The sequence below is a fragment of the Phoenix dactylifera genome, chromosome 3, assembly GCF_051530095.1.
Source record: "Phoenix dactylifera cultivar Ajwa chromosome 3, Ajwa_hap1_PhDact_Kaust_v1.1, whole genome shotgun sequence".
NCBI lineage: Eukaryota > Viridiplantae > Streptophyta > Magnoliopsida > Arecales > Arecaceae > Phoenix > Phoenix dactylifera.
This window is the reverse complement of record NC_143192.1, coordinates 50,268,597-50,325,789: the sequence shown is the minus strand read 5'-3', so window position 1 is coordinate 50,325,789 and position 57,193 is coordinate 50,268,597. Positions and strand designations below refer to the sequence as shown.

At 36.1% G+C, this 57,193-nt stretch overlaps 5 protein-coding genes across 29 annotated transcripts; 3 read left to right on the top strand and 2 right to left on the bottom strand.

Annotated features, from left to right (window-relative positions):
* Positions 1–10,023: 10,023 nt before the first annotated feature.
* On the top strand, positions 10,024–14,280 carry TPS5 (trehalose phosphatase/synthase 5). 22 transcript variants are annotated; one of them, XM_039118800.3, is made up of 7 exons: positions 10,024–10,351; positions 10,491–10,542; positions 10,698–10,757; positions 10,913–11,085; positions 11,192–13,235; positions 13,430–13,703; positions 13,793–14,280. In XM_039118800.3, exons 5-7 carry the CDS (start codon positions 11,248–11,250, stop codon positions 14,108–14,110), a joined length of 2,580 nt encoding a protein of 859 aa, XP_038974728.3. In that variant the 5' UTR covers positions 10,024–10,351; positions 10,491–10,542; positions 10,698–10,757; positions 10,913–11,085; positions 11,192–11,247; the 3' UTR covers positions 14,111–14,280. The 22 variants fall into 22 exon arrangements, 21 of the variants coding, with proteins under 21 accessions (XP_038974728.3, XP_038974722.3, XP_008800107.4 ...); XM_039118794.3 differs by having other exon boundaries at positions 10,698–10,783; XM_088718895.2 differs by having other exon boundaries at positions 10,122–10,351; positions 10,494–10,542.
* A 5,866-nt stretch (positions 14,281–20,146) lies between these two features.
* On the top strand, positions 20,147–27,698 carry LOC103714589 (histone acetyltransferase MCC1). 3 transcript variants are annotated; one of them, XM_008801890.4, is made up of 6 exons: positions 20,147–20,286; positions 22,882–23,130; positions 23,244–23,388; positions 23,475–23,574; positions 23,664–23,892; positions 27,324–27,698. In XM_008801890.4, the coding sequence occupies exons 2-6, from the start codon at positions 23,024–23,026 to the stop codon at positions 27,502–27,504; spliced, it is 762 nt and encodes a 253-aa protein (XP_008800112.1). In that variant the 5' UTR covers positions 20,147–20,286; positions 22,882–23,023; the 3' UTR covers positions 27,505–27,698. The 3 variants fall into 3 exon arrangements, with proteins under 3 accessions (XP_008800112.1, XP_026663269.1, XP_088575014.1); XM_026807468.3 differs by having other exon boundaries at positions 20,149–20,286; positions 22,839–23,130; XM_088718888.1 differs by having other exon boundaries at positions 20,183–20,479.
* Positions 27,699–32,360: 4,662 nt separating this feature from the next.
* LOC103714599 (F-box/LRR-repeat protein At4g14103-like) lies at positions 32,361–34,266 on the top strand. 2 transcript variants are annotated; one of them, XM_017844618.5, is made up of 3 exons: positions 32,361–33,395; positions 33,490–33,642; positions 33,751–34,266. In XM_017844618.5, exons 1-3 carry the CDS (start codon positions 32,481–32,483, stop codon positions 34,036–34,038), a joined length of 1,356 nt encoding a protein of 451 aa, XP_017700107.4. In that variant the 5' UTR covers positions 32,361–32,480; the 3' UTR covers positions 34,039–34,266. The 2 variants fall into 2 exon arrangements, with proteins under 2 accessions (XP_017700107.4, XP_088575013.2); XM_088718887.2 differs by having other exon boundaries at positions 33,741–34,266.
* A 1,365-nt stretch (positions 34,267–35,631) lies between these two features.
* On the bottom strand, positions 35,632–44,190 carry LOC103714590 (Exostosin family protein). The gene is made up of 5 exons (XM_008801891.6): positions 43,586–44,190; positions 38,803–39,089; positions 37,588–37,820; positions 37,244–37,401; positions 35,632–36,119 (listed from the first exon to the last, which is right to left on the bottom strand). Exons 1-5 carry the CDS (start codon positions 44,051–44,053, stop codon positions 36,018–36,020), a joined length of 1,248 nt encoding a protein of 415 aa, XP_008800113.2. The 5' UTR covers positions 44,054–44,190; the 3' UTR covers positions 35,632–36,017.
* A 2,079-nt stretch (positions 44,191–46,269) lies between these two features.
* On the bottom strand, positions 46,270–47,666 carry LOC103714591 (norbelladine synthase-like). Its single transcript, XM_008801892.6, has 2 exons — positions 47,360–47,666; positions 46,270–46,810 (listed from the first exon to the last, which is right to left on the bottom strand). The coding sequence occupies exons 1-2, from the start codon at positions 47,541–47,543 to the stop codon at positions 46,509–46,511; spliced, it is 486 nt and encodes a 161-aa protein (XP_008800114.4). The 5' UTR covers positions 47,544–47,666; the 3' UTR covers positions 46,270–46,508.
* Between the last annotated feature and the right edge of the window lie 9,527 nt (positions 47,667–57,193).

Genomic DNA, 57,193 nt, shown 5'->3' with positions numbered 1-57,193 from the left:
CAGGTGTCTGATTGGCTCTCACAAGCCTGAACAAGTTTTAACCAGGCTTATGCTTCTAAGAAACTATTGCTATGTTTCGGCCCAGTCCTGGGCAGCGCCCAGGCCCGTGCTTTGTGGTTGGGGTCCAAGGGAGTTCCTGGGCCAACCTTGGCCTGGACTTTGCCCAGCCTATTGAAATGCTTACAAAAGTCCAGGTTCCATGGGAGTAGCGGAGCACTGAGCAAAGATCTCACTAAAATTAAACGTTTTTTGCATGAATATTCCTCCTAAATATCAAATTTTATATAAATACCTTCTCGAACATCACTGGTTTTACTATTTTACTCTTTTTTATCCTTGTTTTTGCATATACACCCACATCATCTAACATCGTTAAAAAATTAACAGTTTTAAATTAAATAAACTAAAATGTCCTTAATGGATGATGTGCAAAAAAATATTTATAAGACGATCGCAATAGGGAACAAAAATATAATTTTAAAATTCTATTTTTAAATTAAAATAAATATGGTTTTTATTAATGGTGTTAGAAGAACTATTATATTAGGGGCATTTATGCAAAAATAGTATTTTATGATGGTACATAAATAAATATAAATTTGAAGAAGCTATTCATGCAAATTTGAATTTTTAGAAGAATATTCATACAAAAAATCCTAAAATTAAATATACGATTCCGTAGTATAGTACTAGATGGGTGAAATCAAGTGATTTGTGACCAAAGTTGAGACTATATTTTTAGAGAAACCCTCCTCCAGTTTATCCATTTCAACAAGCGTCATCGGTGCACGACATTAGAATCAAATTTTGACACATAGAATGCATGTAATTGTTCAGTTGATTATTGTCCAAAGCCATGCAGCAACGTAGGAAGGTTTCATGATAAAATAGTAGTAGTTCAGTATCAGACATCCAGCATGTAAGTACCCATTTGTATTTGTTTTTTCATTATGTTGATTATAATATAATCAAGCACATATTCAATGCAATAGCAGAACATATCATGCAATAAAAGATGAGAGTTGGGTGGCTTAAAGGCCAACTCGAGTCCAACTGACAGAACACTAAAGCATGAATGAAGCTGAGATGATAACAAAATGACTGCTCAAATTGCAATTTGATACAATTCTTAAAGTTTCAATGTAAGTAGAAATTAAGTTTAATATGTTCCAGGTAATATTTAGTAGTATTTTGTTCAGAACCATGCAACCTGATTTCTACCAATCAGCCAAATTTAGACCAAGCTTTCCATGTAGTCTGCATGCAGGACCTGTTTTGAAAAATTAAGGGACTGCTTTATGTTGCTGTATTCTTTAATCTGAACCACATTCATTTCAAGACTATGTTAATACTTGATAATATAAGCATGATGATGACTGAACATATATCCAGCCAAAAGAATTGGTCCTTCGGTATGTCATGCTTGCGTTTAGTTGCCCAAGCGGCATATTCTGGACATAGACCAAAGTTTAGGTTGGATTTAGATCACATATGGTTTTCCCACCTACTTATCCGCATCTATCATTCTAAAGCTCTTTGATCCCAAGATATTTTATCGTCCTTAACACGTGTAGGTCAAGATTTCCCGATTGTCAATACCACCAATAATAAACTACGTACCTATTAAGCCATTATTTAGTATCATGATAGAAATAACAATGGATATTATATTTTTCTAATTCAATTAGACATTAAACATATTTAAATATGATATAAAAGAAACACTAGATTCGATATAGATTACTTTAATTACTATGGGTGATTCAAGAGCAAGATCTAATATATTGGAAAGCCATGTTACCATTTTAACTAAAAATTAGATTCAAGTTGGTTGGATAAGTATGGGTCTTAATAGTATAAACATAGATCTTCTAGCTTCGTTTTTTTGAATTTTAATGAAAGAATAGAGGATGTAAAGTCTACTTTATCCATTTTTTAATATTTTTTAAAAAATTAATTAATAGTTGAAGGAATTTCTACCCCTCTTCCTAATTGGATTGGAATAAAATATTTGATGCTTACCTGCTGTTATTAACCATTGTAATAGATTTTTTTATGGAAAACATGACGGAAAATAATTATCAATAAAAAAAAATCATTTGCTCAACCACTATTTATTAAAAAGCTTTATTTTCAGCTAAGAAAAAAAGCAGATATGTCAACTAACAGCAATTGTTGGCTTGTATTACAACCATAATAAGGAAAGTAAAGGTTATTTACTAGATTTGATTAATTTTTTTTAGAATTTTTTGCATGAATACCCTTCTAAAAATTTAAATTTACGGAAATACGCTCTTAAAATTTATATTTATTTCTATACCATCATAAAATACTGTTTTTGCATAAATACTCCTAATATAACAGTTATTCTAAGACTATCAATAAAAATCATATTTATTTTTAAATAAAAATAAAATTAAATTTTGAAATTACTTTTTTGTCCTCTATCGCGATCGTCTTATAAATATTTTTTGCGCACATCTACCTATTAAAAATATTTTAATTATTTCAATTTAAAATCGTTAATTTTTTAACGATCTTAAATGTCGTGGGTACATATACAAAAAAAAAAGAAATAAAAAAAGAATAAAATAGCAAAACAACTTTTTTAAGAGGGCATACATGTAAATATTAATTTTGAAAGAATATTCATGCAAAATTTGATATTTATGAGAATATTCATGTAAAAAAAATTTATAAATGAAAATATATATATAGTGACTCCAAAACGATCACATTTCCATAGATTGAATGCACATATGAAATCTTATTTTCTATATATGTTTTGAAATCTCCATTAATAACCATTAACTTACTATAAAGAAAAGAAAAAAAAAAAAGGGAAAAATCATCACATCCCCCGGTGGCCGGTGCAAGCGTGTCGATCCACCAACAAATTTCGGTGGCGCAGCTTATCTCCGGCAATTATTTCGACCAGCAAATGCGACAGGCGAAGACTGGACAGCACATCGGCTTGGCACGTGCCGAGTTGGTGTATCACCTGCCGGCCATCGGGGTGACAGCGAAAAGAATTATTGGTGGTGGGCGCTGCTGCCATGCACAAATTATTGTCTTCGCACACGTGTGAGGCCCCCATGGAGCACGTACTTTGGAGATTTTTTAATGATCCATTGTGGATCCTACCGGGCAAACAAAGGCGTTGATGGCCATTAAATGTAGATCCAGGAAAAGCTTATCACAGAACACCAGTGGATTTGATAGTTGGTTTATTTCTTGGTTTAGCCCAGTTTGGGATTCCGGTTACTGGCTCGCAGACTTCTTCGCTTTAATCTGACATGGATCTTCGGCAGGGGTGTTCTTTATCAACCTCTTTGTTCATCCTTTGCATGGATATGCCACCTAGATGACTTAAGAAATGTTGTTGACGCTGGATTGGCAGAAGGTTTCGAAAATTCGGCATCAAGCTCTCAGATATTTCATCTGTTTTTTTTCCTGGTCGTCTTATGGTAGCTAGGGCAACTAGATGAAATGAAAAGCAGATTAGGAGGATTATTGAAAATTTGTCTTCGTTTTGAGAAAGTCATTAATTCGATAATTATATTTGCTCTTGCTACACCAATAGATATTAGGTGAAGTATCAATGAGGAATTGGGTATTCCGATTAAGTAAGGAGTTTGGAACTATCTCGGAGTTCATCGGTCTGGTCAAAAGCTTTCTAAAGTTGATTGGACTTTACTTACGAGTTGAATTCAGCAGATTAGATGGTTGAAAGTGGAAAGCACTATATAATGGCAATCCCGGCTTATATCTTATTGCTAAGTGTCATGTGTCTCGGTCATTAATCCCATAGATATTAGGTGAAGTATCAATGAGGAATTGGGTATAAGTAAGGAGTTTGGAACTATCTCGGGTTCAGGGTTTATCAGTCTGGTAAAATGCTTTCTGAAGTTGATTGGACTCTACTTATGTCTGTGGCACTGCTTCCAACACACACAAAAAAAAAAAAAAAAAAACTTGATTTCATAAGAACATTTGTGTACCCCTTAAGGTGACGGGGGAATTGGTTTGCAGAGTTTGAAGCTGGAACATCAGGTGCAGTCAAGGTGGCTCTCTCTCCCAGTACAATATAGTCTAATGCTATCAGGTTCAAGTATGATTTTGCTGTTTCATGGCAGAACTACAGAGCTCCTAGAAAGTTCTCTACATTATGAAGGGCTGTGTGTGCAGCCAAGTTCCTGTTACTGATGGACACTTTACGTGACTTCTTGGCTCTGGTTATCAGGTTAGTCTTTTCTCCCATCCTTGCTTATCCTACATGCCTCTTAGCAGGCGGACGACGCCCATTGATTTGCATGAAGTTGGCTGCTATCTCAAGCTATCATATTTGTTAGATGACCAAAAGGAATGGGAAACACAGAGAATCCAACACTCCCTCTAAGATAGTGTTTTGTACCAGAATCCTACTTAAGGAGGTTTATGACCTCATCTTTCAACAAGAAGCTGCTCACTTTTCTTCTCAAGCTCACTTCTCATGGATTTGGAGGACCAAAGGTTGGCTTCTAGGGTCGTTTAGCGTTGTCGCGAGTTCTTCTGTGGATCTATTCTTAGCTTCCCAAGGTTTTCGATGATCTTTGTCTTGACTTCGAGGAGGCCATCTATCATGTCATATGTGATTGATTGCTCATTTGGCTCGTTTACAGGTGGAGTTGGTTTTTGTACGGCTTGCAAGAGATGATGAAGGCCAGGGAGTCGAATAAAAATTTTACAGCAGCTATCGGATAAGTGCTCATAAAGTAGCTGGCGTTCCGAAAATGCCACCATGGCCCTTTTCAAAATCATGAAGCAAAGCTATAAAACAACACATTGGGGGTCTAAAAGGAGCCTCCGCTGTCCCCCCCCCCCCTCCTCGGCGTCCTTCCACCGCCGTCTTCCTATAACGTCTTGATCTCACCTCCGCACATCTGGCAGATCAGACTTAGGTTGGGAAAAACCTGAAGCACCGGCAGGTAATCTCATGACATTGGAACATTGGTAATTAATACTATGTAAAAATATGTACTGGATAGATTTCATATCGACTATGCACTAGATAGATTTTATATAGAACTTAAAAAAATCTAAATAATACAATTCAACTAGCCTTTTTGGATGAGATTCTAGTTGAGATTCAACTAGTACGTAGTCTATATAGATTAGAGAATATTGTAGCGCGAGTCTATAAGATTGACTACGGACTAATTGTAGTACCTGTGATTAGATTTGAAAAGATTTGAACTCTTAGTCTAGAACGCTGGGACTTAAACGGCAAAAGTATGTAAGAATTCGTGTGGGTGTACTTTTAGTCTCACATCAATTATACATTGGATAGATTTCAGATATTTATACAAGACCAAAGAATCCAAATAATATCTTTTGATGAGCCGTTTTGGATGAGGTTCTGAATTATTATACACCGGTAATTAATACTAAATGTGAACTGAAAAATTTTATTTCAATGAACGATTGCATAACCTACTCAAATTTTTCTTCAAATAAAAATTAAGGAGAATATAAAATAAAACCAAGTAGAAGTAGAACTCGTTAATTAAGGGAAGTTGAAGGAATGGAGTAGATGCATTTTAAGTTCTGATAAGAAATAATATAAAGGCCTGCGTCCCTTTCCCACACACAAAAAGCTGCTAAAAAAAGAGAGGAAAAACTCAGTTCACACCAAAGCTTGATTTACGTTTTACTTTTTAGAAAATTTCCAGTATTATGGAATATAGATTAATTGCACTTTAATAGTTAGTTACCAGGAGGGCAAGATTTTGTTTTTTTTTTTTTTTCAAGTAAGAGAATTTTCATATTTCTTTTCGTTAAATTTTCACCTTGATGCTATTCGTAACTTACATAATGTTATTGTTTATATTTTTTTGATTTAGAAATCAATATTTTAGTAAATACACCAACACTTGGAGCACTCACCTTTGAATTCAAAAACCGGTATAGAGGCCAATAGATTGTCGTCGACAATTAGTACACGAAGACGCAGTGGCTTTTTCACCTTTTCCCTTTCACGAAAAGGAAAAACAGCGACAAATTTTTAGTCGCTATCATGCAGTGTTTTATTCATGAAACGACGACAAATCATGCCCCTGGAAAGATATAAGCTTATCTACTACTTTATCACAATGCCACGCCACTTTCAAGGTGGGAGGAACAGTCACAGCCAATATGTCTATAGTCCAGTTCATGTATTGCAGTGCCGATTGATACTTTCTGTGGGCATTCACAAGCAAAACTCAGGCAGTCTCACTTTCACATGAGGATTGTCCGAATTATATTGTGTCATCACCTTACAAAGCAAAAGTTAGCATACCTTTTGCCATTATTTATTCTCTCCACTGATGTTAAAATCATATGATTGATTAGATTCATAATTAATTTGTGATTGATTGTGCTAAACTTAGTTGGCCTTACCAAACTTTGTTGGCTGCTCCTGTGCATTGTAACTGACGGGTAGAAATACAATTTTCTTCTTCCTTTCTTCTTTTTCAACAACTAACATGTTTTGTTGTGCCCACATTCATTTTGATATATATATGTGTGTGTGTATGTACGTATAGTTCTTGGCAGTACGCATTGTTTTCTACTGGAAATCTTCTCTTTGTGTATTTGAAAAATAATTTAATTCAGCAACTTAGATTTGTGAATCATGCACAAGGAATGGACACAAGGAGGAACCACTTGAAGGTGGAGCCGCATGGACTCCTGCACCTTTCCATTTACTTTGGGGGCGTTCATGTAACGTTGCTTGGATGACCTTGGCACAGCTGGGAATATGCAAGTTAGAATTATCAGTAGCACAACAATGTCGTCAAGCTTGGAGTGGCAAATTAGGTGAGGTCATCAAGAAATGTAGCCGAGGGCCACACCAGGACAGGCAATAAAGAGCAAGCATCCCCACTTGGCATGACCTGAAGGTTCTATCTTCTTCATTTGTCGAGACTCAAGCACATCGGCAATTGAGTTAATTGCCAATGTATGACATAGCGTATATGGGCGTGCGTTATTGCTAGGCTTAATCACCATGAGGAAATGGCCCTTCGCCTATTATCTCGTTCATGTCGCAGTGTTCGACTCGCATGGTAAAACTATTGCTACAATTATATTTCCATCTAGGCATTTGCATTGAGATCTATTTTTCTTGCTTTGCCAATGTTACTCTCGCTTGAATCCAACCCAGGCTGAGGATCAATTTGAGCTACACTTATTCAGGTTCAAGATGCTAAACAAAATCCTTCATTGTCAACTCTCATGCTGATCATGGATGTTTGCTAAAATTGAAGAAATTATATTCTACACTGCGTGCTCTAGCATTGCCGTGCATGACACCAATCACCGAGACGCATTACCGTGAGTTTCATTCATCATGTACTCGCCTTAGCGATTGGCTGACAAGAATGCGCCTCGATGATTTGTGGTATGCACAACCATACTAGTGCATGCAATGTCGGATATAATTTTTCTAAAATTGATGGCCATTTACTTAATCTAACACTAGTATGACATATAGCAGATATTTATTGACAATACTGCAATATAGATAATTATATGGTAGATTTGGTATATTATACCATCGAACATCACAATTAAACACGTTGCTATAATAAATTCACATCATTTCCAGATTTACTCTGATGAACAACGATTTACATGTTATTTTGAATCTCTAATGCAGGCATCGAGACCTAATATGATCTTCCAAATCCCATCTTTGCTTGAAAAAATTTATTTGGGTCAAAAAATGTGACATTAGGATGCGCCCTAGTTAGGTAGTCGATATCCATCTTCTCAAGGATTGTTCTTCCAAGTCATAATCTTGTTGAAGGTTGTACATATCTATCATATCCCATGCCCCTTTACATTATAATTCTTTTCAAATTCAATAATGCTTCAAAGGACATGACAATTTTTCAGAAAAATGTGTGACATTGTTATCACAAACTACTTTGCTGCATAGCTTGAAACTTTATGGACTGTCTATTTTCTAAGACACTTTAAGTAACCTCCTTTTCCATATAAAAAATATTTTTAAGTATTGCAAACATCATTTATCTAGAATTGTCATTTGCTTCTAGAGCTTTTATTCAAGCAAAACAACTATTATATTCATTCTCCAGCAGCCATGGTGCACATTACTCCCACCTAATTTAATAAAAATAAAATTTATAATAAAACATGTGAGATTCGGATCAAGATCGTTAATAATAAATTCTTACCAACTTCATCAAGTTTATTAATTTTATATAACAGCAATATAGAGCTGGCCAGGTACAGATATTAAATACTATTGCGACCAGGACACTACACCCACTCTCGCTGTGTAACAATCGGGCTAACTCGATCAGTAGCATTCCTGCAATTTCCGTAAAAACAAAGGGCTTTCTGTGGCGGTTCCGCCCCAGGGCCGCGGCGCCTCTCAAATTAACTTGCTCCTCCCGAATTATTTAGATCAACATTAGACAGCGAAAACGACAAGGTCTCTCGGCGTCGAAGCCTTCGTCCTCGATTCGTCCTTATCGTCTGGGACCGCTTGACTGGACGGTATAGAGGGAACACGTGAACGCGGATCTTCGCCTCTCCTTCTGATGTTCGTGCCGAATCATCCGTACAATGACAGCCGTTGGATCAGGCTGAGTTGGTTGGCCCAAGCGTCTGACAGCGCGAGTTACGCTCCACCGGGAAAGGAAGTTGACGCTGGGGTTTTAGTGTTTTACCTTTTGCCGTATCACGATTGCTCCGCTTGCTCGCGCGTCCATCTTACCGTAGATTCTGGTACGCTGACGTTTCCAATTCCTATTGGATACTAGTTGGCGGGGCCCACTGGCGCTCTGAGAGTCCACTTCTCAAGGCGGGTGGCAGCGAGTTGGTTAAATTATGAGTTTTTTTTCCCGGATCAATGCTCTCCTAAATATTTAATTTTACATAAATATTTTTTCAAAAATAATATTTGCATATATACCTTATATAATTTCATAAAATACTTATTTTGTTTTTTTTATTTTTTTTTATTTTTTTTGTATATGTACCCACACCATCTAAATCCGTTAAAAAAATAATAATTTTAAATTAAACGGCTAAAATATTTTTAATGGGTAGATGTGCAAAAAAAATCATTTATAAGACGATCGCGATAGAAAACAAAAAAATAATTTCAAAATTTTATTTTATTTTTAATTAAAATAAATATAATTTTTATTAACGGTATTAGAAGAATAGTTATATTAGAGTATTTGTATAAAAACAGTATTTTATGATGGCATAGAAATAAATATAAATTTTAAAATATTATTCACACAAATTTAAATTTTTTAAAAGATATTTATGCAAAAAAAAATTTAAATATTCGAGTTTGGTCGGCCTGTCAGGTTTGAGTTTTATGTTGGTGCTTACCTTCCTTTCTTTCTGCACCACTCTTTTCATCATGCCGGAAATAATAAAACATACTGGATAGTTGATTGGTAGGAGAGAGTTTTGTTTAGTGAAATATTCATTGATAATAAAGTTTAGATATTATTTCTTTCAAAAATAAAAAATTTACCCAAAAGTCTATATTTTTGGATGAATATTTTTCAAGCAATATTTAATAATATATATTATAATATTATATTATACTATTATAGTATTAGAGGTACTTTAGAATAAAATAAAATAATTATTTTTCAACTGGTGAAAAAATAATTTATCCATCTATAGAAGCATGATCAACTTTTTAATAATATTTGCCACAAAAGAAAAGGTCCTTAGTGCAAAATAAAATTAAAGAATGGAGATATATTTAATATATTAATATAAAATATTTTTATCATTCTAGCTTATTGGTTTCTAATAATTGTTATTCTAAGACCAAATATATTGTAATTTTTTCTAAAAATAATAAAAAATTATTTTAATTATTGTCATATTATTTTTGAAGGTGCTGGTTTTGAGCTAGTATTCCACTGCTCTGCTGCCTAAAAGTAAAAGGGGGGTGGAGAATCTTCTACGATTTTTATGGGAACAAACGATTGACGGTCCCCTGATTTTCTTATCGCTGTGGTCACCGCAGGTGATCGTAAGCTTGCACTCCGCTGTTCCGTTTCTCCTGCCACTGTTTCCCTCTCCACGCCACTGAAGGTGGTGAGTGTGGAATCATTCGCTTTTCATTCCAAAGCTCAAACCACTTGTCACAACCCGAAGGCTGAGACTCTCTCACCCTCTCCGAGGGAGTGTGTGTGAGAGAGAGGGAGAGGGTCTTGAGATCACAAGCAAGTCCCTTTCCTCTCGGGATACAAATGATCACCAGCCTTATTCTTTCCATACTCCTTTTTAATCTGTGGTGATCTTTTTTCCCCTTAAGCGGAAAAAGGTAGCTCCTTTTCTCCATGATGAATCCCTTCAAGCCCTATTTAGTTTCTTCTTTCTACTCAACCTCGAGCATAATTATCTCTCATCTGATTTGTTTCTACTGTGCTATTCCTTTTTTATGCTTCTTGACTTCATTTTAGTAGCATTTGTTGGAGTTCATTCAAGCCTTCCTCTGTTACTTCTTACTGGGAGGTCAGAGCCCTTCATGTTAGTCTTTTGATTTTTATCTAATTTTTAGTTCATTTTTTTTCCTGCTTGCTTGATCATCTGTTTTTGTTTGATTGGTGTTAGGATGACTTTACATTTTTAATTCTTCCAATAAAATGGATTTTTTTTTTCTTGTGAAGATTACCCATCTTCTTGTTCCTCTTTGATGGTGGAGGTCCAGATAAATTTCAGTTCTTTTGGTAAAGTTTTGTTTGGCATGTTCAATGTAAGAGATTTTGATGTGTATTTGTACATCTTGGCTGTGATTCTTCGAGACTCCGCGTTTAGATTCGATTCGAAATCACGAGTTTGACGAAGGATCTGATCAGATTTTCGGGTTTTGATGGAATTTTAGGGTTGGCAGAGGAAAGGAGAACCAAAATCCTATGTTTTTTTGATTCTTCTCAAGCCTGCATGCAAATTCGTTGGCCTTCATTTGGCTTGCACGTCATTGGGTTATCGCCTTTGGATGTTTTGTCGAGATTCTGAAGCTTATTCGGTCGGGGATCCAGCTTGACCATTGAATCAGTAAGCATTTTCTTGGCACTCTGTGACCAAAATTTTTAGCCACAATTCTTATTGTCGCTTATTTCTGTTTTTGATCTTTTTATCAACACTTTGTATACTGGCGGAGAAATCTCGGCCCTTCTCCAGATATCCAGATAAAGAGTAGATAACCTTCTCCATACAATGGTTTCGAGATCGTACTCGAACCTCTTGGACCTTGTCACTGGTGGCTCTCCCACCTATGGCCGCCTTGGGAAGAGGCTTCCCAGAGTGATGACCGTGGCTGGCATCATCTGTGATCTAGACGAGGAGAATTCGAACAGTGTCGGCTCTGAGGCACTGTCTTCGGTCTCTCAGGAACGGGTAATTATAGTAGGCAATCAGCTCCCGCTTCGGGCTCACCGGAGACCCGATGACAGTGGTTGGAACTTCAGTTGGGATGAGGATTCTCTGCTGTTGCAGCTCAAAGATGGTCTCGGAGAGGATGTGGAAGTGATCTATATTGGTTGCTTGAGAGAGGAGATTGAGCCAGGAGAACAGGATGATGTTTCACTGACCCTGCTCGAGACTTTTAAGTGTGTCCCCACATTCCTCCCCCCTGATCTTTTCAGCAAGTTCTATCATGGTTTCTGTAAGCAGCACTTGTGGCCCTTGTTCCACTACATGCTCCCTCTCTCACCGGACCTAGGTGGGCGATTTGATCGGTCTCTTTGGCAAGCTTATGTTTCTGTGAACAAGATATTTGCAGACAAGGTTATGGAAGTTATAAGCCCGGACGATGACTATGTGTGGGTCCATGATTACCATCTTATGGTGTTGCCAACCTTCTTGAGGAAGAGGTTTAATAGAGTGAAGCTTGGGTTCTTTCTCCATAGCCCATTCCCCTCCTCTGAGATTTATAGGACTCTTCCTGTTAGAGATGAACTCCTAAGAGCCCTTCTAAATTCTGATCTTATTGGTTTTCATACCTTCGATTATGCTAGGCATTTCCTTTCATGCTGTAGTAGAATGCTCGGCCTTGCGTATCAATCAAAGAGGGGTTACATTGGGCTTGAGTATTATGGGCGTACTGTTAGCATCAAAATACTTCAAGTGGGAATTCACATGGGTCAGCTCCAATCAGTGTTAAATCTCCCAGAGACCGAAGCTAGAGTTGCAGAGCTTAGAGATCAGTTTATGGGTAGGGTTGTGTTACTTGGAGTGGATGACATGGATATATTTAAAGGAATCAGCTTGAAACTTCTGGCCATGGAGCAACTACTTGTGCAGCATCCAGAGTGGAGAGGGAAGGTAGTTTTGGTCCAAATTGCAAACCCTGCCAGAGGCCGAGGAAGAGATGTACAGGAGGTGCAGTCTGAGACCGCTTCCACAGCTAGAAGAATAAACGAGACATTTGGAAGGCTGGGCTATCAGCCAGTCATTCTTATTGATAACCCGCTTCAGTTTTATGAGAGAATTGCATACTATGTGATAGCAGAATGCTGTCTTGTCACTGCAGTGAGGGATGGAATGAATCTGATTCCCTACGAGTATATAATTTGCCGTCAGGGTAATGAGAAATTGGACCAGATGTTGCAACTGGACCCATCGGTGCCAAAGAAAAGCATGCTGGTTGTCTCTGAATTTGTTGGTTGCTCTCCATCTCTCAGTGGAGCCATTCGTGTCAATCCATGGAATATAGATTCTGTGGCTGAAGCAATGGATGTGGCTTTGGAAATGTCAGATCATGAGAAACAACTGCGACATGAGAAACATTATAGGTATGTTAGTACACATGATGTTGGATATTGGGCGCACAGCTTCTTGCAAGATTTGGAAAGGACATGCAAGGATCATGTGAGGCGAAGATGCTGGGGTATTGGCTTTGGCTTAGGCTTCAGGGTCATCGCCCTTGATCCAAATTTCAGGAAGCTTTCTGTTGAGCATATAGTTTCTGCTTACAAGAGGACCAAGAACCGGGCTATTCTCTTGGATTATGATGGTACCATAATGCCTCAGACATCTATCAACAAAACCCCTACAAGTGAGGCTATCGCCATTTTGAACAGCTTGTGCAACGACCCCAGGAACATTGTATTTCTGGTCAGTGGAAGAGACAAAGAGACTTTGAGCAACTGGTTTTCCTCCTGTGACAAACTAGAGCTTGCAGCAGAGCATGGCTACTTTTTAAGGTAAGTGAATCTTAAAGACTTATTCTTCTGCCATCTCATGTGCTTGTCTATGCTTTTGAATATGTCTTGTCGAGTCAATCTTTTAGAACAGTTTCCGTAATGATATATGTATTATATACACAGACGCATATATGGATGCATGCTCTATCAACTTAATATGTTCCAATTGTATGTCTTAATTGAAATATTTTTAGGCAAAACCATGATGCTGAATGGGAAACGTGTGTGCTTGTGGCCGACTTTGACTGGAAGCAGATTGCTGAGCCTGTCATGAAGTTGTACACTGAAACTACCGATGGTTCGGCTATAGAGGCTAAAGAAAGTGCCCTTGTTTGGCATTATCAGTATGCTGATCCAGATTTTGGGTCATGCCAAGCTAAAGAACTTCTGGACCATCTAGAGAGTGTTCTTTCAAATGAACCAGTGTCTGTAAAGAGTGGCCAACATATTGTGGAAGTCAAACCACAGGTCAGTTTACAACCTCCTCCTAATAGTTAATTCGAAACCATGCTGATGGTCTCTTTACTAAATCTCTGCAACCTAACTCTGATGTTTAGGGTGTCAATAAAGGTCTGGTGGCTGAGCGGCTTCTGAGCACAATGTGTCAAAAGGGCATGCTCCCTGATTTTGTTCTCTGCATTGGTGATGATAGGTCAGATGAGGATATGTTTGAGGTCATTACTGGTGCAGTGGCTGGTCCTTCTTTGTCCCCTGTTGCAGAAGTATTCGCATGCACAGTCGGCCAAAAACCAAGCAAAGCAAAATACTACTTAGAGGACACTGTGGAGATTGTCAGAATGCTGCAAGGCCTTGCTACAGCTTCAGACCAGATGGCACGGGCTGCTGCTTCTCAAAGTTCTCACAAAACAACCTAAATGCTGCCATCAGTTTGGTGTCGACCTGTTTCCTGCAGGTGTCTAAGCTTTATGTTTTGGTTCCTCCTTTGTACATATGCTTGTTTGGCATGCCTTAGTAAATTATGTTTGTTGTTCACTAATCTTGGTGTACTGTTGACATTATGCTTTTGAGATGCTTGTTTCCTCTATCTCAAGTGTGCTAGTTCTCTATAACTTGTTTCTGGCAATGTGTGCTTGATTGTTAACCATGATCTGGAGCTACAGACCAAATTCCACTGAACCTACTAAAAATTTAAATAAAACAATTATCGATGAAGTTGTAGAATACCTGACTTGCAAAACCAATGCTGAATAAGAAGCAGCTAATCTTGTTTCAACAGTGGATATGTTTAGCTTAATCTAAATCTTACTGGTAATGGTCAATAGATAATGTTGTAGGGTCTGTTGTGTTCCTAAGACAATCCCCCTCCTTTGTTTTTGTTTAGCATCATGCTTCGTCATTTATCCAAGCTAAAAAGAATAGAGTTTTAGTTTCTCTGACTGATGGATGACCAGAGTTGGGTTTTGTGGTTCTTATGATTACATCTGGAACATTTTTATGCTTCTTATTACTCCCTTCTCTCATGGCTTCCAATTATGCACTTGCTTTGTGTTATGATATTTATCTATTGTAAGCTCAAGGGTGGGAGTTGTGGCTGTTTGGTTAAAGATAAATGGGATACCTTTTTCTATAATATAAACTTCCAGTGAACAATGAAAACCCAGAAATGTGCTATTGTTTAGTAATTTTTCTCTCTGTTCTAGTCTGGACTTAAGAATCAGTCACTAAATTATACTAAAGGTTGCCTGCAGTTCGACTTGAGTGGATGAGAACCAGGGATTCTCCAATGTCTGTTTGGCTGTACAGCCATTTACTTTGGTTCCTACTTGTATTAGCTAATTTGTTCCCATTCCCCGTATGGTCCTGACTTGCATGCAAACTTGAATAAATTTCTAGGTGGAATCAAAGAGAAATGAGAATATTTAACTAAGAACTTAAAGGCAAAGTAGTAGAAAACAATCAGTGATACTTGTGGCCCATGATATTCTTTTAATCTTTCAGTATGCATCTATAACAATTTGATAGATATGAGGGGAACACCGTGGTCAGCATGGATGGAACTTGTGACAGAGAATGTGGAAAGCTTGCAGTAACATCAAGAAGAAAATGCAGCGAAGAAGGTTTAACGAAACGACACCAAATAATTGGGGTAGGCAAGGACGGTTAATAGTTTTATTAACCGTTGCGATCAGGTTCCAAGCTGTGCTTATCTGAATTATTTGTTTGATTAGTATGCTTGAGTGTCTATATCATGTGGTAGCGGGGAGTTTTTCTATCCTAGCTTCTTTTGTCCCCATAAAGTTTGTGTTCTTAGCACAGATAAGATCCTTGAGATTTCTTTTTTCCTTGTTTTTGCTGAAGTAGCTTTCAAAGCTTTGATTTCTTTAATTCAGGCTCAGGTGGTAGTTAATCTCTCGTTATTAATTACACCTTTGAGATTACTTCTTAGAAAAGCAAGGCTTGTGCTTGGAAATTAAGCAACCATACTAGTGATCTGGTTGGCGTCGCCAAAAGCCTCAGTAGTCGTAACCTCTGTCCACCTGAAACTCGCAAGCTGAGCCTTGGCTTGCTTTCTTTGTCAGATTACCACCGTAAAAGATGAACATTTTAGCTCCTGGAGTCACCATCTGGTTTGGTACTGTATCCAACCCTTCGCTTGCCTGACTGTTTTATGTCATCAGAATGAACATTCTGCGAAAGACTGTTGCAGGGGCATAAGACAAGTTTCATCTACATCGCCAACTGTAAGCATTGCACTTCATGGCTCATTAGTGTTAATCCTCTCTCTCTCTCTCTCTCTCTCTCTCACACACACACACACACACACACACAAGCACACACCCAAGTTAGGTTGACCCATTGAAAATAAACCACATGTGTGCTTGCTTGCTCTTGGGCTCGTTCCTTTGATAGTTTGAACATTTCTCTGATTTAATCACTGTAAATCCCCCTTATTGGTTTTAGTGAAATTACATCAGTTATTTGCCTTGTTTTTTTTTTCCATCGCTATTGTGATTTGGCATATCCATAAACAGATAATATGCTAATTTTCAGAAACGATAATTGAAAAGCAATTGTCGGATCGGTTTGTATCTACAGTTAGCTAAAGCTAATGGCCACTTTCATCTACAAGAAAGAATAGTTATTTTTATATCTCGATGCGCTGCAGCTACTGTTTTCACAATTTCACACAATTATAAATGGAACGATTCTAATTCAACTTATCCTTTTGAAGCTGATGAAGCAAACTACATGAGCCTCCCCATAGAGCCAACAGGAATCCTATCCCAATGCTGAAAATAAAAGGCAATTTGATTTGCAATGCGAGGATCAGTCACTGGCCATGTTTCATTTTATTTCTTGATTTTAATGCATCCGACACTGTGCCTTGTTTTATGAGTATTTATATCTAGGTTGCATACAATTACATTGTTTGTATACAGTTGTGCCAATACCTGTACTATACACTAGTATCTTGATTTGTACATAAACAATGTCTATAAGATAAATAAGTATAGATATAGGCATCGAAAAATAATTTATAATCAAATTCAAACAGTTCTGGACCACAGAATGGTTCTAGATGCTTTAGGGCTTTCTAACTCTCTTGGTGCCATCCAGATCATTTAACAACTAAATTATGCACTGCTGCCTCCTTTTTCCCAAAACGCTTTTTGAAGGTAAGGAAAAAAGCTGCAAAAAGATGATATATGATAACTTCTGTGAGCTCCCTTTCTCAATGAAACAAGCGCTTTAAGCTATATTATAGGAAGAAACCAAAGAGACAGAGGAAACTTACATATGAATTTTTTATATTGATAGTACCATATATTTCATTAAACATGAAATGAATACAAAAAGAGAGACAAGAAGGAAAAATAGAAAAGAGGAAAAAAAAAGGGGGGGAAAGCAATGGAGCTCAATAAGCTCACACTACCATATATTGGTCTACCAGACTAGAAGATCATTTTAGGAAATATAATGTTCTATGTTGATCTACTTATCTAGTAGATAATATCATTAGATTGCCTTAAATAGTAAATCTAAATCTATGACGCAGCAGTAAAATGCAGTGAGCTGTAATGCTGATTTATGGATTTATTGTCCATATTGGAGAATATAATTTGTTAGATTTGCCAACAAATAATATGGTCTCTTAAAAGGTTCCTAGGTCACATATTATATCTTTCATCTCCACTTGTTTTGTCTCCAATTAGAGCAGGAGAAGAGCTGCCAATACCGTCCCGTGTGTAACACGTGCTCGAGGCCTTGTTGAACACAGGAAGCCAGTAATTTAGCTCATTGTTTGTGGCCACATTTTTTGGTAAGATTGGAGGCAAGTCTTTCATGAATCTAGTGGGCTAGCAATTGTCACACTGCTCACTGGGCTTTGGGTTGTGGAGAGTACCCTTGGCCATGGAAAGACCATTCATGATTCTATGGATATATAAAAAGTGGGTTTCATTACAATGCTAAATTTTGCAACGTTGTAAGTTATAGAAGGCATCTCAACCGTCTCATCCCATTTCTGTGAGAAAAAGGGATAGACTGAGCTGGGATTCTGAAACTCATCCATACATGAAAAGAAGAAGAGAAAAAAAGAAAAGAAAAAAAGAAAATATGAAGAAAAAGAAAAGGGAAAGAAAAGTGAAAGAAAACAAGAAAATAAAGAAAATAAAGGAAGAAAATAAGAAGAAAAAGAAGGAAAGAAGGAAGAAAGAAAAGAGAAAGATATAAGCAAACGAAGGGATAAGAAAAAGAAAGAAAAGACAGTAAGGAAAAAGGGAGGAAAGAAGAAAGGAGAGGAAAAAAAAAAAAAAAAAGAGGGGATGAAAAAAGAAAGGAAAGAAAAGAAGGAGATAAAGACAAAGGGTACCTACGGGATTTCCATTTAGAACTACTGTAGGATATCCAGTTTCACGGAGAAATTAAGATGCCTCTATCCCACAGAATTTAAAATCTTGAGTATTTATACATCATTTGCTATGCAATTAATCACATTCAAGGAGAAGATTGCTCCAGCAAGAGGTATATTCCTTTTCTCCTCCATTAAAAATTAATTATGCCCCCCTCTCCCCCATAAAAGCTCGAAGATCAAGTCACAAGTTCGATATTCGAGAACCTTTGGCAAGAGGAAAATTTTTTTGGCAAAGTCATCAGAAGTTTGAGAAGAGTTCAAATAACTAAAAGTTACGACTAAAGCAATAAAATCAAAAATATACTTTTTAAAGATATTTATTCATTTATTTACTAAAAAATAAGTATAGGAAAAGTGAGAATAACAATGATAGAAAAAAAAAAAGAAAAAACATCATTAGCAACAATATATGGTATCATAATTCAATAGCTCTAGATTGGATCATCTAAAGAGAATATTTAGAGAATAGTTAGACCAAAAGAAAATAGAGATTAGTTCAAAAAAATTGCAATAATTTGGAGGATTTTGCTACTATATTGTGAAGCCGCATCTAATATAGGATGGGGCTCTTTTCCACTGACTGCTGCTTTATAGAGTTTTGGCTATCAAGTGTATCAAGTCATCTTATATTGATTGCTATGTTTATACTAGAAAGTAGCATGTTCTTGTTAGAAAACTTTGCCTACCACTTGTTGAAGTTCAACTTGAAAGTGAGACACTTTAAGGTGAAATTTCATTTATAATAATCCATGAATATGCATTTAGAAAGACTGGTCTAACTTTTTAACCCCTAAGCAATGCTACAATATTGATAACTGATTGATTGGCTTAATTAATTTTCAAATTTGAAGCAACACATGGCATACTTAACAAGCAAGATATCAGGAGCATCAAGTTGTTTTCAAATGAGTTTGGCTTAAGTTTGCCATTCCATTGTAAGGGAAACTTTGAAAACTTGGAGGGTGATGGTTGGTGCAGGGGGGGCAGGGTTCTGATTCCAGTTGTAAATTAGTGCTTGAGGATGGTATAGGTACAGAATAAAAAAGTGGAAACCATCCCCTTCTAATTAAAAAAATAAAACATGTAAGGAAAAAACATTAGAAGAGACACTGTCCTCAGGTAGCATTTTGGATGACATGGTGCAATATGATGAATGTGCTATACCAAATAGACAAATACACCACTCAGTTGTGGTTCCTTCTCCAAGAGGAAGATGGGTTAAGATAACATGGGTGATCTTATTTCAATCAAAAAGTAACATGGGTGACCATATTTTCAATGGCTGAAGGGATGCATCAGTTTTGAAACCTCCTCATGATCTTTACAAATCAAAGCTCATGACACCGCGAAATGTTGAAACCATTCTAATTGATCATTACATCACCTTTACTATTTAAAACAATAATTACATGAGAATAAAGCAGACATTGCATCACTCTTTCTCAACGGTGAAACATGTTTAGAATGTGTCCTATCCGTCTCGACCCTCTCTGCACGAGACATTGTACGCTACGCCGTGTTAGTTGTGCATCATGCCAACTACCGCATCTACTTCTTGTGGGTTCCATTCAGTATGTGCTTGTCTCGGTGATTAGTTTATGGAAAAAAGATGGGATGATTGGCATGATGCACCCTCTGTTAGTGTATGCAATGTAAGATATAATTTCTCTCTCTAGACACCCTCAAAATAAATAAACACGATGATCTTTGTTGAGTATACCAACCAAAATTGAAAAAAATATATCAAATTTCAAATCATTTGACTGCATGGAGATGAGGTCTTTATTTATTTATTTATTTATTTTTGTTCAGCATCTCGTTTCCTTGCACCTTAATTTTGTTTTATGTAATATGTAAGCAACTAAACAAAACGAGGGGGGAAATATATGGACCAAGGAAGATCAATTCTAGACCGTCCATTCGTTTGATCAACTGAACCAGAACGGGGGTTGTGGGAGATAAAATTCTTGCAACACGTAAGATGTTCCGGCGGAGTATCCTAGTATCGGAATTCCCATTTGACTTCTCCTGTGCTCTCTAAAATAAGGAGCGGTACGCCAACGCCAACCTTAGAGCGGGATAGGGGGGGAAAAGAATCCGTTCCGATTCCTCGACCCACCATCGAAACGATCTCTTTGCGGGCCATTTCAAGAATTCTTCTTCCATGGATCGAAGGTACCAGCTCCAATTCCGCCCTCGTTAGAAGCGATTCAATTGTATTCGTTCTCTTTCTCTTGATCTTTTTCGTCCGAAAAGGCCGGTTCTTGGGATAAATTTGGAGCTATTCTTGCACTGGAATTTGATGGGCTTTATCTATGTTTGATGGGTTCTTCTCTTATAGCTAATCGAATCATCGAACAAGTTGGGAGTATGTATTGGAATGGAATTAAGACTCATCTTGAATATGGTTTTCTTTATCCATGGTTGATGGGTTCTTTTTTTATGGCTAATCGAATCATCGAATGATTTATGGGTGTATATTGGAATGGTATTAAGACTCTTATTGGATATAGTTTTCTTTTTCTTTTCGTATTCGGTAGCAGGATTTTGATGATTAATGAATGCATCAGGGTTAGGGCAATGGACTTCCTGCTCTCTTTTTTCTTTAATGATACAAAGATTAAATCTTGATATCTAGGTGTTTCCTGTCTGTTACTTGGTGTGTATCATTTTCGATGACTTTTGCTTTTTGTTTTTTTTTTTTTTTAATTTATTCTTAAAAAAGATTTAAAAACAATGAATTTTCAGCCTTAGATTTTTCTTCATGTGTGTGTTGGTTTTCTTTGGTTTCAGTATTGTTTAGACATCGTTAAATAGCCTCTTTGTCTTCAAGATCTTGATCTTAACGAGTGTCGCAAAACCATATGAATACTTGTTTTTTAATTTTTCTCTATATTGGTAGTTCATGAAGGAATCGCCTTTTTATGGGGAAGTTCATTGAATCTGAGTTTGACTATAGTTCTGCTTTCAAGCTTCTTAGGTCAATTTGCGTACTAAAAGAAAAGGGAAATCAGAAAAGAAAGCGCCAAAATTCCTTAGCATATTTTTTTCGATAGAGAAGACCCATTTTTTGGCTATCATTACCTTCCTAATTTCAACTGGCCTTTTTGGGTTTGAAAAGTAAGTTTCAAATTATAAGGTTGTAGCTAAATAATGATGGTAACAAGTTTCAAATTATAAGGTCGTAGCTAAATAATGATGGTTACAAGTTTCAAATTTTAAGGTCGTAGCTAAATAATGATGGTAACATGTTTCCTGTAAACAAAATGTCTATGATTGCAATTTTGGTGTATTGGAAAAATAGTCCGGATTCAGGGAAAATGCAAAAAATTAAGCAGAAGTGTGAAAAGAATGCATAATAAGTAGCATAAGGAAAAAATGAAAATTAGTTAGGTAACTCAGATACGCACATAGTTCTTACAAACCTGGTCTTTGGCTCTCTTCATCTGTAATCTTCCTACTTTAGGGGTTCTCCATAGTGTTGCTTATTAGTCACTTGGAATTTGTGACATATCATATAAGCTTTATATTTAGCCTTTAGATGTTGTTGCAAAAAATTCTCATTTTTTTTGTACTAAAGGAGAAAGTCTCAAATTTGATCGATCATATCTTGATTTATTAAGTGGGCCCTGTAAAAATGGGAAGAGTTGTTTAAAATAAATCAGACACACACAAGTAGAGAGAAAAATTGAGGGTGGGGTGATGGCAATGAATGGACCCTAGATGTTTGTAGAAATCTATATCCATATTGTATAAAATGAAGGAACAATATGATAACAATCCTTTTTAGATGCAAGTTCAGGTTTAAAGAGAAAGAGGGGATTGTAGAGGTGGAATAAGATAGTCCAAGAGGTGATTGGTAGTGAGGTAAGATTTGCACGATTAGATAGGGGTAAGGGAGGGTAATGGTGGTGGTGGTAAAGTGATCAGGAGTGTAGAGGAGACTGGAGTGCACAAGTTGCAAGAGGGGGACATAGATTGGAGGGATACCCGATGTCATGCTAGAAGGGAGATGAAATTAGGGTTTCCAATTGGGTTGGGGGGCTGCAATTGGAGCTGACCGAAGTGACTTAGGGCCATAGAGTTTTTTTCCACCCTTTGTGTTTATGTGTGTGTTGGGGGTTAGGACTCTCTTTGCTCAGATTTAGATCATCATATACTCAAATTCAAATCAGATAAATTCTTTAATAATTGTTCTTTTCAAATTTCTAAGAAAGAGGGATCATGTATATAGATCAATTTACTGGTTCTCATTGGCAGTCTTAGGTATAAGTGTGTATATGCTTATTGATAACATGAGAATGCCAAGAATAAATAATTGTAGCTGATCAACATCAGGCATTATTGGTCAATCAACATTCCCCGAGTTTTAAGTGATTATGTTCTCTAAGAAGTTTGTTAATAATCGTGAATTTAGTGAATTTTGGATAACTTGTGAATTTTGGAGAAAAAAACATTTGGTCAATAATAAATTATGACTTAAATAGAGGTATTTGAATAACTTGGAGATTACTGTGACTATGTTTGGTTGTGTGCTTTTGTTTCTGCATGATCCTATTATCTAGTAAATTTTCTGTGTCCTAATATTGCATTATAGTATGATATTTTATACAAAGCTATCTAACATTAATTAGCACATTTGACATGATGTCCCATTCTTTGCACAGTTTATTGACTTTTAACATGTTTTGTGCGTATGATGAAAATGATCCCCATGCTTCTATCAGGGAATTTAGAATGGGATATTATAGTATTCTCTGATTATCACAGGGCTCCAGAGAACACATTTTATAAAGAAAATGAGTGATGACAGCATGCCTGATGAATCAGATGTGGCATAAATGGACACAGAAGTGTACACACATATTCTTCAAATATCTTCTGCTGCAAGGGGCCAATAGTGAAACTTCTCATGTTAGACCCAGGAGCTGCACATCGTCCAACTATTATTTACAGGCCCATACAACCTTCTGATTTTGAAGTTCTTGAGCAGATCCATGCTGCTTTATTTCCTATAAGGTGTGCAATGTAGTTCTGATGTGCATATGTTTCACATATGATTTTTGTGAAGCCTTGGGGGGGGGGGGGGATATTGCTGTTTAGACTACATGAAAGGAAATTATACTTTGCAGGTATGAGAGAGAATTCTTCCTCGATGTGGTCAATGGCCATGGAATTGTCTCTTGGGCTGCTGTTGACATTAGCAGGCTTGATGGTCAAAATGATGAACTAATTGGATTTGTCACTACACGTATTATCCCAGTAACAGAAAGCGAGGTGTTTTGGACTTGTAATTTTGAAATTCCATGACTTCTAATCTTCAACTGTAGCTAATAATTTACATTTGTACATTGCTTATGCAGATTGAGGATTTGCTCAGATACGATCCTTCAAGAAAAAATCAAATACTAGTCTATATCTTGACACTTGGTGTGGTAGAGCATTATAGAAACCTTGGCATAGGTTGTTACCTTCTCTGATGATTATAAGTTCATTCATTTCCTTTATGCTTCATTTAATTGAATGTCTTCTTATCATCATGATATTTGCAGCTACTTCACTGGTTCGGGAGGTAATTAAATATGCTTCAAGCATGCCTAGCTGCAGAGCAGTATATTTGCATGTTATTGCTTACAACCAGCCAGCCATCAGTTTCTATAAGAAGATGCTATTTAGGCTTGTAAGAAGATTGCCAAGTTTTTACTACATTCAGGGCCAGCATTATGATTCATACTTGTTTGTGTTCTATCTAAATGGTGGCCGGTCTCCCTGCTCTCCACTGTAAGTATATATATTTTTAACTTTAAAATGATAGCATTATTTTAAATAGTTGCACTGTAGTGTTGTTTGTACTATATCATCCTGTCTTGGAGATGTGAAAAATGCATTTGATACTCTATCTTTTAGCATGCTTCTAAGAATGAGTATTGTGCTTGATCTCTTTTCTTGCCTTTAAGTGAAGATGAAACTTAGAACTAGTTTAAGTGCCATATTATAGGTTTATAAGTAAAGAGTAAAGACAGTGAAATGGGTGTTTGTATTTCTCCAAACTTTTCCCATTCCACGTTTGATTGTTTACTTGTCCCAGTTCTTATGCTCTAAGTGAGAAAAACGGTGAAATTTTCTAAGCCTTATATTATTCTATATCCAGAAGTATGTTGTTTATCTCCACCAATCTTGTTTTTTGTTATTTTGATCATTATTCAGCTGCGAGGGTTAAAAGGTGTAAAATTTATAGGATGGTTTTTGGTATTATCTTGAATCTTAGCATCTAAAATAAGTGCCTAAGTTAAAAAAACTTTTATTCAGTCTTTTATCTAAACTTGACATATTTTATTCACTTGTTTGCTGACACCTGAAAGACTTAACATTGAAGTTGTTTCGGTTGTTGACCATTCAATCCTTGATGTTTAGTAGAAAAAAATTGGAATCCTCAAATCCAATCCAGATTGTGTACATCTATCGACATCCTGCCGCTGTAAAGCACAGGAAGGCATTCTATACAAACCACTGGACTGTAGTTACCAGGAGACACCTTTTTCTTCCTCCTAGTAATATCAACCATTTTTTAGGATTCTTGTCTCTGCACACTCAGCTTGCATGCCTGGAACTTCTCTATTTCAACATTTTGGGCCATATAAAATCATTAGTCCATTGCCTTATAACTACTTCAAGACTTAATGTCATGCTGGGCACATCACTCAAGAAACATATACCATAGTTTGGTTGGAATGACTTTATCCATTTTCCTATTCTTTTGTAGACAAAGGAGAAAATAATCATTCTCTGATATTCCATTGTAATACATCTTGGATATGCCCCCCTTTCTTTTTTTAACTTATATTGCATTTGTAGTTCTAAATTTTACTATATATGGATTTTATAGCCTTTTATCCTCTAATAATTGTATATAATTCTGGCATATTTAACTATGCTCTTATCCTGCCATTGTATCTCTGTGCTGAATGTGCTGTGTGGCTCTCTTTGACTTGTAGGTTTAACCAAAACAAACTCAATGACTTACTAAAATTTCCGTTGCTTCCTCTTATATTTCCTTCTTGATTTCAATACATTACTATTATTCATATCATGATTTTTCCTATTGCAACCAGAACTTGTGTAAATCTTTCGTCAATTGCTTAGGTGATTAGATCAATTTGATTATAGCAGCTTGATTTTTTTTAAAAAAATCAGTATTGTTGACACTGTTTTATTAAAAAAAACTTTATATGCTTTGTTTATTGTTGCACAAAACTCATGTTGTCCTCTCATATTTCTAAATCTTCAATCATTCTTCCTTTTTTTATAAAAAAATATAATCAAGAATTTGTTTAACAAATTCTGCTTGGAATATCTTGTTATTCTTCATATTTCTTTATGTCTAGTTTCTTAATTTTGTAGTCTTATGTTAATCTATTTAAATTGTGTTGAACACATAGGTCCTAAAATTTTTTCTGAATAAAGAGTTTTCCACTGTGTATAGACCATCTTTAGTTTTGAGCAATGTCATAGTTTCGAAATAGAAGCTCTCATTACTATTCGTCAGCCATCCTGGCTTCATAGTTTGGGATGTCAAGTGCACTTCCATTATCGTTTATCTGTAACCTCATGGAGTAACCTAGTAAAGCAGCACAGCTTGGTTCCATGAAAGGTTCTTCTGCTTTTTATCTATTTCATCTAGATCTATTTGTATTCCAGTTATCCTGTCTTTTTGCCTCCTTTCTGAAGCCTTTACCTGTTTGCCTCAATTAAACAATGGTACATGTGTAGCCTCTGAAAACATGCTTCTTTTACATCGCTCTCTCTCTCTCTTCTAAAGATCAAGTTGACCAACTCCTGACAATATCCACTCTATCTTTTCACAATTTCATCTTTAATTGAAATTGTATCTTGTTACTCCCAGTGCTCCCAATGTGACTCAGTATTCTACTTCTCCAGTCACAAATCACAGCTAATAATTGGTCATTTTCTTACATTACTTTTAGCCCAACCTTTCTGGGAATCGTCATATGGCGCATCCCAACTTCGTTGGCCTTTTAGCTTAGCCTTCTATTTTTTCATGTCTTCTTTGTTGCTTCTCTCGTGATATCCTAAAGACAACAGCCTGCCTTCAATATTTATCATTGAATCTTGATGCTTGCCTTGTTTCTTTCTGTATTTCTCTGTATATAATGCAAATGCTTGGGATTGCACTCCACCCCAAGCTTTCCACACCATGTTTATGATATTTCCGAACTTTCCCCTCTTAAATTGATTGAGGTTGGACTCTCTTTCTGGAATGACTCCACATCCTTTTTATTATTATTTTTTTTTAAAGCTAATGGACCAATGGTCCTCTTTTTCTTCTTTCCTATCACCTCACCATGGGAGTCATGTGCATGACATTCAGGAAACTAATACATAATAATGCTCATCCTCAGACTCTTCAAGTACTTTTCTTACATCTTAGTAGAATCCACCATTTGATCTCATGTCATACTCAGGTTACCCTTAATCTGGGCATCTGTCTCATCTTTTTTTAATCCTTTTAGCACATAAGTTCGAAATGTCAACCTATTTTCTATGGTCGTATTTTCCTGTTTACGTTTTGTACACATCTTCTTATATTCTGGATTCTAGACTGGGATCCTAAATGTACCCATTTCTATCAGGGTGAGAAAACAGGTTGGACAAAGGTATTTTAGATAAAAAAGCAGCTTTGGCAGTTTCACTGGTCTTGATAGCATTTTGACTGAAAATGTATCTTTTTTGTGGCAAATATATGTTACTTAAAAATAGAAAAAAGAACTGATCGAAGCATGAAATGAAGTTTGCTAATTTCTTTTGCAGAACATAAGTTCCTCGCTATGCGACATATTCCCCTGTTCTTTTCGAACTTCTCTACATGATCATCTGAGTCGCAGCTCATGAATATTTTCTTCTTCTGTAGAGTTCCTAGCATTAAGTTGTCTATCTTAACTCAGTCATCCCTAGACTCTTGAAATCTGTTCTCCAATCAGATTTTGAATATGTGGATAATGATGAATTCATCATATGCGTCTAATAAACAAGCTTTACAGAAGTCATGATAAACCCCAATCCACTTGCCTTCTAATATTTAATGCATATGGAATTAGGTTCCTCATCATATATGTCTAGTTTGTCTTTCAATTTTCCATAAATAATTTTCCCTGTCAGGCTTGAACGGTGTGCCCTTTTTTTCCATTATGCAGAGAAATTATGGCAGCAGTGGCAACTTACTTTAGGGGCCTCTTTAGAATGCTTTCTGCCAAACTGAGGAATGGGGAGAAGAGTCTCCCAAGATGGTCCAAATATAAAGAAACAAGCACTCTTTTAGTTACTCAAAATAAGAGGATCCTTGGTGCAGAGAATGCTATACATCAGTCTGGTTAACCAGCCTCAGGTCAAGATTACAATTTATTTGGGCATCGACAAGCTTGCAAGTTAGCTTTTCCATTGATTATCACTGTTGCACCTTTTCTTTCTGTTGCAGCGATCAATCAACATCTGTAATCATATAAGTGTAACATCATCTATCCTCTTATTGTAAAATAAACTGTCTTATCAAGGCAAATTTGGTTAACTAATCTCAGTATCTCTTCAGCAAGTTTCTTTTCTGCACATCATATGACTCTCTGAAACTTTGTGTTGTTGCTCTGAGGAATAAGCGCTTCCATATCTAGGAATTATTTAAGCTTAAAGACAGAGGCAGTTTTTTTTCTTTCTTTTTTTTTCTGTTCGATATATCATAAAACATGGCCAAGGCCGTGGAACGGAAGTCACCTCTTTTTGATTTTTACCTTGTGCGCAAACCATGCACTTCCCACTTCTATTTCAAAACATCATTGTCTTCGAATGAAAATTAAAAGCGCTGAAGGTTCTTATGAGACTTTCAGTCCTCCAGCATGACTTGCATGGCTGTAATCAAGGGTGATATATTTCTCTCATTGGCAAGTTGTACCCTTCCAGACATCAATTAAACCAGCAATTACTGGTACGTGCTGTTCTGATGGAATGCATGATGGAAGAAACAAAAGCAGGTACTTTTGGGAGGTGAACATCATCTTTGGGCACAGCTATACCCGGTATTGAGTAATTCATATTTCTGATGGCCAGAAACTTCTTATTTCATGCTTTCTCATCATATAAAGTTTGCTTTCTTAGACATATGCACTGTTGCTATTATTTGTTACGTGAGGACATGGCCATTATTTAGTGAGGTTTTTACTGATAACAAAAAAAAACGATATAAATGCATACGTCGAGAACACAATCCGACAAAGGCCACCTTAAATTGTTTCCTTAAGAAAAAACGACCACCAAAAATGTTATGCTAAAATTTTGCTATTTCATGGCAAAGCAAAGCTTGAATGAAGAACAAAAAAATATTCCTTTTTCTATGTATGTCAAATGAGCTCAACCCCACTCTTATTGTTGCATATTCTCATACCTCTCTCTCTCTCTCTCTCTCTCTCTCTCTCATGTGTAGACCCTGTCGCACATGTACAAAGTTAAAGTTAAAAGGAGTGTGCAAGGCAAATTTTGAAAAGTAAAAGGCATACCTTATTCATCGTACCTTTTTTTTAATCGTGATTTGGCAGGATATACTTATTTATATAAAATTTGCCGTTTCAACAAAAAAAAAAGTACAACTAAAAATAAATGTAGGATCATGTTGAATGTATTTGGACGACTCAATGATTAGTGATGTAAGTAGAGAATATAGATCGCACAACCAAATAGATATCAAAAAATTTTAATTGCGAAATGGAACATCTAATTGTTCTAGGGTTTCATTTGGCTTCGACAAGATTCAAGATAATAATGGTGATAACAAGAAGAAGTAAAAATTATTTGGATCTATTTTGGATGGCAAAGCTATTCCCAAGAATCTAGACCTAGGTCATTTTACTTTCCGCAGGTTCTCTCCCTTTCTATCAAGAATATTTTTTTATCTACAATAGTATATTTTTGGTACATTTGTATTTAGAGGCTGGTGGAAGAGGCATAACTTTTAAGTAGGATTAGAGTTTAATAACTAAAGAATCGATTCTTTGAAAGATAAATATCCGTAACCTAATTTTTGCTAAGCTATTGTTTATGTTTTCACATACATGTGCATGTATGTATATACCGGTGCAATAAATACACAGTTGATAGGTTTAAAACCATGAAGTATTATGATATTTTTGCAAAACATAAAATTGACAGAAGGCATATATTTATTGCATGTAAATGTATTTGTTTTATTGTTGGACAGACCAAAATGCCTCTCTTTGTACATATATGAATATATTCAATAAATACTCATAAGTAATTACTCAAATATTCAACACATGCCAACGGCATTTGCTCTTGCAATGCTATCACTTGGTTTGAAGGTTTGTTTCTTTTCAGGTCGCACTAATGGAACTTGATATGCCCTAAATGTTATCGCCGATCCATCAAAGCCATTTTGCCAAATATCCGGCTGACACAAGATTGGCCCCATAATATATTGTTGACCTATCTACCCACAACGACTTTTCATTGTGTAGGTAGGAGCTTCACTGCTCATCTTATGAATTTTTGAAATCTACCCAGACATAAAGTGATACTTCTCTTGAATTTTTCCCCCTAAGCTAATCGTACTTTATTATATTCATTTTATACATTTTTTCATGCTTCTTTTCACTCCTATTTGTCGATCCTTTTTGATCTTAGCCTTATCAGTTATTACTGAGTTATTAATTATCTAAAAAATTTGACCTAATATTATTCATTGTTCGAAGACTGCAATTAACCAAAGGCCTTATTTTGCCTAATTGGCTTATAATGATCAATATTCTTATATTTTCATAATAATGAAAAAAGTTTTGTAATGCTTTCGGAATCCTGATCTCTCAAAATTCTGCAAATTTTCCAAATCCTTTCTCGTATAGTTGTGATATTTATAAAAAGTTATTTTTGAAATTTATGCAAAAATCGTAACATTCTACCTCAATTGATATTTATAAAACCTTAATTATTAAAACAATGGTTTTTTCTAATATGATAGAGATGTTATCCATGATGTTATCTAACTCCTCCATTGTTGAAGCATATAAGTCATATGAATTACATGCATTTATGCATAATTGTATTTTCCCAATGCCGACATTTATCTCTAATATACAGCATGCAAACCTTTAGTTCATTTTGTTATTCTTCATCGCAAAAGTTCATTTCCATATATTATTTTTGAAATTTTATGGAATAGTTGTTAATGTAGAATAAAGTCTCTCTTGCGGTCATTTTAAATATTGCTATAGATGTTTGAAATGCATAAAAATGCTTCTATTCTTTTGGTTCCGAGAGTGTGTTAAATAATAGGTATTGTATTAAAAAAAAATGCCCACTGTTAATTTAGGTACAGTCTCAAGGACAATCCATTGTAATAGATCAGAATATTAAAAGTCTCTCTTCTCCTTCCTCTAGATTGTGTTATGAATCAATCATGTAAGCTTGATGTAACCATGGATAAATTAGATACTTTTATTGGTCTTACACCATCCTAGTCACATAAAGAATAATATTAAAAAAGACCCTGGAAACTTGTGCATTATTTCTTTTGTAAATTTATGGTGCTTTTAATTAATCAATATGTCAATTTCATGTTTTATAATTCAATAACTTATTTGTTCTTTATATCTCGCGAGAGTAGAATATCAGTGTGCAATAATATGTGAAGAATGTATCCCATCAGAAAAATAATATGCTGTGTCATTTACCGAATATAAATCTTTTAGTCAACTTCAAGAAGAATGAATTTACCACTACTTAACAAGGATTGACTACTTTCCAAATTTGATTTAGTTATATGATGCAAGTTAGACTATGTATACAATATAAAATCAAGGGTGAGGGGTTTTGAAGTTCCTAATTGTATCATCTGTCCACCATTATGTATATTGTGAGGAAATCCCATCTTAATTGGTTGGAAATGATGAAAAGGAAAATTAACATTCATAGCCAATTAGATTTATCATATTCTTAAAGAAAATAGGATCCATTAGGCAAACCATATTTTATGAAGAAGATTGGACTGGAGTTTTTTTTTTTTTTTTCTATTAGTATTTTTATATCGAGAGGACATGTTCGAATAGAACCATAATTGTAAATATACTTTAGTTATTAATTTGAGGCTTCACTAAAAGGACATAAATCGGTACGCATTAAACTTTATTATCTGATCATTTACCTATTTTTCATGTCTACATCTCCTTCTGATCATTCGTCTGATTTTTTTTTTTTGATTTTGAATGACTAATTAAACTTAGTATAATATACTAAAATTTCATCATGATATAAATAATTGTTCGAAGTACTTTTCTTGTCTACAAATAATTATTGAAGCATTACCGGCTGAAGCTAGGAAAGGAAAATGAGAGAAACAAAGACAACTCAAAAACATATTGAAAGAACAAATAATTTTGTTTCCAATAGTCATTACCATTTGTTCTATTGTCTGAGATCATTGTATTTTTTAATTTGTTATCACTCCAAGGTCATGTATTGGCTCATGGTAGTGCCACAACATTTAAATACGGGATACTCAGTATAGAATTGGGTCCTAAAATTGATTTCTTTCACTCCTTGATCACTTTTTCTTCATATATGAAAGTAAGAAAAATAAAAACCCCTGTAGGAGTCAGTATTGAAGATTTCTTCTTGTACCAGTTGTGAATACCTCTTTGTATCTCTTTTGCTAACTCCAACCAAGTCCCTTCGTACCACGCGGACGCACCTGCAGGAAAACAAGCATCCTTGGTCAAAACAAAAGAAATGAAGAATCTAGTCAAAATCTGTGGAACTCTAACTCAATAATCTTCAAGTAGTCAAATTTCACCCCTCCTCTGCAACTCTTGACCAGGAATATCATCCTAGCATCAGTAACCCAAACAACACTTTTTGTCACAATAAGTATTCGTGTCGTCCACCGGAATCTCGTCCCATTAAAACTTACAAGTTTGAGTCAATATGATATAATTTTTGGTTGGTCAGATCCACAACACAATCCAACTGCGAAGCAACATATAAGGAAGCTTAGATGTTCCGCTCTTTTTAATTTATCTAATCTTTATGCGTGTTGCTCCGTGGACTCAATCTAGTTAAAACGAGTCCTTTTCCGACAAAAACTCAATCCATTATATAATTTTTTAAGAAACGATAAAAACCACCGAGGAGTCGTATTCAGAATCTCAGATCTGCCTCTCCTATTAGCAAACCTGCAAAACCAAAGCCCCCCTTCCATGACCTCCATGGATTGATTTCTTTAATGTTTTTTTTTTGTTCCCCTGAATTATAGCTTCAATCAATACTCCTCTTGAGGGAATAATCTCGAGCACCTCATGAGAACCAAGCACATCGTACCAACAGAAGCGTACGACCCCATCAGCGGCCTCGCGGACGACATCTGCGGCCGCATCGTTTCCTTCCTACCCATGAAGGAGGCCGTGGCCACCTCCGTCCTCTCCAAGCGTTGGCGCTACGCCTGGACCTTCTCCCCTGTCCTCGACCTCGACCTCTCCCTCTTCCCCAAAGCCCGCGGCCGCCGGGCCGCCTTCGCCGACTTCGCCGACTCCGCCGTCGCCCTCTTCGCCCTCCCCCACCTCACCAAGCTCCGCCTCTCCCTCGACGACGCCCGCGGCGGCGGCGGCGGCCCCGACCCCCGACTCGAGTCCTGGCTCGCCTTCGCCGTCGCTCGCCGAGTCCAAGACCTCGAGCTCTGCCTTCCGAGATCGCGGACGAGGCGGCTCCCCGATTCCATCTTCCGCTGCGGCTCCATCACCTCCTTGAAGCTGAGGCTCCGCTGCTACGCCTTCGAGCTGCCCTCGCCTGCCGGCCTTCCGAGGCTCAGGGTGCTGCACCTGACGTCGATATCGCTATCGAAAGGATCCTTCTTCCAAGACCTCTTCTCAAACTGCGTGCTCTTGGAGGAGCTGGTCGTCGAGGAGTGCCGGACGGACGTTCTCGAGATCGACGGTGCTCGCAAGCTCACTACTCTGGTGATATCTAAATGCAGCTGGGTCGACCCGGCTCGGATTCGTGTCTCGGCGCCACGTCTGAAGACTCTTCATTATGTTGGTGGAGCCGCCGACGAGCATTGCATGGAGAACTTGCAGCGTTTGGATGAGGTGGTTTTGGGTTTGAGAGCTCCCTCCTTGATGTGGGAAGCTGAGGAGGATTGCCAGGAGCGTTTGGTCAAGCTTTTCCAGATGGTCGGCGGCGCGAGAAGTCTGACGCTGTCGTCGTGGTGCATCAGGGTATACGCATAGCATGAGCCCAAATCTAACCAAGAAAATTTGATGGTTTGTTGTGTGAACGATTTAATTCTGTATCCTTCCACTTTTCTTGAAGCATCTCGCGCGAGCGCCCGGTCTACCGGACGGCGTGCAAGAAGGCGTGAAGCATCTGGTGTTGTTTATGGAGCGCAGAGAAGACGGTCTTGGAGCCATAGCTCCATTGCTGAGGAGCTGCCCATATCTGGAAACCCTTTCAGTGAGCGTCACGGTAGGTTTATTCTTCTTGTAAGCTCGCAAGCATGCTTTATCTTTTGAATCATCCTTTGCTTCACAAGTAGCCGACCGTTTTACATTGAAAATTTTTAGTTGGTTTCAGCCATCGCAGTCGGTGCGAAAAGGACGTGCTACTGCTAGAGAGAAGCAAGGAGAGCTAGGAATTAGGAGGATGGCGAGGCAGTTGAAGACTGCTAGGCTGGAGAACATTGATGAGAGCAAGACTGGGCTGGAGCTGGTGAGGTTTCTGTTGAAAAACTTGCGAGCGCTTGAGAAAATGACCATCGTGCCTTCGAAGGATGGTTTGGAGCATGCAAAGTTTAGACGCAAGGTGTCAACCTTCCCAAGGGCCTCCCGGAATGTTGTTATAGAGTATCGCTTCTCTGAGTGAAAATTTTGGATGGAAATTTGTTAACTCGTTCTTCAAATTGTGACTGTTGATGCAATAACTTCATGTTCCGGTTATTCTCATATGTAGCTGACTCGTGTGAATTTCTTAGCTGTGAGCATGAAAAGATTGGCCTTTTGGGCTTCTGAGGAAGAGTTCAATGTATGTCTGTTTGATGAGTTATGCTGTAGTCGTCCTTTGCTAATCCAACATCCAAATGAGTTCTGAAAACAGAGTCATTCAGACGAGGCACGACCATTTTCACCCCTTCTCTATAATGAACAGATTTCTTTATGGCGACTTTCCTCGAGTACTTGCTGTAGATGTAATGTTTTCTCGATTGTTGTGGACATTTTATCTATCTTGATCAACATCAAAGTGATAGGAGAGCTAATATGAGATGATCGACTAAATTTTGCTAGGAATGGAAGAAATATTTGAGCAATCTGGCATGCTGTTGATTTCTCTAGCATCACTAGGTTACTTTTATAATTTCAGTTGACATCTAGGCTGAACCTTGCAGGTTGCTGAGCACTTTTGGCGCATCTGAATAGCTATTCACACCTCCTCCTAACCGAATTCTTCTTTTTTGCAATCATGTTTACTGTAAATATGTTGGCTCTGAATCTGGTAAATAAGGTATAAAAACAATAACAGAGAAGCTGTTTGTGGTTAGCCCTTCCCCAAGCACCCCAAACAATGGTGTACACAGGATTTGAGCCTAGGTCCAACTGCCATCTTGATAAGCTGGAACCTTTCGTAAAAGATTACAAGGATATAATTCACCATGTATTAATCTCTTCAAAAGTTTTATATGTTAGCATGATGTCATTTAAAAACCCAGAAAAGTAAAGCAGTTGCTTTGATGCACCAAATTGTTGAACGGACGGACCAACCATACCTCAGAGAATGTGGAAGTGCTTCCTCTTATGAGAGAAGAGCAGCAACCATGACACCTGAAAACATCCAATATTTTACACACTACTCCATTCACCATTCACCAGTACTCGGTCTTCAAAAAAATATTCATACCAAAGTTCCTCCTCACATTAAAGTAGCAAGTTTTAAAACACCCTTTCCACATTCAGCAGTAACTTTCTGAGTTCTCAGAGAAAACTGAAAAAAATAAAATACAGTGGCAAAAATACCATACATTTTAATGAAGAATATTAAAATAATATCCCTTTACATTAACTTAAAGGAAGAATAGCATCATAGCAATCATTCTTGGGGGAGAAAAGGTCGCATGCCCAGGTCGTAACAGCTCCTGCATTTAGAAATTTCAGGCTGGCTAATCCTGCTTCCTTACTGTCAGAGTTAATCTATTCTCATTGGGGGAATTTTGCAACTACATCCCTCAAAAACATCATATTTACATACAAAATTTCAGAAACTAACTATTTCCATGAACAATTTGACAAGCACCTTCAAAGCATCAACATGCACGAGAAACCATGTGCAAGCGAGTTTACTTGCATAGTTGAAGCTATCTTTTCAACTGGTGGATAAATTAAAACACTTTTTTCTTGGGAAAGCATATTATAACCTTTTAAAAGCCTAGCTCTTTGTGACCATCAATTACATGAAACGGAAAGATAAATAAATAAATTGCATTTTACAAAAAAATTGTGCTCATAAAATTACAAGAGTGTGGTTGTGGCACTGTAAAGGGGAAACGTGTTGCATTAGAGTGCCGACAAAAACACTCCTGATTATCATACTCAAATTAGATGGTTAATTGCCATCCATGACGCACAACGGAACAGATAGCTTAGGGCATAGATGGCCGCCTACTCTACATTGCACCGGTTTACACCGCTGCCTCATTTAACAAATCTATCCAAATGCAAGGGAGTGGATGAAGAACAAAATTTTTATATATTCTTACACACTTGAAGCTGTACATATTGAAGGGACTAGCCCTCTTCTCAACCAATCCCCAAGCTTGGTGCAAAAAGCCAGCATACAGAAATACCAGTAGTCTAGTACTTGATGACATGGTGTCGTAGCCAAAGGTCGTACATTACCATGTGGAATGCATCATAAGGAACTGGAGGTGAATGCCACTCAAAGTGTTTTTGAACCTGAAAACATATTAGCCATAAATTCAGGAAACAAATGGAATATATCTAGCATTTGTATATGCTGTTGATATCACAGTACGGTTAAAGTTTTCAATTTTGTTGTGAGAACTGAGAGTTCCATATTATCGGTTGCCAACAATCTTGTACTTTTTAATGGCTTATACTGGTGATGTAGTATTCAATTCAAGTTACTTGAAACACGTTAGATATTTCTAGATGTTATGTGTAACGTAGGAAGAAATCTACATTGTTTCCCAAGCATATTTCCAACAAGTTAAACAATGAATAACTATGCCCATTTGTATGACAAATTTTATTTGAAAGAATTCAAGTTGGAAGTTTTCCATAATGAGTATCTGCTATTAGTGTCATGCCAAAACTTAACATAGATAATTAAACTTAACATAGATGATTGTCTGGGGTCTGTGCCCCTATCACCCCTATCTCAGAGTATTCTCAACAATCCAGGTGAGGATCTCCTCATAGACTTCTGTATATTAGTGTCCGCATAGATCCTTGGTTTTTGTTCTGAAGTTCCAAACAAACTTCAAACCAAGAGTATGACTATTAGGAATATTTGTCATCATAGCTTTCTATTCATTAATTATAAACAACATTTATTTGTTTAAAACATGTTTATAGCGATTGTTATTTAGAGAAACAGAAAAGGTAGCATGTCTTAATATTCTATGTCTAAATACTTTTACAGACTGACACATCTTCCTATGCCAGCACACATCATGAGTCAACACCTTATAACATAATACAAATACAGTGAGCCCTTGACTCGTGCAGGCACGGGACGAAATGTGCCAGTCCTTGCCCCAGGATATGAGTTAGTATTTGCTACAGATGGCTTAGAATACCAAAGGGAATAAGAAATTCCCCTTCGGTACTTCTAATCGACAATATATTATATTAAAACACCATATCAAGTAGAATATGAGTCAGTATTTGATATACACATATTTAGCCTACTACAGAACCAATAACAGACTGAGGCATGATAATACAGTGAAAAATGGAGATTTGCAATGTAAGAGCTATATATGAAGTTAATTACTAAGTCAAACAAGTAACAAATCTTGACTACCACAAATTATGCATAGCACATAGTAACTTACCTCAACTAAAGACTTATGTAATGCAATAAATTCTTCATGAGATATGGTCTTGAGAATGGACTTCAACTGGTAGACATCACTCTCCTTGAGAATGAGAGAAAACTTATGCCAGTCAAGGATGTCATTGAACGGCAAGTCATAGTAATTAGACAAAATTACTGAAAAGAAAGAAAATATGAGCCCTTGTCAGCAAAATGCAACTGGATGTAGGAAAATTATGAGCAGCAGTATAATTTAAAAACATATTACTTCAAGAGAGCTAGTAATATTGCCATGATAAAACTTTCCTGTGAGTATATATGTAAATAACTACTGAGAAGGACATTTAAAGGTGGGGCTCTGACCAGGAATACATCCATAGTGAATGGAGTCAGCTATGCGAGCACTATTAACTTGGGAGCCACCTGGACATATGCAGAACTTAGTCCTGTAAAACTGCTTTTGATATACCAACTCTCCAATAGCTCTGCTTATGCGATTATTGCTGATAGCAAGCTCTGTGTCATTCTCCCATGCACGTGCTAAAATAACTCTTATCTTAGAATTCCGATGGCCAGCCCAAAATCCAAGTATTGTCCTGATGACCACTTAAAACAAATCATTAGAGATAAAATTCTGCAAAGACATGGTGAAATTGCACATACATTCTCAGAATGCGCATAACAGAAGAACTGAAAGACACGAAAAGGTCTTATTTCAACGACATTTACATCATGGAAGCCATACAATCAGAGAAGGCACTTTTTAAAAAAAAACACTTCAGCTTACAACGGAAAACATCATACATAACTAAATAAATCTGTAAGCATACTGTCAGAAATTATGAGTACATTCTCAGAGTCACATAAATGATGAACTTAGAGACACAAGACAATAGACCACCCTAATCATATTTACATAATGGATGCTATAAATGCAGAGATATTTTATTTTCAAAAAATGACTTCAGATTGCTAGACAAAAAGCAATTCATTCATTAAGTCAATCTACTATTCACCAGAATGCGGTCAGATTTTTTTTCAGCTTATGGAAATTAAACTGGCACCGAGCTATGAATGTAAATGTTATAGTATAGAGTCTGTTTCAGTTGAGCTCACCAGCTTCTACTTCTGAATTATCTGGAGACAGAATACATGCAATCCTTAAGGAGAAATACATTCTCATTGCTGAGTGATACTAATATCCATTTAGCACCATTTTCCTTCTTTTTTTTTATTTTTTTTTCAATGTGAAGTTCCTCCAACCGTCAATCCTCAATGCATCATAGAGCTGACGAATAAAATGACATAGCTTGTGGGATTAGCAGCAACATATAAAGAGTGACAAGCAATTGGTGGATTTTATATGAAAATTGTCAAATCAAATATAGAAAATCATTTATGCCCTGCTCGCATGATTTAGATAAGATATTATCCTACTAAGGATTAATTAACATTTACAGATAAGAAATTATAAAGAGCCCCATCACCGGTACAGCACAATGACTATTGAATATGGAAGTTTTCAAGTAAATCTTTCTATGCCAGAGCAAAAAGGAAAACAATCAAGTCCTGTTTAACCTGTTCTCAATATCATTTCCTCCTGCTGGAAGAGCAAATGGCTGCAGTACTTGAGGAAGAGCAACATCTTTGTGTGGGATATATCCAACATCATAGCTTGGCGAACAGACGACTCGGATGGAATTCTTTATAAGAAATGGAAGCCCTTCAAATGCCCTCACACCAACATCATGGCAAGTAACAAGAAAGTGATCTGCACCTAATGTCCTGTTCCAATAAGGGTATTTGCTTATCAAGCCTTCAACATAATTCAGAACTATCATTGTCATATTCTCGTACGATGTGCCCTGTATGATTGGAAGTCCATTACATACAAAAAGATGTCAACAAATCAATCAAATGGTAACTTAAAGAGCTTTCTCGTTTAGACATTACAAAACATCAGTTTTTACCATCATCCTTAAAATAGACATGATATTCCTAATTATTTTCATAACGTAAATTAAAAATTCATTTTACAGGATGCATTTTATATGCATAAATAATCTATATGCTGCATAAACAGATCTATATGGACAAGAAAACAAGTGTCAGTTGACACCTGGATATTATGATGAATGCCAGCATGTGGTGGACATTTTCATGCTAATAAAATGCCTGTTGAGACAGAAGGCAGGTGTACTATATGACTGATTCGCTAAACAGGAAATGGAAAAGAAAACGTTGCACGTTATCAACAAAGAACCCAGCAAATATGTCACATCACAAAATGTTGGCATTGCAAATACATTATTACAATCATAACAAAGAGAAAAAACAGTATGTTTGCTACACAATATATTGAGAAAGCAAACGGCTAATGCCAAAAGTGAAATGATAATAAAAAAGAATGTACTTATGGAAAAAAAATATAGCTAATAGTTAAATACAATTTACCATAGTCGACTTTAACAAAAACAATGTAAAAGCATTCAATAAGTCACGTGAACTTTTATTGTGATTTTAGTAGTTAAAAGAGAACTGATATATAAAATATAAGAAATAATTACTCATAAAATACACAGACACATGAAAGAAACTATGATTTCTGGCTTTCTGGAAATCCTTCTGCTCCCTTGCTTGGGGCTTTCTTTTTTAGATGAATCTCAACGGGGAAGTTGCTCTCATCGATTAGAGAGGCAAGAAAATTGATAGGTAGGTAGTTAAAGAATCATTAAAGAAGGAAAGTTTGAATTTCAGAGATGCATTACAAGTTTTTCTAGGAATATTGCTTATAACCTCCTAAAATTTGTATTCCATATGTAAGCTTTTTTAGTTTTTTGATAATTACATAATCATCAATAACAAATCAAATCTGCCTAGGTAATGAAAGAAAAAGGAAGAGAAGAAAAGGAGAACTTACCATTTCTGATCACGCTCACACCCTTAGAGTACATCAAACCATTAAAAACCAACCGTAACAACGAAAATGTAAAATTGGTATGCTAATTGATAGAAGACTGAAGTGGAAATACAGGCCCATAAATGATATTCTATAACTTCATATTATTCCCCCTTTTTTTTGTGTGTGTGTGTGTGTTTTGTTTGTGGGGGGGGTGCTGGGGGGGTTAATGCGGGAGACTCCTACTCAAATACACCTAAAGTAGAGGTAGAGGCATTGTGATACATCAGTGAAAACTAAATCTCTCAAAGCCCTAGGTAATACATCCAGCAAAGACCATATACAATTGCCTGTGTGATATGTGACTAAGGAAGCAAATTTTACTCTTCATTCATATGGAAGGTTGTCTTTTAAGTATACTTTTACATGAATATATTAATCATGGAATCAAAGAACAATGATCAGTCTTCTTCAAAAAACTTGTCAAGAAAATTGTCAACGGAGGGTCATCTATCTACTCTGATTCGCATAACCTATTAGTTAATACTCATCTAACAAGGTCCATTTTACTTGGAATCATGATAACCAATGAGGGCATATCCCAGGTTTCAAGGGTTGACTTCTTGGTTTCTCCCTTACAAAATTGTGGCATATGTAGGGCCTTGAAGTTACCACTTTTCTTCTTGGAGTGAATGTCATGGAATAACTTCTGATGTAGCCTAGGGTTAGCTTCATTTTTTCCATTTGTCAATTTTTCTCTTTTAGTATTAGGAAACTCCCAGGGTTCTTCTCATGATGATTCTACTTTAGGGACTAATTCTGAAACTTATAGGTGTCCTCAGGAGCAACAAATAAGAGATCAATCATGGTCCCTTTCTGTAGTAATAAATTTGTATCTTAAGTTACAGACTCCACAACATGTACCAATCAACCAAGAAAGTGATGTAAGTACTAGGATCAAACTCTGAAGTTTTTGAAACACAGATGAGCTCACAGCCTCTTTTCTAGTTTATGAACATAGGGAGGGGCATCAATCTTTTTGGTTCAGATAGGATAGGAAGCACAAAAAAAAAAAAAAGGAAAAGAGAGATAAAGGGAAATAAAAAACAGAAGTAGAGAAGAAACAGGCAGAAGAGCAAAACATGGCCAGTGCTACATCTGGCCAATCCACTACTCCTACAACTGACCATTAGTGTTTTTGATCTTCTAATTATAATTGTGGGGTCAGAAAGAGAAAGAGTACATAACATTCTTTTGATTTATGTTAGACCAAGTTTGGGCATAAAAGGACATTGAGAATAGGTGTTAAAGCAGTTTTTGCTGAGATCAATTCTGGTTCTTCCTGCTTCATTTTTCTTTCCATCCTTTTTTCCCTCTTTCAGAAGATCTTCAAACCAATGCTTGCAGAGTTGTCTCCAAAGCATGTTTGACTTGAAGTGTAGTGATTGTGCACTAAGGGACCATACCACAACCTCCAATAATAAAAGAATCTTCAAATCAACGTTTGTAGAGTTGTCTCCAAAGCATGTTTGACTTGAAGCATGGTGAATGCGCACTAAGGGACCATACCACAGCCTCCAATAATAAAAAGAACTCATGAGTCATATATGGAAAGGCTTAAAATATTGTGTTTTATACGATAATGACCGTGATGATGATAGGAGTTTTTGCCACAAAAAGGGCCACCTATTTCTTTTTTGCAAAAATGACTCATATTGAACTTTGCTGGAACATTATGCGCCCACCCTGAATGCACACATTTAGCTTATAGATACACATTGTAGTAATCAGCACACACGTGAGACTGTTTCTATATTAGCATGAAGGTAAGGGCAGAAATGGACCAGTAAAGTCCCAAATGGGCCAATTTCTGTAGGGAAAAGAAATTAAAAATAGGCATGTTTTTGCAAAACTGAAATGAAATGATTTTTTAAAGCAAAATTGCATGATGATGATGATGACAACGGCAGCAAAAATGATGACAAAAAGAAAATGTTGATGATAACAACAACAACAATGCCAATGAGACGACGATGACACCAACAACAACAACAAAAAAGAGGCTATTTGAGGTGTTTAAGCATAGGTTAACGAGAGTTTGACCTTGAAAAGCTATGTGTTAACCTGCAACACAGATATGGTATGATATGGTTAGGCACTTTACGCTTCGTATTTGTCTAAACTACAGAGGAAAAAATCTGCTAGCTCATATCCGACCCTCGGGAACATCATAAACAGGTGGTCAAGATCTTTTTACAAGACATGGACTACTTCAAGCCCTGTGAGATTCTCTTGAAGAGGTTTCAAGGTTCTCCTCTAATGGCCAGTTTTAATCATCTTTTGGTAGTAAATTTCCGATAAATCATCACAATTTGTCAAGAAAAGTTACTGATCGATAGGGGAAAGTAGAAACTTTTTTTACTACTGTTGGAATGAACTCCCCTTTTTTGTAAGTTTTTTGATCTAAGGCAGTGGGTTCTTAGATCCAAGTTCCAAAATTCAAGGTGTAGGCATCAAAAGATGAGAACCTAGCCCAGACCATCATGCCTTCTCCAACTATTTGCGATTATCTTCATACATCCTCAATTTCCATGTCTTAGAGAGGTTGTGAAAATTTCTTATCACGCAGGTGAGCCTATGGGAATTGTCTGGATAATTTCTTCAAACTTAAATCCCTTATAATCCTAACCAGTATCATTCTAAGAGGGAGCAATGAGAAAGAAATCAACTTAAAGTGTAATCTCTACAATGTTCAATTGTGTATGATTCTCTAGAAGCAAACATGCAATCTGTAGGATGTTCAATTGTGTATGATTATCTAGAAGCATGCTGATAGTATGTTGTGTAATTATCATCTTCCAGTGAAGTGATAGCTGAGAGCTTTCCTGAAAATTCACCAAAGACCAAAGAAAGAACTCAAAGTTTATCTGCATCCACTGGAAATACCAACGAATGGGACCATCTTCCAGATGCAATGACCTATCACTGTCAACTGATCTATTGTCATCAGGTGATAGTCCACACCCCACAACTTGCTCAGCCATCAAGATACAAGTCGCTCCAAAAATCATCCCCTCCACTAAACATGACAACTTCAGTGAACCAAGCTTTGCTCACAAACTGCCTAAATTTTCACTTTCAAGACTTCTTCACAATGCGAGTACAACAATGAAGCACTAATAAAAGAGCAGTAACTCATCACTTTCTTCCCTGTTTTCTTGGCTTGACCTGCCAAGTTTTTGGCCTTTCTTGAAGCAGATAAAGAGTAGAGAGCCTTATCGAATCTAATAAACCGAAGTACCCAGACGGAGGGTGGGCATATAAAGAACTCAACACATATTAGGGAAATAAAGGGAAAAAAACAAAGAATGACGAAATCCAAGATTTCAAGTTTTATAAACTGCGAATATCGCAAAAAGTAGAACAAAAGGAAAGAAAGGAGGAAAATTTCAAGAACCCTACCTTCCCTCTCATCTTGTGAGGAGAAATGGGGATGAAGAAGAGGTCCGCCTGATCGGGATCATCGGTGCGGAATCGGCTCTCCCGGATGTTCTGGAAGAAGTACCCTTCACTCGCGTACTTCCCCGTAAGCTTCCTCGGCGTCTGGTAATAGGTATTGGGATCCCCATCCGGGTATATAAAAACCTTAAATTTCCTCTCCATCTCGGCGTAGTTCCTCCGAAAGACCTCCGGCGAATGGTAGATCGACGACGACGATGAGTGATCCGAGGCTTCGTCGGCGCCGAGGTATTCACCGAGGGCGAATCCGGGGGAGGATTTGGAGGAAGAGGAGAGGTGGGACGCGTATTGGGGGGGAGATCGGAGGGATCGGAGGGAGAGGAAGGTGAAGGAGATGAGGGTTAGGGCGGCGAGCGTGAGGAGAGAGCGCTGGAGAGAGCAGGTGGAGAGGGAGGGGGGCTTTCCGGCCATGCTCGTCGGAAAATCTCGTCGGAGAGAAGTTTTCCCGCGAGGGGGATCGGCCGGAGCGAGGCTGGGGGAGCTGGGGAAGTCCAGGAGCGTGTGATAGCTTCTGGAAAGAAGAAGGGAGGGCGGAAAGATGCGCAATCCACTCTAGTCCTTGCGACCGTCCGCACGAACTATTTATAGGATAATAAAAATGCTGTACGGGTAAAAAGACGACACCGTTTATCTGAGCTAGCTTGTAAAATTACAGTCCTAAAGACATTATGATGAGTTATACACACGCAAGAATGACTGTTATTTGATTACTATGCTACTGTGACAGCTGCTATACAATATAACGAGAAAATTAGCATCATTAATCTTGAAAGCTATTTCAATAAATAAATTTTAAATTTTATTTTCCTTGTACCAAAAAAAAAATTGTGATTATCAATGTTATGATCTAAAAATGATTTTCTTTTATTAGTATCCATTAATTTTTACTACAATTTTCAATAATAATCATCCATAACATTCATTGTTTTACTTTTAACTGAACCTAGTCTAGACTTGAACTACAAAAATGATGTTATACCTCGATGTGGGTGATTTAACCAAAAAATTTCATACTATAGATAGGTCACATTTGCTTGTTCAATCATCAAGTATGGATTTCGGTAGAGTAGCAGTGGCTAAATAGTAGATCAATTCACCAACATTTGTGTACAAAATATTTTATTATATATTTTTCACTATGCTTGACTCGTCTAATCTCTTTGTTAGTTTTACACAAACTTATTACAAAATGTTGTATTATGTAAAGATTTAGCTTAATAAATTATTTAAGGATTTTTTTTTAGAGAGAGAGAGAGAGAGAGAGAGGAGAGGTAGACCTATCCTGTAATATTTACCTGAGTTCAAATTTTTCGGAATGCACCACAATCACAGGGGTACCACCAATGCATAACTAGTTCATTATTATGTGGAAGTGTTACAAAACTATATGTAAGTCAATATAAAAATCAAGGAGGTAGACAAAAGACAGAAGCTTCAATGCAAGAGGTATCTTGTAAGCTATCCACAGGTCGTACTACATCCTATGTAAAATTCTTGAAATTTTGCAACATGATTCTGGTCATTGCCTTGATTGTTGAATTACATGTAGGGTTGTAAGCATTTTACAGCAACCCTTGCTTGTATAAAGAAGCATAGAAGACTTTCACAATGTCCAAATATGCAATGCTTCAAGATGCTGTCAAAGCTATGACTCCATGGCTAAACTACATACCATGGAGCTTTCCAATCTTCCTACTAACATTATGAAAGTTGTCTACATCTGGTTCACAATCGTCAAACCTTATTAGACTTGAAGATATTATAAGAATCAAGGACAAAGCTCTTGTTCATTGTCTCCCCTTCCTTGATGTTTATGTCTTTATGTGGATGCATGCCGGATATATTTTGTCTTTGTTCTTGATGGACAAGGATTGGTCTTGGAAATGGCGCCATGAAGAACAAAAGAAAAGGAGAAACTAAAGAGTCATTTTTTTTCTAGCAAGAATTTAAATATGTTGATGATTGCCTCTTTAATTTCAATGAAATCAAAGAGAATTTTTGTAATATATATATATATATATATATATATATATATATATATATATATATATATATATATATATATATATATATATATATATATAAAGAGGTATCATCAACATATAATGGTTCCCTACTTCATACATTCATAATTAATTTTGTATAGCAATGCAAACTATAAAATAAACCTTGTGTTCAAACTATAGTAAACCCTAGATAACTCCTCTTGTTTGCAACAATCTTGAGGTAGATTGCATTTGCTAAAAAGGATTAATGATTAAGTAATATAACTGAGGAAAGGAATATTTGAAAATTAAGAGGACAAATCACCTTGGCATTTGGGTGAATGGTAAGAAAAAGCGCTTGCTAGAATTGCTCTTGCTTGAACATGACACTGACTCAGAACGAATTTCAATCTAGAATTAATCCAGTAATTCCAACTCTCTCTCTCTCTCTCTCTCTTTCTCTCTCTAGTTTATTTCTTCAGAACTTCATATGAGATATATGCATATATATAGTTTCGAGTGAAGAAATTATCGGAATGTATTAAAAATAGAAGAGAAAAAACCCATCATTTAGGATGTGTAGAAAAAACCCATCATTAGAAAGCATGAAAAGAAATTAAAAATGTTTTATGGATAATGCTCTTAGAGTGGAGTATTTTGCTGGAAATGTTCTCATAGGGGCAGTTTATCGCTTGTTTCATTTCAAGTAGGGGTGAAAAGAAAACCAATGATGATAGATTTCATACTAAAAGATGCAGTTAATTTTCTGCATTTACAAACACTTTTATTTTTATTTCATTGTAGGGCATAACTTGCTCACTGTTACAGCAAGCCTACCTAGCTGCCAGTTCACAGTTACATTGCTTGAGCCAACCATGAATTCAAGAGTTCATGACACTAGTTTTCTTCTCAATGAGGTACTTGGAAATGGTCTCAGCCATGGTTGCGAAGGGCGCAACGGTGACAAAAGAAGCATTGGCCGCATGCTCTTCATCAATTTCATACTCGGCGGTCGATTTGATGATGGAGGAATTGCTATCTTTCTCAATGATCTCAAGTCGAAATAAGAACGAGCGGAAGCCTAAATCCAGGTATCCTCCTTCAACCACCAGTGCTTCCTTCACGCGCTTCTCATTGTCAATTTTGACGAACTTCTCTTTGGAAAATTGTGAGCCGGGCATTCCTAATAAGCAAAACATTTTTTTTAATTTTTTGAGAATAAAAGAAAAAAAAATCGTCGACCGACCAATTCTTTTGAGATAAGATTTACCAAACCCTATTAAATGAAATTCTTGATAGAATGAGAGAGCTTTGGTAAGTTAAATCAATCATTAAGTAGCCCCTAACCTTCATAATAAAAAGTTATTAATTACGATGCCACTAGATTTATTTAGTTCACAGTAAATTGTGTACCAATTTTACTGTGAACACAAGAATTATATAATGCAACAAGCTCATCCCTTTTTGAGGTATAGCTGCAAATAACTAGTAATAAAAACTTGTACAGAATTTCTGGGCTCTCCCATGCCCATACAGCCTCCAAGCTACAGAAATATTTCCCGGATCAAAAGAAGGGAAATTTAGCAATTTTATGACCAACTCAATTACTCAAATGCACCCTGCATCAAACTCACAAGCAGAGCATAATTATATTAAAAGAGAGAGATTGCTCATGTTTGTTCTGAGAAGGAGAATATAGGATTGAGGTCTAATATTGTTAACGATGGCTCACCAGGAGGGAAAGCGAGGCGCAAAACAGTACCGACGCCACCATCCCCTTCGACGATATCGAACTTTTGGACGACGTTTGGGAGCAATTCGACGACTAGTTCGGCCAGACGAAGCGTGCCGTAGACCTCCCACAGCTCGCCGGCGGGGAGGCCTACCTCTAGCTCATGAAAGAGGCTTCCCTTCATTGCTCCTTCTTCTTCCTTCTTCCTCTTCTTCTTCTTCGGCTTTTTGTGGCCCAAGCCTGCGAACGGAAGTAGACCACAGCCTCTCCCTATTTGAAAGCCAAGCTTTTTGGAACGTTGCACCTGGAATCTTACGTTGGAGATTCCTTATCCGCAGCGTGACGAAATGATGCTCTTCTGATCTCCTAATCATAGAACTTATAAAAATTTATTAAATTTTAGAGTAAATTACACTAACCTCTCTCAAGATTTGGAATAATTATAGATTTCGTTACCTAACTTTGGCTGTAACACATAACCTCATATGGATCTCTTTCTTTTTAAATAACCGAAGGGACCTTCCCGACATCATCACTATCCTCCATGAGTCTTAAAATATATTAACTTTGGCTACACCGCGTACACCGTATGACCATACACGATGTCAATCACAGCCGCTCGTTTCTTTAGACTCCATTTATCAAGCACTCATCTCAGCGCACCGTTATAGCTATCTTGATGGATGGCTATAATTTCATCAAGTGGGGCAAATAAGGGCCTATTTCACGTATTTAAGAGATAGGCTGCTTGATGGATGGCTGCAATCTCATTAAGGACCCATTTGGTTCAGTATAGGTATGACTGATTAAGAGCAGGCTTCAGCCCGCCATGAACTGATGCTGATTAAGAGCCTATTTGGCTTCAGCCCTCCATGAACTGAAACCACTTCATACCATTTACTCTCGAAGTCGATCCATAATGAGAACTCAATTCAACTCCACTTTGAGTTGACCAAAGGTTTGAAATGGGCTCCCATAATTTGAACTGGATTCACATGCTGTGCAACAAAACAGGCTTATTAGACTCCTGCTAGATTGAAACTCTTCAAATTGGGCCATTATGAGAATATATTTTAAATTCACTTGGGACCTATCAAATAAAATACATGAAATAAGCTCTGGCTATGTCGAATTGAGTCTGGATTTCTGGCTAGGGGTAACAAATCAAGCCCTAAATCTTCTTCATTCTCTTTGCATATATGTAAGTTTGTAATAGGTCATGGGTGCACCATGGATGAGAAATATAAATAAACATTTGGAGTGTCTCATAAACATAGTCGAGTTCGAGTTATGTGAAGAAAAGGCCAATCAAAGTTGGTGCTTTGGTACCAAAAACTATATATATTTGATGCATGAAAAAGAAGAAAATGATAAATACACACTTATTGGTGCATGGCTTGGCCTGGCCTCCCTTTCAATTTTATATACACACACTGTGGGGGAAATGAATATGTTAGAATAAAAACAACTAATAGAGATTTTTAGGTATTCGACGAAAACAGCTCCCCAGTATCTATCTCATGGTGAAAAGTGAGTGCATGCTACATGATAATATTAGCTTTTTTTCACAAAATGACGATATTAGCTTTTACTAATCAAAGTATATATAAGTTATAAAATATCAGTGAGGGTTTCTATGGTTAAAATTTCTCAGGGACTTATGGAGAGACACTTTGAAAAATGGTGGAATAGGTTGGGTCTAGACCTGGTTATTTAGGGTTTTTGATTCGAAAGCAATCAGGCCCAGCTCATCACTGTTGACACTAACCTTATACGCTTTCCCATAAATTGGCCCTCCATATGTACTAATGTGACCCCTTTCAGCCCTTAGAAAGTAAAAAATAAAAACAAAAAGTGACCCCTTTCAGAAGCTATCAGTTCAGCCGTCTGAGAAGCCTACTTTCTGGCCAAACCAAAGGCAATATTCTATATGACCTTCTGATTTAGCTTTGCCAAAAGAAATACTGCCCCACTTTTAATTTTTGCTGGAGAGAGAGCCCACTAGAAATGGAACCCTCCCCCAACCCAAACAAAAGAAAAAAATGGAACTCTCCCAAATTTAAACACCATTTTCCCCCAACAAAACCTTCAGTACCCAGGCGTCCAGTCCTATCTCAAAACAGAAACCAATATCTTCTAATGCTACTGAACAGAGAAGAAAACAATAATAAAGCAATATATCGTGCATGGGATAGCATTGACTCTCATAAAACCACTTTTCCTTGAAGAGGAAAAAGGTTGGGTAGCCCCGCCAACTTCTATAGGATTTATGAATCTGATCCAAATGAAGATGGATTGCATCAAGTTAAGTCTCAAGAATTTATTTTCATCTCGAGGTCATTCTTATCTGTTTTGTTTTGGAAAATAGAATTTGTTGATTGGATGGAGTATTTACAAGATTTTGATAGCCTAATTATCCCCGGATGATATATCCCCATTGCAGCTGTCTATCACCTTGTGAAGGAAAATATATGCTCTATTATTTGTTTTCCGAATTCGATATACTTGGATCTCTAAGGTCATGTCCAACTTGGCATCATAATGAAATATAATATACAGATTCATAGTTTTTCATTTAAAATAAGCTAGTGGTTATTATAAGTTGTAACAAAAAATAATGTGCTGTTGGATTAAATGATTGGTTATCAAATAAAAGATGATGAAGAACAAAATATTCAAATAATAATGCTTATCCTTATAGTGCAATCATGATTATAGTAAAATAATGATTTAATAATAATTTATTATTTTAATTTTCAATATTAATATATTAGAGCTCTATCCTGTTGGACTTTCCTATCATAATCTTTTCTTTTTTCTGAAAAGTAATACCATATATAGGCTTTGGAGTTCATTATGCGTTAAGCTTCTGGCCTTTTCCTTTAAGACCATCCCTGAGAGATCTTGAGCCTCACATGCAAGCTAGATTTCAGGACTTTAGATTATAGAAACTAGAGTTTCGCATGTTTTATGCGCATGCTTTTTTTTTATAATAAAATGTTTTATGCATATGCTATGTAAGTGAAAGAAAACTTTTGGATGTGAGATCTCTCGCGTTAATTTTAAGCCTCGGAACTTTATTTGGTTTGCGAAAAGAATTTTTTCTTATTTAGAATATTTTTTTTTGAAAAGCTGATGCCTCTATATATGATGCTTGATAAAGTGGTTTTTGCATGTTTGGTTGGCTATAGAAAAGTGGCACATTACAAAGTGGCTTATATTTGATTAAGCATCTACTTTTTTAGGAAAGTTATATAAAATACGTGTTATACTCTTAATAAAAAAAAAGATCTTACCATATTCTATCTAAAAACTTAAAAATATTTTTAGAAAAAAATTATCCTATTTTCTAGCCAATGAAAATTGGACTTGTCTATGTCCCATATAGATTTTCTTTTTTTAATAAAAAATTAAAAATTTTGTTCCGAAAAAGCTATTTTTCTATTTTTTTCTTTTGAAAACTTCAACTAAACTCAAGGTATTTTTCGATTTTGTTGTTGATCATATTCCATTTTTTCTCTTTTCGTGAACCAAACGAGTTCTTAATCTCAAAGCCGGTGGCTTCTTCCTTCACCTAACCCAAATCTAGGAAGGATCACGACCCAAACCTAATTCACTCGGAAATTGATAAATGAGAGCATCTAATCTACAACTAAAAACAGCGATGTGAACCCAAAAGATGATGATGGTGCATCGTCGTGTAGGCGATGCAGTCTTTCAATCGAAGTGATTTGATGTATTAACGACGAATCCTGCCATTGCCAGTTGCCACCTTGGCTGTACTCTTTCGACGGAGTCCGGATCTGTAGAAAATTCTTCAGATCTTTATCGAGATTGCTTGAGGATCCCGTTTGTGAGATCTCTCATCCATCTTTGACTTCATTAAATTGGCACGTCATTTCATCTTGATATGGAGAGTGATTTTCCAGATAAGCTAGTTTAACTTAATGGCGTCAAATCTCTGATGTTAGTTTATTTTTTTATATTGATAAAAAATTTAATGGTAATGAAATCTAGTTGGATCTTCATCCAATCAATGCGAATTTTGGATTGTTGGTTGGATGGCTAAGTTGGGCACAAGAGCAAACACTTTCAAACAAGCAAAAACAGATTATTATTATTATTTTTTTGAAAAAAAAGAGGTTATATCCTCTTTTAGTTTAGGGACCGAACTTGATGATCCGATTCTCCATCTACAGCCATCCGTGTATTGTAGGATGGCCAGTGATGCATTAATGTCCATGCTGCCCGATATGTCATGGGACATCCCGCAACACATGGACTGTCGTGATTGCGAATTGGACCATCAAGTTCCAACCTTGATCTTGATAGGATACCAACTCTTGAAAACAAGGGGGATAAGGGAGAATTGTATTGATTATTACAACTATTATAATATACGAAGAGATGAAAGAGTGCACTCCTCAAAAGCATGCAGGGTTAGGTTTATCCGAAACTTTTGGTAGAGCCCAGCCACCAATGAGACCCGAGCAATGTAATAAATAGTTTGTAGGCATCCCTATGCATACATGGGCACAAATGTATTCTATGGAAAGGTTCTCATTTTCAAGGAGTGGTATTCGGTGTTGAATTTATCAAAAAATTTTCCTCCTCTCATTGTCTTCTTCTTCCTCAGTTGGAATGGAAATCGCTTCTATTGGAACGGATATGGTTGAGCTCTCAAGTAAGGGTATGATAAAGTTGGACATGATTGAGATTCTGTTTGATCAAGCTTTGTTTGAAATTAATTTGAAGCTTGAAAAATTGACATTGAGCTTGATTCATTTATTATTTGATATAGTCTATAATTTTAAACCAAGCCAAATTCAAGCCTTTCTCAAGCATTTTCGTATGTATATCAGCTGAAATTAATTCAAACTTTTAGCAATCTTGAAGCAATCAAACTTGATTTGAGCTCAAATATAGCTTGATTTAAGCCAACTTAATGACAATGTGTTTTTCATGAAGGAAGCCAATTGGTTAATGAGTTGGCAAATAAAGGTCTTGAAAGAGATGTTGAAAATGAAGGATGCTATTGTATTCCTCCTGGTATCTCTGATATTGTCAAAATCATTTCTTTTGGATGTATTTTTCTTACATTTTGAATTTTGGGGCATGCCTCCCTCCCCTCGTAGACACCAAAGAAGAAAAAATAATTCATTTTATGCTTAGTAAATTTAATGATCGATTATAAATTATTTTTGCATATATATCCTTGAAAAATAGTTTATTACATATTTATCCTCCAAAATCAATATTTCTTATATCTCTGAAATTATCCTTCTTAATCGATATTTCATGCATTAGATTTATGGCTGACAATGTTAATAAATAACCATTTTAAATATAAAATAATTTCATACTCTTTGCATTAATTTACTTGAAAATTTTGATGAAGGTATAGCTCTTTTCAGTACAAAATGAATGTTAAATGTTTTAAAGTTATTAATATAAAACAATAAGTCTCTATTGCTCAAAATAGTTACTATTAACATCAATAGCCAAAAATCTAATACCACTTCAAAAAAAAAAGTTGATTCAAAGGTATATATGCAAATAGTAGATAAATATGCAATAAAACATATTTGTAAGGTATATATACAAAAAATATTCGACTATATACTACTAGAGTTTGTTATGGGTCGGACCTCAAGCCTTCACTATATTCATTTTCAATTGTGTTGGAGCCAAGATCTATTCAAAATTTGATATTTTCCATGTCCAAGCCCAGCCAATGATCAACTCTATATACTACCTACTATATGTTACAATATTACCAAATTCGATTCTTGTCTAGGTACCTTGATTGGGATGGGTTCTTTGTCAAATTTATTTGAAATTTATTACAGACCAATTGACCATATTCAAGATTTGACATCTTTATTTAACTTCTGCTTGATTTGGATTTTTGACCACAGCTCAAACCAGGCTCGAGTTGCTCTAGTATTTGATAGCCTTACTCACAAGAACGTTATTAGATAAATAAATAGATAGATAGAGAGGGGGAGAGAGAGAGAGATGTGAGGTTGGGGGAGCTTCCGGTGGGCTGAACATGTTTGTATCTTGATGTAAAGTAGATAGAGATAGAGATAGATAAATATATGGACAGATAGAGAGGAAGAGAGAGAGAGAGAGAGAGAGAGAGAGAGGTGAGGTTGGGGGAGCTTGGGGGGTGAACATTATTGTATCTTGATGTAAAGTAGATAGAGAGAGAGAGATAAATATATGGATAGATAGAGAGGGAGAGCGAAAGAGGTGAAGTTAGGGGAGCTAATTGGGGGGTTGAACATTATTGTATCTTGACGTAAAGTAGGTAGAGATAGAGATAGATATAGAGGGAGGGAGGGAGTGTTGGGGTGGGGGGTTGGGGAGGGCACAAATCAATCTCACCTTAAATGCCGCATTACTATTTAAGAGTTCAATGGATGATTCGTAATATTATTACATAAATATTGGACTGGTAAAATATCTACTTCTCTGTCTATCATACCTACTTCTTAATCTTATTGAAATTGAAACCTATCAATGGATATTCATTGATACAATGTACTAGTTGCATAAATACGATTTGCTAAAAATTTCTATTTTTAATGGAATTAGGCTGCAACTTTGGAACATGTTTTCCATTTCTCAAGTTTATGTGTATATCTTTGCAACATCTCTTTGAGAAAAGTTATAATAACAAGATCATTTTTCTTAAAAGAAATCTTTATCTTCATCCATGTTATAGGTGGCTTAAGATTAAGTCTGGATCTTGTGTGTGCTCTGTTGGGGATAGAATGCAATAGGACCACCTTTTAACCTATTTATTTCATTTTGACCTTTCAAACACTGTTTTCTATTTTATTTTAGGAATACCATTTAGAGGAAACAAGGTGAGTACTCTTTTGGAAATAACTTAGGAGAGCCTAATGGTTACGAATAAGCATGTGTTTGGCTCGTGACCGAAACTAAAATCGAAATAAATTTGAATAGGTATTCCCCACTATATTTAGCTCAATACTGAAATCTTCTAATATGTTTTACTATGAGGGAATTGGGATTGAGCTTTGGAAGATTGGGGTATATTCTCATTTCTTTTTGGAATCAATATGTGAATAGGACCAAAACCCATCTTCCCTCAACAAAATATATCTAAAGTGAATTAAGACCTTGTTTGGCAAAGCTTTTGAAGGGATAGAATGTACTTTCTGTCCCTCTAAAAGTACTTTTGGATGATATCATAATGTTTGGTAAAAAATTAGAAAGCTGTTCTGGCTTTACTAGAAAGTTGAAAAAATCTACTTGGAAAAAGCTATATTTTAGAATTTTTCTTCAAAAGTGCTTTCTGATCAATATTGAAAAATTGTTTTGGTTTTAATAAAAAAAATTTAATAATCAAAATGCCCACCAATAAATCTCATGATTACATTTTATATCATACTATATATTATACTATAAATATAATATAATATAATAATAAATTAATAATAATTGTGTTGTATTATCTTATATTCTTACATTATAATAGTATAATATATAATATTATTGTAGTAATGCATAATTATAATATAATATTATATTTTATTATAAGCATAATATAACATATTATTACAATCATAATTTTATATCATTACAATAATAGTTATATTATGATAATATAAGATATTATTATTACAATAATATTATAATATAGGGTTAATAATATAAAAGATAATATATTAAATCATATTATTTGATTAGATTATAGCAATATTATACTATAATATATCATTAGATTAGATTCTAATATGTTATATTATATTATATAGCTATATTATATATTATAATTCTAATTATAATAATACAATATTAGAGTATAATAATATTGTACTATTAATAATACATTACTATATCATATTATGTCATATTATGTTATATTATTATGCTATAGTATTCAATAATATATTATGCTATATTATAATAATATTATACAAAAATAATAATATTTTAATATATAATAATATATAATATTATATTGTATTATACTCTACTATACAATACTATGCAATATTCTTTATTATCATTTTATCATACTAAAAGCATTTTCTCATTTTGGTTACTAAACATATGTTAAAGCTTTTAATAAAAAATCTACTTCCAAAAGTTCTAAAATCTCTACCGCTAACAGCAATTTCACATAGGACATAAGATTCTAATTAATTACTTTCATGTGAAGTCCGGAGTCCACCCCCATTGTTAGCATTCACTAACTATGATCAAAGGAAAGCGAAGACGAGGAAAGGTGAAACTACTTCTAGTTGAGGGCTTTGAATAAAGTTGGGATCCCTGTACTAAAAAAAAAAAAAAAAGTTGGGATCCGGCCAAAGATATCACCCACAGGCAACTAGATAGCCAAAGCCAATCCTAGTGTCTCAATCTTACAGGTTGTAACATTAAATGATCCCCCTCTCTCCCTCTCCCTCTCCGTGCAATAAATTCTCTCACCCGTAGCTCAACCCCACCGTCTCAACCCCTCAACCATCCCCTTCTCAACCGTTTCTGCGTCCATATTTATTTATGCTTAAGCCAAAAGAGATTACGCCCGATTTCTCATCTCTACCATGCATACATACTTCCAGTGTCCATATCGTAGACGATGATGGCCATGCTGCTCTTTGCGCGGATGGGCACTGGGTGAGATCTTCTCATCTAAACTCTGCTGAGTTAACTCAGTGAGATGAGATAGAAATAACTGGAAGTATATATGCAGGCTGTGTTTTAAGTTATTTTAGCTGTAAACCCTATTCAACCTAACTTGAGATACGTGTCTGACTGTCTGTGGGCTTAAATGCAGCTATGAAGTAATTTTAGGATCCGATTGAATGGAACCTTATATATGTGGGGCAGGGAAGCTTAGCTTATCCCCAAAGTTAAACATGTTTTAAATTGAAATATATAGAAATCCTAAATTTCGGATATAATGTTAACAAATGATAAGAGTATCGATGATTTATATTATATATTAAAAACAAATTGAAGCCATGAGTTTCTTTATTTTTTTATCAAAATCTTAATTACTTTTTAAACAAGAATTTATAGTAATCCTAATGGCACAGCCATTTCCTTGACTTTCTTAAATTACGGGTCTGGTCATCTTCAAGTTTATTGCTCCAAATTCAGTATATTTGTTGATAAATATCAAAATTTGTCTCCCAACCTTCAATCGCTGCTTCCTACAATAGTAAAACCAAAATATATAGAACTTACTTGAAGAGGCCATTTTGGTCATGGCGAACTTGTGATTCCACTAAAAATTCTATTATAGATTGTGTCAGGATCTAGCAACTCCATGGTCTATCCAGTGAGGATTTTGAGTGACCATTCTGATCTCAAAGGGTGCTCAAAATCTCACCCAAAAGGTTTAAAATTAGAACGTACGTAGTCCGGTTCGCTAAGTGAGCATGTTTTCAGAGTGAAATTTCTGATAACACTTAGGGCTCGTTTGGTTCGCGGGAAGCATTTTCCTTCCTAGGAATATGATTTCTGGGAAACAAATTCTTAGGAAGAGGATGCCTAGGAAAGTACTTTTGGCATGTTTGGTTGACCATGGGAAAGTGACAAATTTCCAAGGTGCTTATGTTTGGTTGGCCATCCACTTTCCTAGGAAAGTTATATATAATTTTTATTATGCCCTTAATAAAAATTAGGTTTTTAATGCCTTTTTAATGCTTCTTTAATGCTGAAGGGACCTTTTGGGAAAAAGTAAAAATGGAGTGATTCCCGCCTCATGGGAAAGTACTTTCCCATGAAGGGCTCGTTTGGTTCGCGGGAAAAGAAGGGGGGAAAGTGTGGTCAACGGAAAAGTAATGAGAT

Bases quoted from the DNA above. Each gene is read 5' to 3' on its own strand.
- LOC103714599 (XM_017844618.5), top strand. From the start codon at position 32,481: ATGAGAACCAAGCACATCGTACCAACAGAAGCGTACGACCCCATCAGC. The intron at 33,396-33,489 runs GTATACGCATAG...CTTTTCTTGAAG, and splicing joins TGTCGTCGTGGTGCATCAGG to CATCTCGCGCGAGCGCCCGG. The intron at 33,643-33,750 runs GTAGGTTTATTC...AGTTGGTTTCAG, and splicing joins CCCTTTCAGTGAGCGTCACG to CCATCGCAGTCGGTGCGAAA.
- LOC103714590 (XM_008801891.6), bottom strand. From the start codon at position 44,053: ATGGCCGGAAAGCCCCCCTCCCTCTCCACCTGCTCTCTCCAGCGCTCT. The intron at 37,821-38,802 runs GTTAAACAGGAC...AGTGGTCATCAG, and splicing joins GGAAATGATATTGAGAACAG to GACAATACTTGGATTTTGGG. The intron at 36,120-37,243 runs GTAAGTTACTAT...ATATGTTTTCAG, and splicing joins TACATAAGTCTTTAGTTGAG to GTTCAAAAACACTTTGAGTG.
- LOC103714591 (XM_008801892.6), bottom strand. From the start codon at position 47,543: ATGAAGGGAAGCCTCTTTCATGAGCTAGAGGTAGGCCTCCCCGCCGGC. The intron at 46,811-47,359 runs GTGAGCCATCGT...TTTGCTTATTAG, and splicing joins GCGCCTCGCTTTCCCTCCTG to GAATGCCCGGCTCACAATTT.
- LOC103714589 (XM_008801890.4), top strand. From the start codon at position 23,024: ATGTTAGACCCAGGAGCTGCACATCGTCCAACTATTATTTACAGGCCC. The intron at 23,131-23,243 runs GTGTGCAATGTA...TATACTTTGCAG, and splicing joins GCTGCTTTATTTCCTATAAG to GTATGAGAGAGAATTCTTCC. The intron at 23,575-23,663 runs GTTGTTACCTTC...TGATATTTGCAG, and splicing joins TTATAGAAACCTTGGCATAG to CTACTTCACTGGTTCGGGAG.
- TPS5 (XM_039118800.3), top strand. From the start codon at position 11,248: ATGGTTTCGAGATCGTACTCGAACCTCTTGGACCTTGTCACTGGTGGC. The intron at 13,236-13,429 runs GTAAGTGAATCT...AAATATTTTTAG, and splicing joins GAGCATGGCTACTTTTTAAG to GCAAAACCATGATGCTGAAT. The intron at 13,704-13,792 runs GTCAGTTTACAA...TCTGATGTTTAG, and splicing joins TTGTGGAAGTCAAACCACAG to GGTGTCAATAAAGGTCTGGT.